The following is a 72,089-nucleotide window of genomic DNA, read 5'->3' as shown; positions in this document are numbered from 1 at the left end:
TTTGAATTTCATTGCTGGAGGTTTATCCATTTATGTACAGATGCAAATTTCTAAAAATACCGATCTGAAAATGAGTTAACTTTCAAAACGGACGGTTTATGAGCGCATGTTGATTTCCTAGACGATTCACAAATATTTTCTGAAATAAAAAACTCTCCAAAAAAAACGGCGTGCAGACGGTAGGGAAATTTAGAAGTTTTGGCCAAAGAATAATTTTTCGAAACTTCAATATATGATTTTTCATGACGAATCGAGTTAATTCTATTATTTTGATCCCACAACTGTTAATGGATTTTCCAATAATTTACAACCATAAATATCACCGCACTTGGTGTCTAGTTGAAACCGTAAGCTAGCTATTGTCAGTACCTTTTCGAAATTCAGCAAAATTTGTATGAAACTTTGCGTTAAGAATGGGAAGCAATCCAAGCATGTTTTTTGAAGAGTCTTTTCTCAAACTGATCGGTGATCTAAGCTCCGCCCATTCAACTAATCATCTCCATTTTCCCTATTCTTCACCATTTCAAAAGTGTAATAAAACAAGGGTGAATGTAATCCCGCAATCTATGCAACAGATTGAACCCTATTAACATAATCATGCTGTCTCTCTCATCTGATTCCCCCAGATGTCACCTCGTTGACAACCAGCTTCTCCTGGTCGATGCACCCATCCTGGACAGCATTCTGCAATGGTGTGACGTCGAGTGCGGTTGACTTTTTTGTAGGTGTGAAAGTAGATTGTCCTGGAATATAGAAGGATGGGAGGTTGCGCAATAATTATAGGTGTCCGGAGGTCATGGACACAATCTCTCATTGAGTCGACACGAGATAAAGAATGGTGTGAAGGGAGAAGGCTAATCTTGTTAGGTGGTGTTGGAGGCTTTCGCGCGCGCATGTGTCGGCGGATCGTGAGTGATGGGATTATGTCATCTTTAGATTACTGTTCTCCTAGTTTTATATTTTTAAGGTAGTTTTGGAGCAGCAGTTCCAAGTTGTTTTCACATTGTTGTACTTCAAATTGTGATTTTTAAGCAAAATAGAGAAGGACCTAGAATTTTTGACTTTTGAGGGTAAAGAGAGCAACCAGAAATGAACGGGTCGCGCACGGGCCCATATACGGACGTTCGCAAACGGGTCGGTTATGGATCCATAACGAGTCTTTTTTTCGGTACCGATATGGACCGTGCGCGATCGTCCGAAGCATCCGTAACGGATCGTTTGCGAACGACCTGTGACCACAGATCGCTGACCGAGAGGGATGTTCAGGTGCCGTGATATTTGGGGCAAAATACAGCTAAATTTGGGTGGAAAATCGTGTAAATCACATGTATTAAGTTTGGATTTTCAGACAAGGATATCTGGATTCTGGAGGGTCGTCAGCAATTTTTGAAAACTGATTTCTCATCAGAATTCGATTGTCTTTCGATTCTGCTAGGTCCCGTTTCTGAACTCCACGGTCAGTTTAGATCATTCCCTAGTTAGAAATTTTACGACCAATAACACAAGCGTATCTCAGAACCTAGAATGATTAATTTCTCCAATACATTCTTCTACTAAACTCGAAGTTTTAACGTTAAATATATTCAAGTGTCAACCTGATTGCTTTCAACAATTTTAAGATGTTTTTTTTATGACAGGAAAGAATTGCAAAGCGAACTGTTGTACGACACAAGCACGCCAAACAAATCCCGTTTTTGAAGCGGTAAAATTTTTCTGCAGTTTCATAGACTTCATGTTATCCAAGGAAAACGACATGGTCACTCTCACGACTATTTCTTTTAAGTTTCTTCCCATATTTGCCTGAAACTCTACAAAAACTCACTTGGGTTGTCTCACTACACAGCTCTGGAACTTCCCGTCCTGGTTTTCGACTTCTCACATATTTTGTGTATGCTTGGACACATGGCTCTTTCAGCGTCACGATCTCTACTTCTTCGTGTGGACACACATTTCTTCTGAAAATTCAAAAGTTGCTTTAACCCCTTTTCTCTCGCCTAGACACCACGTAATACTTTGTGTTTGCACCGTAACTAACAATAAACAACAAAATAAAACCAATATTATGCATATATATCTATTCCATCTATTATATTTGTTTGTTTTTCCATAAGTACTGTGCATTTGACCACTACTATCTGGCACATTGTTGAAAAGAGAGGAGGAGGATAGAGGTTTTGGCGTAGTTGCTACATTATATAATTTGTTTGTTTATTGTTAACATAAAGGATTTCTCGAACAGTGATGAGGAAGCATGGTCCAGAAGTCGGTTCATTGGAACAGAAGAAAAAACGAAAATTTCATAAAATTTATAATTAAAACAACTGTTTCAATAACGGGATTTAGAATGGATTTTTCCTAATCGTGGATGGGAACAATTCTTTAGTGTCCAGCTCGGGTTCAAAAAGTCAAGTTGTTTCAGTTAAACAATTTTCACTGTGAGAAAAGTTATGTTTCTTTTGATTTTTGTGTATTGTTAACCGAATTGTCTTTTAAAAAACGAATACTCGATTGGAGGCTGCGTTCAACAGTTGTGTTTCTTATGTAGATTGAAAATACTACTGTTTCTATAACCTGATTATTTATGGGTTTGTCAAAAATCTGCACTAGGTCGTCATCAATATATATGACATTTTATACTGAGTTTTGACCCATCATAAGAATCAAAGAAGGCAACAACAAAATATAATGAAAATATGTTTCACCAATTACGAAAATATTTCTTACTATTTAATTAATCGTTTCTGATTGATAGGTTCATGGCATCGGCAATCTGATTTTCTGTGGATTTGTAAAAAGCAAGTTAATGGTGGATTATTCAATTGGCAAACCAACTCGCCTATTGGTTTAAAACTATTTTCTCTTTCTCAAAATATCATGGCGAAACTGCAATTTTTCGGAACCTAAAAAGTTTTTAAACGAAATAACTTATGAATTGCAAATAAATGTTCTCTGCTCCAAGCGTCTCACTTATTTTTTCCAGGTGAAATGTTTTTAATCTGCAATGTATCTCCTCTGCAACATCTCCAGAAATAAACTCCGCAAATACAAAAGCGATTCGTTGTTATTCTCCCTTCTCTGTATTTGTATTATTGATTTTTCAACAATAATGAAGACTAAAATCACTGTACAGAAACTGATAATTTTTCATATTTTTGGTGCCTAGTCTAGCGGCTTTGCGACAAAAAAACTTGAAGAGTTTAAAAAAACAGTTTCAAAATCATCAAATCATGTACATTTGTTTCACCTCTTCAATTCATCTCTTGGCGAAATCTCTGAAGTCATGATTCTATTTCAAATTTTGGTGCTGAGCAAATTGGTTATCAGTTTGTGTTACTAAGGGAACAAGTCGATTCAGTTGATCTCCATTATAAAACTGTTATGTTTGTTTGTTTATTGTTTACCGAATTCTTTATAAACGAATACTCGTTTGGATTTAGGTTCAAAAGTTGGGTTTAGAACATAATAAATTCTGGATATGTCGACTGAAAATACTACTGTTTCAATAACGTGATTTCTCATGGGTTTGTCAAAACAGATCAGTTGGACTCGGCGGAAAAACTGGCTGTGCAACTTGCTTGATGGGTTTCACGAAGCGAGCAGAATGCTGAAAATAACAGATTTATTAATATTATTCTTAAAATATTTCGGCTTTTAATGTTAACTACATCGTTCACTTGCTATAATCTTACCTACTTAGTTAACAACCAAAAAAGTGTTTTAAAAACACCGAAAATCTTGCTAAAAACATGCTAAAAATCAATAATCACCTCTTTGACGCGTTCGCGATTCTCTTTCATCTGTTCAGCTGTCATATCTCGAAGTTTTGCTTTCAGTAAATGAGCATCTGGAGTGGGAGTTGACGGAGCGGTTGATCTTCTTGATTGATTCACATCAATTGGCGTCGAAGGACGGGAAGATAAAACTGCGGCATGCGGAAACAATGGACCACGTCTCAACAATGGAGTCCGTGGATTGATCATTTGCCTCGTCATAAAAGTTGATCGTTCAAATCTTTGAATCGGAGAAGTCAGTTGTGCTTCACGGAGAATCGGGGAGGCCAGTACTGCTTCAGGGACCACCTCCTCGAATCGTGGAGTTGTTGGCTTCTTTGGCTGAAAAAGAAATAATTGAAATTGTTTTCAAAAATTATAATCTCACAGTCGAACTTTTACTTCGGCGATCCTCAGAAGTTCCTGGCTGGTGATAACGTATCGGCGAGACCGGCCAATCAATATCTCCAGGTTCTGGAGCCCATGGACTTCTTCTGCGTTTTGGCTCTGGTGGAGGAGTTTTTGGCTCATTTGGAGGAGACGTCTGAAGCAAATGATATTGACCAAAGTCAATATCCTCGGATTGACTAAAATCAATATCCTCGGTTCCTTCTGGAACTTTTTCTTCTGACGTATTGGAATCCACCATCTCTCTCCTCTTCTTTTCTCTCTCTATATCACGAAGCTCGTCAGAATCCAAATCAGCTAGATCTTCATCTTCTTCATCTTTTTCTTCTTCAGAATCGGATCGATTTGCATCTTTGCGAACAATATTAGCATCAGTCAGTTTAGAATCTGACTGAGATTGTTCACTCGGACCATTGACAATGTCATGCAAGGTGTTAGCAAATTGTGCTAGGTTTTCAGCAATAGAGTCGTTTCCTTCTTCTGGATTTTCACGTTTTATGACAAGATCAAGAAGTTTGTCGACGATATTATTGATAATGTCGTCCTCGTCGTACTCCATCCTTTTCCAAGACTTTGGGACATTTTCAATGGGGAAATCCTTGAGATCGTCCGAAAAATGAACGTCTTGCATCTCCAACGGAAAGATACACGGGTTGATTGAATGGTTGGAAAACCCCGCATTAAAAATGGGTGTTTCATAACTAGCATTATGAGCTCTACATATGTTTATGTCCTAGGCCGTTCACAAACTTTTTTGAAAAAAAACTTTCTAAAAAATCGGAATGCAAATGGTGGGGAAAATTGGAAGTTTCCATACTTGTCAAAAATCGGGCCGGGCCGAAATTTCTCTCAGCCCGACCCGGCCCGTCGGCTCGGATTCAAAAGTGGGTACCGATTTTTTATTAAAATTTTTTGAAAATTTCGAAAAAATAGAGTGAAAATACTAAAATTATCATAAATATTCACATTTTGATTCAATTTTAAAGTTTTGGTCAAAAACTATACTTTTCCCAAAAAAAAGTTCAAAAAAATTTCAAAAATTCAACCTTTTTCCAAAAATGTTTCAAAACGGGCCGAGATTTTGTTTGATTTCGGCCGGCCCGGCCCGTGACAAGTCTGTTCAAAAATGTGCACTACATAGAGTGAATATCAAAACAATGAACTTTGATACCCGGCATGAATTTCAGGAGATAAGTTTAATAATTACATTTTTTGTTGAGAAAATTCAATTTTCATAACATTTAGTATTTTAAAAGAGGCTGTGCGAAAAGTGATGAGGTTCCTTTGCACTTCTGGCAACAATCATCACGGTTTTTTCAACAACAAAAAATTAAAATATGTTTCACCGGCGTTAAATTACGAGACTTTTTCTAACTAGTTCAATAGTTCTTGGAAATCTGATATTTTGGAAATTGGTAAAAAAGCAAGTGGATGGTGGATAATTCAATCGCGTCATCTTCGCGCATGGCTATAAAATTGTTTTCTTATTCTTAGAATATCATCACGAAACTGAAGTTTTTCGGAATCTAAAATGTTTAAAAACGGAACAACGTATGTATCCAAAACAAATATTCTCTGTTCCATACACCTCACCTATTTTTTCAGCTATAATTTTTTTTGTTAATAGCCCCGTGTGCATATGAACTCCGCAAATACAAAAAGCTAAAACGTTGTCATTCTTTCTACTCAACTCTAATAAATTTTTTAACATTATTGAGGCCTCAAATTACTGCACTGAATCTGATATTTTTATATTTTGGAAATGCCTAAAAATATATTGGCTTTGCAAAAAAATACAAAAATAGAAATAAAAACAGTTTCAAAACCATCAAATCATGTACCTATATTAGATTATTTTATCACAGTGAAAAAAATCTAGAAAAAAAAATCTAGAAAATAAAAAAATCTTGGAGAGAGTTTTCTGACAAGTAGTACGTCGAATGGATCATAAACTCCTCCATCTTCGCTTCCGTTTTGTTTTGAGAAAAACTATCATAAGCCCCTTTTCCCTGTTTTCCAAAAGAAAATCCCAAAAAGTATTATATTTTGGAATGCGAGACCATAAATCAGTCCCCCTCTAACATATGGGTGGGTCAATCAAAAGTTGTCATTTCATTACCACCCGCTATTCCAATAGAACAAACACATTGCATCAGAGAGAAATCTAAGAAGAGCCCATGATCCCACGGAGCACCTGCTTCTTGTCTGGGAGGGCGACAAAAGCAATGGGTAATCAAGATGCGCGCATCGTATTACATTATGCCTTTCAACACAAACATGTCAAAATAAGGGGGAATAGTGGAAGGGACAAACAGCAGGAAACCGTATGTTGTGTTGGTGTCAAGAAGAAGACACTCGGCTGGTAATAACTGGAAATACGAAGACGATTCATGGAATAAGAATTCACAGAGATGGGGACAGTATAAGGATTGAAAGAAACAGAAATCGTATCAGACATACTTTTTTCTTGTCTTACTCAACAAAAACTTGAAACCGTTTTTTTTGCGGCCCGGGCTGACAAAAAATTCTTCCGGTCCGGCCCGGCCCGGTCGGCCCGGATTCAAAAAATGTGCACCATTTTTCCACAAATTTCTGCAAAATTTTTATTTAAAATAAGTCAAAGTTCTCAAAATTTCTCGTACGCTAAGGCTTTTACCAATATTCTAAAACACAGTCGAAAAATCCACTTTTTTGCAAAAAAATCAAAAAAAAAATTCAAGATTTTTTCAAAAAATTTCAAATTTCTACAGGAGCCGGGCCGGGCCGGGCCGAGGAAAATTTCTCAGTCAGCCCGGCCCGGAATTTCCCAACCCTGTTACTCAGAGTCTCCAGTTTAATGGTGTTTTGGGATTCACTACAGTTTCAACATTTTTTTGTAAGGTTCCGCAACTACGATTTTTGAAAACAAAGTTCTATCCCTCATTGAACCTTTATTAGTTGGAATGGTAAGTGAGCAACATGGCACATCAATACCCTTTGCATTAATTCGTTTTTCTACAAGATTTGCGAAACATAAAATTTTTTGAGAATTTGTATCCAATTTTCTCGGAACACCATAAAACGAGAGTGGAGATCTATTAGAGCACAATTTGAAACTGTAGACACGTATTTTATAAAATAATTTTCAGCTGTTTTTCTGTTTCAACATGTCATGAAAAGTGTAATCAAATTATATCGGGTGATCGAAGGGTGGTGTTAGTAGCGCTTTATTGACCATTTTTGTTTTCAGATATAACCAAAAACGGTTTTCAACTGAAAATTTTTCAGTGTTGAGGACAATTTTATGTTACTGAAACCTAGCTAAAATGAGTGACACAACTCATTGAAAAAAAATTATTTGGAACATAAAGTTGCCAACTCGTTAAGTAGATCTATCAAGTACCCTTACATCAGTTGTTTTTTAGAAGATTTTTGACCGGAAATCTTCTGAAATTCGATTTCTGATTTCTATTGAAATACTTATCACCATTCAATCAACATTTAAATCTATTAAAGCGCATTTTGAAACTGTAGACACGGTTTTGTATTCTTTGAATCGGTTTAATCATTTTTATCAGTTGTTGTTTTGCAAAACCAAGAAAAATCAAGCATTATTCTATCGGTTGATACATTATCTTCTCGATTTCCAACTTGAAAAACTAAAATTTATTGTTCTACAATAGATCCATAAGCTTTGATGGTTTCAATTTCCTTTCTAAATTCCCATTATTGTCCGTAGTGGGTTTTCCTATTATCGTCAGCAACAAGGCCACGAATTACTTCAAAATGGTTGCAATACGGTTTTTACTCAGATACTGAAACCGCAAAACTCACTGTCTCTGAATGCCGTTATAAAAAACGGGATTTCTAAATTAAGGATTTCCTTTCATCCTACGTGAAAAATATACTGTTGCGAACATTTCTGTAAATCAGTTGCAAAAGTTCTACACCTCAATAATTAATTTTCCACCATAAAGTCAGAATGGAGATCAATTCGAGCGCAATTTGAAACTGTAAACACGTATTTAAAAAAATAATTACAGGAGTTGTTCAGTTTCACAATGTCTAAAAAAAACGCATCGAAATTGTATCCAGTGATAGTAGCTGTGCTTTGACCTTCTAAATTTTCATTATTGTCTGTAGTGGGTTTTTCAATTTCTTCAGCAGGAAGCACATGAATCAACATAAAATGGTTGCTATGCGTTAATACCGAGGTATTGAAACAGAAATTACTTCACTGTTTTCAAACGCCCATATAAAATTTGGAATTCAACCTTCGGCATTAACCCTTTTAATGTGATCAAAAACTACCATGTTCTTAAAATTTCTCAAAATCACTTATCAAAGTTCTACATCTCCATAATTACCCTACCACAAGATCCCCCATCCTTCCTCCTCCCCCATTCCAATTCCTATACCACCCATGTGTATATATCTTTTCATTGTTATTACTCCCTCCCCTATCCCCCCTACAAACCGTCACCTTTCCATCCTCTATACAAACGCTAAACCCATCAAATCGTGTTTCTCGAGACAGAGAGAGAACCAAATACTTTCTCCCCCGACGTCTTCTTCATATTGTGCATGCAAATTCAAATGTGTTTTTTTCATCGTCTTCGCCTCTTGCGCGGCTGTTTTGTCCTCCGTCTCAATGGTTTCACAGATTGTATGAAATTCATTTCGAAGGTACTTTTTCATTCAGGGTGTGGTTGGGATATACATATTTTCATAAGCATAGGTACATACTTTCACTTCAGAAATACTCAAAGGTTTCCAACTCAGCGGGATGTCTCGGACTCATTCAAAAGAATACGTCGAAATCGCAGTTTGATGTCTCCTTCTCTCTCTCTTCCATGGGTTATGAATAATCAGAGTAGTAGAAGAAGAAGGGGTCGGAAGACAAGGCACTCTTTTGGGATTAAAGGAACATTGACTTGGAATGGGGTCAAAAAGAAATTTATATAGCTCTTCTTCTTATTGCTATACACTTTTGGGAAAGTTTTTAGAAAAAGGTCCAATTGTGTATAGTGGCTGGGTACCCGAGGTGCGTTTTAGACAGTTGACGACTGACTGGTTCAGTTTTTAACTTTTCGCTTAAAGTCGAAATATTTAAAACCTGTTTCGAAGCTTACATAAATTTCTTACATCTTGCTACATTTTAATGCTCCATTTTTTTGCCTTCAAAATTGAATTCCCCACTTGAATGAGCATTCTCAATGACCCAAAAAATTATTTATTTATTTATTTATTTGAAATACGATTAAAGAATCGTGAAAAGGAGAATTAAATCAAATACAACCGAGTATAGTTCAGAATAATTAGGGTAGATGTTGTTGTCAACTATTTCCCCAAAGACAAAATCCGCCTCCACAGATGTGGTAAGATGATAACGAGTTCACAATAGATGAAATGCGGGTGACGAGGTAGTTTCCCTTATACAAATGAGTTTTATGATACATACATGCATATTGGTGAATACGTGGAACAGACCGGGATAATGGAACCAATCAGAAACCACCTGTGTCTTATTTTGTGTGTGTTTATTTAATGTGTCTTATTAAATGCCTCCTCAGTCTAGTTTTGCACTTCGGCCAAATGAACTTTGTTTGGGTTCGGGTCTTATTGTTTGTGTCAAGGTGGAAAAATTTGCTTGTGTCAATATCAACTTTCCCGACTAGCATTTTGGAGACAAACTTATGGTCTATCAGAGTTCTTCGCGATTCGAGGGAACAAAAAAACAAACATTTTGTTGCGTTCTGATGCAGTTTTATAGTCGGGATCATCAATACTAACATATTTTCCTAACTCCCTGCTTCGAATTCTTCTGGTAAAAGAGTTCTGAACTGACTCAATTGATCGTATGTCACTTTTCTTCAACGGGTTGGTCACTACCGTACCGTACTCTAGAATGGGGCGTACAAACGTTTTATATAATAGAACCAGTCGGTTCACGTCGCCTCACGGCGACTGAACCTCCTTCTCAATACCACCCTTCTGAGTGTTACAGCGCCTACGGCGCTTCTCACATGGTTCAAACAATCGGAGTATCAGAATTCTCTTTTTCTTCTGGTCCTATAGTTCTTCTTCAATTGTTGGTAATTTTTATTACCTGAGCAACCCGTTCTAGAAAAAACAATTAAAAGACCCCTACTTTTCTGATAAGATTTCAACAAATTACTTCCAGAACAGGAACTTGGTAACTTTATTTTTCCTTCATCTAATGCAGGTAATCCTCCAAATATTAGGTTTTAACTTTTGATTGATCGGCGGCGATGCCGCCTCCCTTTCCTGAATATAGCAAACTAAGGCCTTATTTAGACTAATCCTCTTTCTAGAATTTGTTTCTTTTTTGAAGGTAACCGAGCTACGACAAAGTTCCTTATTCAGAAATCACCATCTCTTCTTGAGTAGTGTTATTTCATTCTCTATACCTAGTTGCTTATTTAATGGTTGAGACATCCGGGTCTCAGAATAAATTGTACTAAATACAGGGAATGTGTTTCTTTGCCTGGCTGAGAAACCCTTCACCAAAAGAGAATTTCCTATTCACATCTTCAAAAGATGCGTTTGAAGTATTCTTTTGAAGTTTTTGACTTATCGGCGGTGATGCCGCTTCCCTCCGCCAAATTCTTTCAAGATTTTTTTTTCATATACACGGAAATCTTCTTTTTAGTTGGGTTTGATCCAAAAAATTCCGCTTCCTAAATTTTGGACTGTTCGGCGGCGATGCCGCCTCTCTTCTCTGGAATACTTCGAAGCTAAAACTATTTTACACATTTCTAACTATAAGTTCAAAAGTTAAAGAAGCCCTTTATTCAGTCTATTTTGATTTCAATCCTTTTCATTCGTATTTGAAAGTGCTTCACAAAAAATTTTCAACTTTCTTAAAAACACTTTTTGAGTTTTTAACGATCGGCGACAATCCCGCATGACTTCCCCATGAAGCTCCGGACGAAAGGCTTATTGTTAACTACAATCAGTTTTTGACTCGGTATTTGTAGGATTGTAAATTTTTAAACACCGTCAAAGTTGGAATTCAATATCCATTGTGACAGAATTGTAGCGGTGTGTACAGAGTCAACAGAAAAATAGCTACTCCACCCTTTTGTTCAAAAATCTCGACTATAACAAAGTTATTTACAACTGTCATATATTGTCTATGTTCTTATCAAAACAAAAAACCAAAAACTTTTCCGCCTGGCGGGAACGAACTGACTACCCCTACGTGAGAGTCATCTGCGTAGACCGCCACACCCGGCCGGGGCGCTCTCGAAAATGCAGCCAAGAAACACCGAGTCAGTAGTATTAGGTTGATATTTTGAGCTTTCTACCACCCTGTCGGGACACACCTTTGCTCAACACTTTCTGCTGTTGAAATCGGCATCGCCTCCAGAAGACGTCAAATGTGATATTTTTGAAAAAAGAAAAGTTCGGGCATCATCTAAGGGAAATTTCAAACCAACCTATCTAGGTTTCATAGAAATCGGTCCACTACGGACGGAGTTATGATCGGCGACAAATAAACGGACACACGGAATCTGTTGAATATTATTAGTAAAGATTGGCGCCCTACTTTCTAGCGATATTTGATTGGTTTTGGTTTTTAGAAGGAGGAGTGACACCCTCTAGAGGCGAAAGTGGTTTTTTCTTTTGAACCAATTTTTTGGGTCATTGAGAATGCTCATTCAAGTGAGGAATTCAGTTTTTAACGCAAAAAAGGGAGAATTAAAATGTAGCAAGATCCAAACAATTTATGAAAGCATCGAAACAGATTTTCACTGTTTTCGACTTTAAGTCAAAAGTTAGAAAACTTGAATAAAAGAATAAAAAGTTTTAACAGTCAAATTTCTTTTTTTTTTTTGTTAAAAACAAGCCTTCGGTACCTATACACAATTGAATCTTTTCCTAAAAAGTTTCCCAAAAGAGAATAGCAATGAGAAGAAGAGCTATATAAATTTCTTTTTGACCCCGAGTCAATGTTCCTTTAATCCCAAAAGAGTGCCTTGTCTTCCGACCCCTTCTTCTTCTACTACTCTGATTATTCATAACCCATGGAAGAGAGAGAGAAGGAGACATCAAACTGCGATTTCGACGTATTCTTTTGAATGAGTCCGAGACACCCCGTTGAGCTGGAAACCTTTGAGTATTTTAGAGTAGAAACCTTTGAGTACTGTACCGAAGAGAGAGGTTCGTTGGATCTGAAATAACGGAGAATGATATTTGGGTGGGCTGAAAACGGTATAACGGAATTCAAAAAAAAGTCAAAATTCAAGGGGACAGTGAAACAGTGATGGAGTGAAAATTCATTTTCTCTGAAGATTCTTCAAAAGTAAGACTCATTGGAGGCCGAAACACGGAACTGGGCAGATATTAGTGGTTCACAGAAAAAACATTGAGAGACAGAAACAATTCGTTCGAAGAATCTGCTGCGGTACGGTTATTTCTCTCTGAAAATAACGAAAATTTATAAAAATTTAAATTTTTTGAAACTGTTTCAAACATTTAATAATTTTTTAATTGGATTAGGAAGTGAAGTAAATGAATACAACAGGAAGATCTTGCAAATTTTTAGAGTTCGAAAATGATGGAGTCATCAAATAACCAAAAAAGTCTGAATAAAAAAAAAAGTCAGTTCAGAACTCTTTTACCAAAAAATATTCTTGATCATTTCAATTGGATACACTATTCTTTTTTATTGATTTTGAGTAACGGTATCTTTTCATTTTCAGATTGATTGGAAAGTGGAGGATATCGGAGACAAGAAAAGGAGCTATCTGAGAAAAGGACAACTAGTTTGTAATATATTCGGTTAACAACGGTTTTTGAAGCATGTCCACAAGACAGATAAAAAATTTATTGAAAACTATGCTCGTAAGGGAATCAGCTTAAAACTGCAATAACTGGAGCTACAAAGTCGTGAAATGAAAATTTCATGGCTATCATTCTTATATATAAAAGACAAGTGGGCGTTGTCTGATAGTGAGGCACTGTCCGCAGCGGTTTTGGAAAGAGAAGAGAAACAGAGCCAGTGGGCAAAACCGAACTGGCGTGCTTTGGACAACGACCGCCGCTTTAGACCACTCGGCCATGCGGGCACATTTGAATATAGGTAACCACGTGAATGAAGAGACCAGCCGGCTCAACCGCCGAAGGCGGGGGAGACAGGCTGGTAATGAATGAAACACAATTTGAAACGAGCTGCAGGACTTCAAAGCAATGAAAATGCGGACATGTCTTTGACCGAGTCCGTATTATGTTTCCAAAATACATCAAAACTTCACAAGGCTGGAAAACAGAAAAAAAATTAATTGTACCCGATCGCTTTGGAATTTGGTGGATTGGAAAATCGTGGAACTTCGAACATGTTTATTTTCATGTTCTAAATAATTTATAATTTTTCTCAAGATGGACTAGAAAATGCTCAATGGTTTCTCTATGTAAAACGATTAATGATACAAAGCTGATCAACATCTGCATTAATATTCCAAAATGCCTTTTTGAAAACTATGCTTTTGAAACAGGTTCGTTTTTGACATTTTTTTTATAGGCTTGACAAAAACTAGTGGAATAGATCGGAACATCATTTCATTTTAAAATAAACATGTTTCGACTGTATTTTTTTCAATTCGGAGCCAGTCACCATTTTTATTACCTTTTTTCTCAGACCTCTTTTATCAACCAAAAAATACGAAAAGAGTAAAAATGTACAGTAGATTACCGATTAAAAATCTGAAAAACTGGAGTTACAAGGGCGTGCTTCAATACGGTAAGTTTGAATTGGAGTCGAAAGCGGTTACAGAAAACTCATGAACTCAAAATTATTGTTTTTAATTCCTGAATTCGTGAGAAGTGGAAACCATTAAAGGAGATGAGAACTCAAAAAAAAAAGTTGGCTCAAAATTTGGTAAGTTATTGCTCTGTGGGACCCGAACACGTGACCGAACGCGCATGGGTACAAAACCGCAACCGGCTGAGCTACATATCCGATAACGCATCCGCCCACTCGGGGCTGTGATAAATGTGGGTGCTTCTCAATCACAATTTCGATCACAATTTTTTTGCGTTCTCACCTCCTTTAACAAATTCGTTTTCAGCTGTTAATGAATCTGATTTCTGTTTCACATGGATCACTTCACATGGACCGAACTGTTGAATTTAATTAATTAGATTAATAATAGTTGTAACTTTGGAAGTTTTACAGAACTGAACAAGTATGACAAATCAGTTTTTAGTTAATGTTTTAGTTTAGCTAGTGTTTTAGTTAATGATTACACAGTCATAGGTATCATGTATGTTTAAATAAACACAATTTTTTAGCATTAGTTTTATAAAACGAGCTCATTTCACTATTCATTCAAATTTTAAAACAGTTCCGTGGTCTATATTTGTTCTTACTCTCAAAAATAAATCGCTTTGTCCGTATCATTGAATTCTTAACGGTTATCTTTCCCTGGCGTTTTGTTTTTGTTTTTTTTTTCAGAGAAGTCTTGCTAAAAGTGGAATAATAGTAATCAGAGGTTCATTGGAGAATCACAAAACGGTGCCTGTTGAGGAAGAGGATCCAGTGGATTTGATTCCATTGCCACCAAGTTTAAGAGTGAGAGTGGAGAATGAAGAAGTGTTCGAGCAGTTGGATACAATGCCGATGGATGAGCTGGAGCAGAAATTGAAGAAGAAGAATCTGACAGAGGCGTTGGAATTGAAGGAGGAGCCTTATTCAGCTTCAGCAGATGTGGAGCCAGAAGAAAGGCCGGAGAAATTGGTTTTGCTAGAGGATCCGAAGCAAGAATTTGATGAAGACGTGGAAGAAGATGACGTGGATTCTGTGGAGGATATTAGTCCGACTGCCAGAATAGAGGAACTTCAGAGACTGATAGTTCATAAGGACATCAATCATGATTCTGGGAATCTCGATTCAGCGTATGTCAGTGGATCCGACTTTTCGACGGATGTTCATACAGATGTAAGTTGAAATTGAATTTCAAAATTCAAAAATTGTCAGTTTTGAATATTCCATAAATTAAATATGATACATGCACAGATAGTTTTCCATCCAATTTTTATGTTCCAGATTATTGACAAACCTCAACTGAACTCCGAAGTCGACCGTCGGAAAGCGGCACGAGAAGATTCTGCTTTCCATGATGACGTCATTGGTGTACATTAATAATTTTTCACACTTAAAAAAACCTATTTTCATCCCCTTTCTCTCCGTCATTTTCCGATCTCTCCCTCCCATTTCTTTCCCGGGTTCTTGTTCAAAAAAACCATTAAATCCCTATTAATTTAATTAAACCTAATTATTACAGTTCACCACGGGTTGGAATCAATCTTTTACTTTTGGTTTTTGCTTAGAAAAAGGTGTCTTTGGAAGAGGACACTTTTGCTCTCCGGTGTCCTTTGTGACTTTGTAAATTGAGACATATTGAGATTTTATTTAAAATAAATATTTTGGTTTGATAAATTTTTGCTAATCATCAGATGAACTATTGTAGCTGGACACAATATGATGATGAAGAAACGGAATACTGTACCCGAAGTATACTCAGGGGTATATGTTTATGATACGCAGTTATTCATGATCCGACTAAAACAGAAAAAGGGTTTTGAATTGATAAACAATTCAGAAGATAGTACCAATAATACTTCGAACCCATCAACTTTCAACAAACTTCTACACTGCTGAAGCAGAAGTATTCGACGATCTTATCAAAAATATCGTATCTATTAATGCAGACTAGGTGGAGCTGAAACGGAAAATAAAATTCAAATAGAATATCTAGCATACTGTTTTTGAGTATTGCTATCACCATTTTTTGATTCAGAAAATTTTTTCTTCGCAACTTGATTTTTCATGAATTTTATAGTTGTTTTTTTTCAATCAAAAAGCGTAACCAAACTGTTTCATCCAAAATGTATTTGTTGGAAGTGGATGGCGTGAATATTAACTGGTGGTTCTGAGCATTTTCAGCAGAAGTTTATTCTATTGACGTGCTTTCTGCTGGAGCATTTCAAGCAGTGAGCGCAAACAGTACATGGTAACCAGATTGATAAAGAGTTCGAGTGGGATTCTAAGAGCACAGATTGTATAATTTTGCTCTTTCTAAACGACGAAGAAAGGCGCTACTATATTTTTGTATAATTTTATGTAGCTGCCGGAGTTGTATTTCAGAAGTAAGACATAAATGTAAGCGTTTGGAAATAATAGTGCTCTGTAACACTAATTTACATATTCTAAACTGATTACTTCTGAGGAAAAGATACTATGCCAAGCGAAAAGAAGGATCGTGCTGTGTTCACCATCCATTAAAAATTAGAACTGAAGGTTTACCGGCGTTGAACTATCGAAGAAAAGGAATTGACTGGAAATAGATAAACGTTCAGTCAGCAACTTCTTCGCGAACAAGCGGAAGAGAACAGGTAACAATGAAACGGATACTTTTTCAAAAGATTTTCAGTGAATACCCACCCTTTGGTTTATATGTTTCACTGTTTTGTGGCTCTGATTTCTTCTTGGGTAATATATTTATCTAGTGATCCATGTTCTTTCAAATTTCCTGTGTTTAAATAATTTTAGTATCCCAATCAAACACTTTATGATTTCGTATTTGTTTGGTCTCAAAAGTCAAAGTTCAGCGATTTCATGTGATTCTGAGAGAATATGTCTACTAACCTAAAAACAGCAGATACCTATTTGAGAAAAATTCTGTTTTTCAATATTTTCAAAACTGACTTCGTTTTGGGCTCATAGTTTTCTTAACGAGTTCATAAGCTTCTTGAAATTCACTGGAACCGTTCAGGAATCGAATCAATGAAATCCACTTCACTTTCCATTCATAATTTCAATTCTAGTATTGCAAAATTGAATTTTCACTCCATCACTGTTCCACCTTCCACATTAACTCTGGCTCTGTTTCAAAAACCATTAATTCTTTTATTTGAACGTCATTAATTTTCTATTTCAGGCCCACCGAAATTCCCATATCGCCTCATTTCGTGTCTCCGATGGCCCCCACTTCTTGATCACAAAACTTTTACCAAATGATTAGTCCCCTTCAAGGAAGTTGTGTACACAGAAACCTGTGTAAACAACTGTTCGTGAAAAGTCCGGCTCATCTATTGAAAAAAGTATTTTCAGTATTTTTCCGAAACTTATTTTTTTACCCTATGAAGCACAAGAAATATCCCACTTTGATTAAATAATTGATGCCCTTTCGACAAGTTCAAGACTATATACTCATTTATGAGATTTTAAGAAAAATAACTGTTACAAAGTCATGATAATATTGAACTCTAAAAAAGGTTTTGATTAGTGGCTTCGATTGATTCTAAAAATAACAACAGCAAAATACATATTGCACACAAATTATTATCTTGTAAAACAAGGTTATTAACATGTTTCCAAGACCAATTTCACTCGGTCAATTTCAACGTTACTGTTTCGAAACTGTGAAAAATCGGGTAAACCGGCGATTTTATGTTTCAAAAAACTTGTACAACGGAACCCGGTCAAAGACGACTCCAATAGAGTTGCCACTAAGTTATAGAATCCGTCTGACACTCAGCTCCGAGTTATGCGCTCTCAAAATTTGGTTCAGATTTAACAGAAGAACCCTCATTTCTACACTTCGCAATAGTTTCCAAAATGTCACTCCCTTCCCTTCACCTCGTTTTAAACACGGTCATTTTTTTCTTAGGGGACAGTTTTATCATTTTTTGAATGCTTTCTGGCAAAATTGAATTATTTTATGAATGTACCCATTTTTTAAGCGGATTTTGGGAAAAAAAATGCATTTTCTTTTTGCAAGTTTATACATTTTCAGCTGTAAATTTCTGAAAACACCGAACTGAAAGTAAGTTAACTTTCGAAAAGAACGGTTAATGATCTCATTGTTGATGTCCTAGACGGTTCACAAATGTTTTTTGAAATAAATAACTTTGGCAGAGAAATTTGAAAGTTTTGAACAAAAACAATTGTTTCCTAACTTCAAAACATGAAATTTCATGACGAACCGAATTAATTTTTTTTTTTTGGATTTCACATTTGTCAGAGGGATTTTTATTATTTATAACCATGAATATAATCACACTTGATGTCTAATTGAAGCAGTAAGTTGAGAATTTGAAACAGCTATTGGAAATCAGTACCTTTTCCAAATTTAGCAAAATTTATAGGAGCGTAGTCAAGTCAGCAGCAAAAACCTTAGCCATTCAGTACAATTACATCATGTTTTTGAAACAGTAAAAGCTTTTTTCTTAAACTGGTCGCGTGACCTATGCCCACCGATTTATTTAACTATCTCCGTTTGCCTCATTCCCCGCCACTTCAAAAGGGTAATAAAACAAATGAACAATTGTCATCCCTTCTCTCTCAATCTATCCAACAGATTAAACCCTATTTAACCCTATTAACATAATCATGCTCTCTCTCTCTCATCTGATTCCCCAGATGTCACCTCGTTGACAACCAGCTTCTCCTGGTCGATGCACCCATCCTGGACAGCATTCTGCAATAGTATGACGTCGAGTGCGGTTGACTTTTTTGTAGGTGTGAAAGTAGATTGTCCTGGAATATAGAAGGATGGGTGGTTGCGCAATAATTATAGGTGTCATGGACACAATCGTTCATTGAGTCGACACGAGATAAAGAATGGTGTGAAGGAGGAATGGGCTAATCTTGTTAGGTGAGGTTGAGGGCTATCGCGCGCGTATGTCGGCGGATAGTGAATAATGGGATTATGCCATCTTCAGATTACTGTTCCCCTACTTTTATAACTGTGAGATAGTTTTGGAACAGCAATACCGAATTCAATTTTTCACTTTCAAGTACTAGTAGGTTTTTTTTAACAAACTAGAGAAGGACATAGGACTTTTGAAATGGCAAAACTTTTCAGAACGGGCAGACTCAAATATATCAATTTCATGTTTCTTGGACTACGGTATCAGCAAAAACGATACATTTTTTCAGTTGAGAACTTTGAATTATGAGGGTGTGTTGTGGAATCACCTATTGTTTCATAGTTTCACTTTTTACAGAATAGGAAGTTCAAAATAAAAGCGTTACTTATGTAGTGGACTACTTTTTTGAATGGACACTTTCCAAAAAATATATCGCCAAAAGTTAGCATAGTGGAACTGCTGCTTCCAAAATACCTCAAAAATATAAAAGGATAAAAACAGTAATTTTATTGTTTTAAAACTTAAAATCTTCAGAGAACTGTGGGTTATTGATGTAGTCATTCAGTTCAAAATGTGAAATTTTCAAGGTTATTTTGCCTAAAACCTCAAAGGAAACTCCCAAGAAGCAAAGTTGTCAACTACAAAATACAGCTCGAGAATTAATCTGCATATTCTACAAAAATCGATTCCCAATTCGTCTCGCCACACCATACATACTTTCTCGTTTTTCACTTGAAACTATTTTCGCCGATGCTACTTCTGTTTTTTTCAAAACTGATCTAACCTCGGAATTTTTCCAAAGAATAATAATAGATTTGTTTGTGAACTGAAAGAGTCACAATGAAAGAGTACATTCGAAAAGCTGGATCTATCAATTACTTCAATGAATTCTTCTACCAAACTCAATGTTGGAACGTTACATATATTCAAGTGTCAACCTGATTGCTTTCAACAATTTTAAGATGTTTTTTTATGACAGGAAAGTATTGCAAACCAAACTGTTGTACGACACAAGCACACCAAACAAAACCCGTTTTGAGAGGTAAAATTTTTCTGCCGTTTCATAGACTTCATGTAATCCAAGAAAAACGACACAAAAAACTCACTTGAGTTGTCTCACCGCACAGCTCTGGAACTTATTGCATCCCGGTTTTCGACTTCTCACATATTTTGTGTATGCGTGGACACATGGATCTTTCAGCGTCACGACTCAGAGAATTTTTGGCGTAGGATCGGCGCGTGCGCCGCCGAAATGGCGTTTATGCCGGTCAAAACGGCGTAAGCGCCGCTGAAAATGGCATTAATGCCGCCTGTTATGGCGCTTTCGCCGAATGATTAACAAACGGCGCAGGATTAGGAAGCAAGAAGTTTCAGATCGGCGAAAGCGCCGCAATCGCGCCGGGCGGACAGGAGGCGGCCAGGGAAGGGCGCAGCTGCGGCCAGGAAACGGCGTTTATGCCGTTCGTTGGCCGGACCTTGGAATGTTTGCTTGCGCAGATCCATGTTGACTCATTATTTGTTGAGTATTTTTTTAAATTTTCATATTTTAACTCTACTTTCTAATTATTTACTGATTCGAGATGTATAAACGACAAAAAAGAAGTCAAACACTAGGTAAGTGATATTTACAGTAAGAAAATTGAGAAGCTGTAGTCGGAAATTTTAGAAAAGGACGACATTGAGAACTGTTCTGGAAAACAAGAAGACGGCAGACCCATCCCCTGGCAGTGGAAACTTTCATTTCAGAAAGGTAATCATCTCCCAAATTTTTCTATAATTTAGACTTTTTTTTTCAGCGAGGAAGTTCGAAACGCGTCATGTCGGGACCTGCTCATAAGAAGACGTCATCAACTTCGATGGAATTGAGCTACACTGTAGATGAGGAAGACAATCACTTCGATGAGCGGAACGAATAAGGAAATGAGGAGGGCCCGAAATCAATCCTAGTTTGTTACTCCGATTTGTTACACATCATTATTGTTGTTAAATTGGTTTTTTAATAAATATTATTATTCAAAAATCGATAACCTGATCAGGAACCGAGGGGGGAAGGAAGGGACAGCGGCCTAGAATCGGCGTTAACGCCACTTCTAAATTCGGCGCTAGCGCCGCTTGATTCGGCGCTTTCGCCGGGTAAATCGGCCGGAGCGCCGGCGACCACCGGCCTCACTTCGGCGCGCGCGCCGATTCGGTCGGCGATATCGCCGAAAATTCTCTGAGCGATCTCCACTTCCTCGTGTGGACACACATTTTTTCTGAAAATCCAAAAGTTGTTCGTTCCCCGCGTAGACACCACGTAATACTTTGTGTTTGCACCGTAACTAACAATAGACAACAAAATAAAACCAATATTATGCATATATATCTATTCCCCCTATTATATTTGTTTGTTTTTCCATAAGTACTGGGCATTTGACCACTACTATCTAGCACATTGTTGAAAAGAGAGGAGAAGGAGGCTAGAGGTTATGGCGTAGTTGTTACATTATATCATTTGTTTGTTTATTGTTACCCTAAATTTCTTCTAAAAGGCGAATAGTCGTTTGGAAGTTTGGTTTAAAAGTTCGGTTTAGAACAGAATAAAATTTTCGAATATGTAGATTAAAAATACTACTGTTTCAATAATCTGATTATTTATGGGTTTGTCAAAAATCTGCACTAGATCGTCATCAATATATGACATTTTATATTGAGTTTTGACCCATTATTCAAGAAGATAAATTGAAAAACATTTATGATTTTTGGTGTTTTTTTAAAGAAGCTGCGCAAAAAATGATGCGGTTTTTTTCACACTTCTGGCAATAATTATCACGGTTTTCTCAACAAAAAGAAGACAACAAAAAATATAATGAAAATATGTTTCACCAATTACGAAAATATTTCTTACTTTTTAATTAATCGTTTCTGATTGATAGGTTCATGGCATCGGTAATCTGATTTTCTGTGGATTTGTAAAAAGCAAGTTAATGGTGAATTATTCAATTGGCAAACCAACTCGCTTATTGGTTTAAAACTCTTTTCTCATTCTCAAAATATCATGGCGAAACTGCAATTTTTCGGAATCTAAAATGTTTTCAAACGAAATAACTTATGAATTGCAAATAAAATTTTCCCTGCTCCTCGCGTCTCACTTATATTTCCAGGTGAAATGTTTTTAATCTGCAATGTATCTCCTCTGCAACATCTCTAGAAATGAAATCCGCAAATACAACAACTGATTCGTTGTTATTCTCCCTTCTATGGGTTTGTCAAAAATCTGCAATGGATTTTTCAACAATAATGAAGACTAAAATTACTGAACCGAAACTGATAATTTTTCATGTTTTAGGTGCCTAGTCTAGCAGGTTTGCTACAAAAAAACTTGAAAAAGAAAAAATAAAAAACAGTTTCAAAATCATCAAATCATGTACATTAGTTTCCCATCTTCAATTCATCTCTTGGCGAAATCTCTGAAGTCATGATTCTATTTCAAATTTTGGTGCTGAGCAAATTGGTTATCAGTTTGTGTTACTAAGGGAACAAGTCGATTCAGTTGATCACCATTATAAAACTGTTATGTTTGTTTGTTTATTGTTTACCGAATTCTTGTATCAACGAATACTCGTTTGGATTTAGGTTCAAAAGTTGGGTTTAGAACAGAATAAATTCTCGGATATGTCGACTGAAAATACTACTGTTTCAATAACATGATTTCTCATGGGTTTGTCAAAAACAGACTTGTCAAAAATCGGGGCTTGCCGGGCCGGGCCGGATTCAAAAATGGGTACCCATTTTTTACTAAAAGTTTTTGAAAAATTTCGAAAAAATTGAGTGAAAATGCTAAAATTATCATAAATATTCACATTTTGATTCAATTTCAAAGTTTTGGTCAAAAACTATACTTTTCCCAAAAAAAAGTTCAAAAAAATTTCAAAAACCCGGTCCGGCCCGTGACAAGTCTGGTCAAAAATGTGCACTAGAGTGAATATCAAAACAATGAACTTTGATACCCGGCATGAATTTCAGGAGATAAGTTTAATAATTACATTCATTTTTTGTTGAGAAAATTCAATTTTCATAACATTTAGTATTTTAAAAGAGGCTGTGCGAAAAGTGATGAGGTTCCTTTGCACTTCTGGCACCAATCATCACGATTTTTTCAACAAAAAAAAATTAAAATATGTTTCACCGGCGTTAAATTACGAGACTTTTTCTAACTAGTTCAATAGTTCTTGGAAATCTGATATTTTGGAAATTGGTAAAAAAGCAAGTGGATGGTGGATAATTCAATCGCGTCATCTTCGCGCATTGCTATAAAATTTTTTTCTTATTCTTAAAATATCATCACGAAACTGAAGTTTTTCAGATTCTAAAATGTGTGCAAACGGAACAACGTATGTATTCGAAACAAATATTCTCTGTTCCATACACCTCACATATTTTTTCCGCTATATTTTTTTTTGTTAATAGCCCCATATGAACTCCGCAAATACAAAAAGACAAAATGTTGTCATTCGTTGTCATTCAAAGCCAAAACGTTGTCAAAACCATCAAATCATGTACCTACATTTGTTCCTCATGTTCAATTTATGCGATAATTTTTTTTTTCAGAAATGTATCCAATGTCTGAAATCATGATTCTATTTACGCTTTTGGCGTTGAACAAATTGGTTATCAGTTTTTTTTTACTAACGTAAGATGACAAAACGTTTAATCAATTACCATTATAAAACTATTTTGCTTACAGTTAGCATCTTGCAACTTTACAAACCCTGAGAAACAGATTTTTTTTCCAAAATATGTCAAATTTTATCCCAGCTCAGGTTCAACAAGTCAAAAAGTTGTTTCCGTTTTCAAAAACTTTCACTGTAAGAAAAGTTATGTTTCCTTTGATTTTCATTAAGAAAAAAAAACATATATTCTCACTGTACCTTGAAAAATGACACCGAAATCGATGATTTTTCATGATGGGGTACCTAATCAACCAGGATGGCGACAAAAAAGTTTGAATGAAACTGTTTCGAGAGAGTCATTCTTCTAATCAAATTTTGACACGGAGTTTTACACTTGAGAAAATCTTTGGTTACTAAATCTACAACTTCCTGTATATTTGTAATAATCATTATAAAACCTTTTGAAAATTCTCAAATTATTAACGAGAAACTGAAATTCAGGCAATCCCAAAAAAAGCATCTTGCAGTTAGCATCTTGCAACTTTACAGACAATTTGAAACAGATTTTTTTAAACGTTGCTTCAATAGCTCACACATATTTCTTGATGAATCCTATGTGCCTTTGATGAAAAATCCTACTCTTGAAGTCACTTTTTATGAAAAGGAAAAACTGTTTCTCGCATTTAATGTAGTATGAATACAAATATTTTTTCCATTCCACCGCTATTTCAATTCCTGAACTCTGCAACACTTCCCAAAACAGAAGGAAATTCCGCAAGAACAAAAACCAAAATGTTTTTTTTTCACCTCTCTCCCCTCTTCATTGAAATATTCCCCATCCATTCTATTGTTCTCTCTGTCTCCAATTTTCCACATTATCATCCCATCTTTCAAGTTAACTGACAAGGGAACCTTTTAAGTGGGAGTTAACGCCAGCGAAAACGACCTATACAGGGTGAAAGAGCATGTTTGAAAACCTATAAATCAACTTTCAAAAGTTGCTTACGTGACCTGTAAGTGGCTGAAATCTCGACCTGAAAATCGACCAATTTTACCATTGATTTATTGTATCTCCTACCACGTTTATAAAGACTTCGGCGGCAGTATGAAAATGTGTTCGAGTGGCGCAGGTGGTTAGCGCCTAGGAGGAGAACAATTTTGCGCTGGTTCGATCCCCTCTACTGTTTTTTTTGTTTGATTTGTTTTTTTCCTTTTTTCAATGTTTTTTTTGGCAGTTAAATATCATTATAGTTTTTCGGATCCCACCATCAACGTGATTCTTTTCAGAGTTCCTTTTAACTGTTGATTTTAAGAAAGATCTGCCGGTTGGTAGGTGTCGCGAGGTGGGATCCGAAAAACTATAATGATATTTAACTGCCAAAAAAAACATTGAAAAAAGGAAAAAAAAAACAAATCAAACAAAAAAACAGTAGAGGGGATCGAACCAGCGCAAAATTGTTCTCCTCCTAGGCGCTAACCACCTGCGCCACTCGAACACATTTTTATACTGCCGCCGAAGTCTTTATAAACGTGGTAGGAGATACAATAAATCAATGGTAAAATTGGTCGATTTTCAGGTCGAGATTTCAGCCACTTACAGGTCACGTAAGCAACTTTTGAAAGTTGATTTATAGGTTTTCAAACATGCTCTTTCACCCTGTATAGGGCGTTTTTGCTGGCGTTAACTCCCACTTAAAAGGTTCCCTTGTGAGAAAGAAAGCAAATCTGCTGCGAGAAAAATCGCTCCGAAATCGATGGTTTCTCATGTTGGGGTACCTAATCAATCGGGATGGCGACAAAAAAGTTTGAAAAATACTGTTTCGAGAGCACCATTCTTTAAATCAAAGTTTGACACAGAGTTTTACATTTGAGAAAATCCAGTGTGCTCAATGCGCAATACGAGCATCTTGCAGTTAGAAATTTTACAGACCCTTTGAAACAGATTTTTCTAAACGTTGCTTCAATAGCTCACATATTTGTTGATGGATCCTATGTGTCTTTTATGAAAAAAAGGCACTGTTTCTCGCATGAGATTTAGTATGATCTGTTCCATTTACTTCAATTCCATCTGTTGAACTGTTGTAACACCTCCCAAAACAGAATAAAATTCCGCAAAAACAAAAACCAAAACGTTTTTTTTCCACTTCTCTCCCCTTTCCAATGAATTATTCCCCATCCATCCTATTGTTCCCTCTCTCCAATTTTCCACATCATCATCCCATCTTTCAAGTTAACAGCCCCCTTCCTCTCTCCGTGTCAAAAGTGTCCCAGATGAGAGAAAAAAGAGAACAGAAGGAGCACTTCTTTCACAGGAAATCATTAAATACCTCTCTCTTCCTCTCACCCTCATTATGTGCTTGTCAAAAAAGGAGAGAGTTTTCTGACAAGTAGTACGTCGAATGGATCATAAACTCCTCCATCTTCGCTTCCGTTTTGTTTCGAGAAGAACTATCATAAGCCCCCTTTTCCCTGTTTTCCAAAAGAAAATCCCAAAAAGTATTCTATTTTGGAATGTGAGACCATAAATCAGTCTCCCCCTCTAACATATGGGTAGGTCAATCAAAAGTTGTCATTTCATTACCACCCGCTACTCCAATAGAACAAACACATTGCATCAGAGAGAAATCTAAGAAGAGCTCATGATCCCACGGAGCACCTGCTTCTTGTCTGGGAGGGCGACAAAAGCAATGGGTAATCAAGATGCGCGCATCGTATTACATTATGCCTTTCAACACAAACATGTCAAAATAAGGGAAAGGAGGGGAGGGGACAAACAGCAGGAAACCGTATGTTGTGTTGGTGTCAAGAAAGAAGACACTCGGCTGGTAATAGCTTGTTAAATGATTATGATAATAATGATTCACTTGAATAGAGTCAGTATAACGATTGAGGGAAACAGAAAAATATCCGCATTGGAAATCGTATCAGACATAATTTTTTCTTGTCTTACTCAACAAAAACTTGTTCCGTTTTCTGAAACCGTTTTTTTTTTCGTTAGCAAAACAAGAAGTTACTCAGAGTCTCCAGTTTAATGGTGTTTTGGGATTCACTACAGTTTCAACATTTTTTTAGTAAGGTTCCGCAACTACGATTTTTGAAAACAAAGTTCTACAAGATTTGCAAAACAGAAAAATTTTGAAAATTTACTTCCAATTTCTACAAAAACTCAGTTTGTTACCATTAAATCAGAATGGAAACTGTAGACACGTGTTTTATAAAATCATTTTCAGCTGTTGTTCTGTTTCACCATGTCGAGAACAGTGTTTAAAAATGTATCGGGTGATAGTGCCTGATCCTTTCTGCTTTTTGATAGAACCAAAAGCTTTTCCAGTCTAAATTTCCATTATTGCCAATACTGAATTTTTTCACTGTGTATGAGCTGATGAATCAAGTTAAAATCGTTACTGCACGTTATTAACCAGATATTAAAACAGAAAAATTCACTGTTTCTGAACGCAGATATCAAGAAGAAGAGGACACTCGGCTGGTAGTATATAGAAATCCCATCAGACTTACTTCTTTTTTTTACTTAACAACAGCTTGAAATAGTTTTTTCGTTTGCAAAACAAGAAATTACTCAAAGCCACCAATTTTTAGGCGTGGATTCGGATTCTCTACAGTTTTGATATCTCTTTATTTGGTTCTTCAACTGAACATTTTTCAGTGTTGAGGTCAATTTGAAGTTATTGAAACACCGTCAAAATGGGCGACGCAACTACCTGAAACTAAACTACCCTTACATCAGTTGTTTTTTAGAAGATTTGTGAAACTGAAAACTTCTGAAATTCGATTTTTGATTTCTATTGAAATATCCGTCACCATTCAATCAAAATACAAATCTATGTATTCAAACGCGTTTAGACACTGTTTGGTATTCTTTCAATCGGTTTTGTCTTTGTTATCAGTTCTTCTGTTTTGTCAAACCAAGAAAAATTTAGTAGTATTCTATGTATCGGTCGATATATTTTGTATCCTTTAAATTATTGTTTTTAAATAGTTTCATAAGCTTTAATGATTTCAATTCCCTTTCTAAATTCCCAATGTTGTCTGTAATGGGTTTTCCAATTATCGTCAGCAACAAGGTCACTAATTACTTTAAAATGGTTGCAATACGTTATTACCCAGATATTGAAACCGCAAAATTCACGGTTTCTGAATGCCTATATGAAATTCGGAGTATCAAAATTCAGGATTTCTAAATTTAAGATAAACTCACTTCCTCTATTTGAAACTATTATGTTCTTAATATTTCTCAAAATCACTTCTCAAAGTTCTACTTCTCATTAACTTCGCTTACCACAAGGTCCCTCACTCATTCAAATTCAGCACCATTAAATGAGATCAACTGGAACACAGTTTGAAACTGTAGGCACGAATTTTTGAAAATCATTTTCAGCAGTTGCTCTGTTTCACCATGACAAGAAAAGTGTAACAAATGTATTGTTCCATTAATTCCATTAACGTCTGTACAGGGTTTAAAAAAATTGTATCTAGTGATAGTATCTGTCCGCGGGACTTGAATCAATTTAAAATGGTTACTATACGGTTTTTATCCAGATACTGAAACCGCAAAACTCACTGTTTTGAATGCCGTTATAAAATACGGGATTTCTAAATTAAGGATTCTCCTTTCATTCTACCAAAAATATACTGTTCCGAACACTTCTGTAAATCAGTTTCAAAAGTTCCTCATCTCAATAATTAATTTTCCATCATGAAGTCAGAATGGAGATCAATTCGAGCGCAATTTGAAACTGCAGACACGTATTTTCAAAAATAATTCGTGTCCATTTTTAAAAGCTTTTTTTTGAAAGATAGCCAAAGTATTCAGCATTAGGAAAATATGTTTTTTGAAAAATTTCCATCACTAATTTTTTTGATAATCGATTTTTCCTGATCTTGATTTGAAAATCCGAAAAAAACTTTTTATTTTTCTCTTGGAGTTATTGAGTTTTTTGTTTCAAAATGTTGAAAACCGTCTAAATAAACAAAAAATTATGTTGAATCAGTTTCCTTAACTCTGACCATCGTGCTACAGCTCCAGAAGTCAAAAGTACTGCGTCCGGGAAAATCATCATAACTCATCAAAAAATGCTCCAAATCTGTCGAAACATGTACCAAAAGACGTGTCTTAAGTTTTCCTACAAACAAACGAAAAAATAATTTTTATAATTTTTTTCACTCAAAAATTATTTTATTCTCATTTTTTCTCAATTTCCGTTATTTTCTGATTATAAAGCGAGCATACTTCTCAAAAACGGGATACAAAATGCTTTATCACTTATAATAAAACACATATCTGTATTATTTTATTGTTTTATAGCCAGAAAATATCGGGAAATGGAGAAAAAATGAGTATAAAATAATTTTTGAGTGAAAAAAAATTATAAAAATTAGTTTTTCCAAAATTAAATCTTTTTGATGTTTTTTTGTAGAAAAACTCAAGACACGTTTTTTGGTACATGTTTCGACAGATTTGGAGCATTTTTTGATGAGTTATGAAGATTTTCCCGTGACCACTACTTTTGACTTCTGGAGCTCTAGCACGATGGTCAGAGTTAAGGAAACTGATTCAACATAATTTTTTGCTTATTTAGATTGTTTCCAACATTTTGAAACAAAAAACTCAATAACTCCAAGAGAAAAATAAAAAGTTTTTTTTCGGATTTTCAAATCAAGATCAGGAAAAATCGATTATCAAAAAAATCAGTGATGGAAATTTTTCAAAAAACATATTTTCCTAATGCTGAATACTTTGGCTATCTTTCAAAAAAAAGTTTTTGCAAAATGGACACGATTCAGCAGAGTTACACATAAAAGTATGAAGGGGTGCTCACTTATGCTCGCTACTGTATACCCAAGGCGCGTTTTTGACAATACAGGAAAATCATTATCTGCAACAAGTACTAGGACTGATAACAAATTTTTAACTTCATACTGAAACTGTCGAAAAATTGAAAATATGTTTCGATGCTTTCATAAATTTTTTAGATTTTGCTACATTTTAATGCTTCATACTTTTTAATGCTTACTACATTTTAATGCTTGTTTTGCCTTCAAAATTGAATTCCCCACTTGAATGAGCATTCTCAATGACCCAAAAAATTGGTTCAAAGTTGAAAAAACGCCACTTTCGCCTCTAGGATTCAAGAGGATGTCACTCCTCCTTCTAAAAACCAAAACCAATCAAATCTCGCTAGAAAGTAGGGCGTCAATTGAACAGAAACAATGGAAAAAAGTACTTACTGTCCGAGTCGAAGTTCCTGTAATTGAACGTCGACTAGTTCCCCACCAGATGATTTGTGGACCAGTAGGAGGGATAATAAGAGGGAAAGGAGTAGAGAGGTCTTCATTTTCAGGTTGATTAGGAAGTGGGGACCATTGGAGCCACGAAATGAGGTGAGAGGGATTATGGTAGAAAAAAGGGAGGAAATGATATTTGAGTGTTTTAAAAACGGAATAATGGAATTCAAGGGGAAAGTGAAACAGTGATGGAGTGAAAATTCATTTTCTCTGAAGATTCTCGATTTTACAATTATAAAACAAAACCTTTGAACTACCTGAAACAAAATATTTTGGATCATTCCAATATGAAACGCAATTCTGGTTTTGAAAGATTTGAGTGAAGAGCTCTCTTCATTTTCAAAAAAAAAGACAATTAGTTGGAAGAAAAAAGACAATTAGTTTTTATTCTACGTGAATCACTTCTGATGGACAAAACAGTCGAATTTTTAGAAAAGTTGTAACGAGGGAAGCTTTATAAAACTGATCAACTCTGGCAAATCAGTTTTTAGTTAATGTTTCAGATAATGTTTTAATTAATGTTATAGTTAATGGTAATAAAATCATTTTAATACGTTTAAAAAAACATGTTAGCATCATGTCTGCAGGTTAGAAGAAACACACGATTTTAGAATTAGTTTTATAAAAACGAAACGAGCTCATTTCACTTGCCATTCAAACTTTAACACAGTTTCAGGGTCAATATTTATAGATACTCTCAAAAATAAGTCCGTTTGTCCTTTTTTTTTGTGTTTTTCAGGAGCAGACAGAAGAAAAAAATAAACTAAATTAGAAATTATTTACTGATACAAAGTGCATTTTATTATAGTTTTTAGTGGGACTGAGCCCTGATCGGGAACCAGGAAGCTGTCAACAAATAATGCTATTACTAGTTCGATTCTTATTGTAGAATCACAAAAATTATTCGATAATTTGCTCAACCAGAAACACTAAAATATGAACAGTCATAGAGAACGATTTCTCAATTATGCGACACCACGTTATCTATGTAAAAGCTACATGTCGTGCTGTCACAAGAAGTGAATGATCATTTTCAGAGTTTTGGTAAAATGAAACATATTTCAGAGTTTTGAGAATCATCCATAAGTTCACCGAGTCACGATAGAAACCCCCGTTTCAACGATTTGATAATTTTATGGGGTGCGGTTTTCACTAATAAGTCATTTGTCGTTTCCAAACTGTACATACATCTGTTAACTCCCTCATCCCAGCACCGAAGAATTGATATGTGATATGATTACACCTTTCTGAAACAGCAAAATAATCATTTTGATGAAAACTTCAATATTGTGAAAGTTGAAGAGGAACATTGTTTCACACTAAATTTTCTGTTTCAGAAAGTTTGTTTTAGATTGTTCGAACATCAAAAAGGAGTATGCTACAGTCTAGCGTTGGATTACTTATTTACAAAGTTTCCGATTCTAAACTCTCTGTCGTAAGTTTTTCGTGTTTCACCTTGTTAGCAAAATAGTTTTTACTCGAGGCTTCTTTTCTTGACACTGATTTGAACACTGATCTACTACAGCTATTCGAATAAAAATATATTTACTAGGAAATGGTCAGGACTGACTTTGGAGTTCAGCAACGAGACCTAGCAGAATCGAACCAGAAACTGCATATCGCCCATGTTTTATAGCCGTCTTTCCATAGAGAACATTCTGAAAGTTGATCTCCCCAGCCGTCACTTCTAGTTAGCTTAACTATCAAAGTAATTAGTCTTTTTCAAAATCGTTCCCAGTTTTTGGTCCGATTTAATTGAAGAACGGCTCAAAAAGGAAAAAAAGCCGAAATAAAAAAAACAAAAATAAAATTGGGCGAGCGGGGGTCGAACCTGCATAGCGTGCTTCAAAGACAGACGGCTCACCCCTCGACCACCGATCGCTGTCGAAGGGGTATGTTCAGGTGGCATGATATCTGGGGCGAAATACAGCTAAATTTGGGTGGAAAATTGAGTAAATCACATGTATTAAATTTGGATTTTCAGACCAGAATATCTGGATTCTGGAGGGTCGTCAGCAATTTTTGAAAACTGATTTCCCATTAAAATTTGATTGTCTATCGATTCTGCTAGGTCTCGTTGCTGAACTCCAAAGTCAGTCCTGACCATTCCCTAGTTAGTGACAGGACAGAACACCAATTGTTTTAAATCGGTATTGATGAACATAAAAATTGCTCCTAACAGGATATATTTTTTTAAGGATTGAATTTTCCGATTTCTCTGCTTGTCGGCAAAAAAATTGATAGTGTGCTCAAATAGTTCCATTAGATCGTATAGTTGCAGGATCGGAACATTCAGTTGAGCCTCCTAATTAGAAACACTAAAACGTACTCACAAAGAATATTTTCGGTTTCCACTTCTTGTCGTAAAGGTACCGTCGTTTACAAGATATTGTTGATGTCTTGGTTCTAAATGTCTAAATGTTTTGAAATTTCTATGATGGTTCTCGACACAAACCATTGATAATGCGAGCACAGGAAGAGAGAATCCTGTTCAATGATTAAAATTTTGTCACAAGTCGACTCGTGGAAGCAGGTCTTTTCATTATTACAAAAATCTTTGACAAAGAACGTATAATAATTTTTAATCATATTGCTCCAATTGCACATTTTTTTAGAAAATACATATTTTTCTGATTCATCGCGTTTTTATCACAAAACTGAAAATGTAGTTGTATTAAATGCTTTATTCGTGTTCATTGTTTGCTTTGAGTTTTCAGTGGGTGTGTAGAAATTGTATTCTCTTCCATGAGAATCTCCTTTTTGTCTAAGCTCCGTTACTTTTGATAGAATTCATGCTTATCCGACTACGAAAATTTATTCGAAAATTCATTTTTAATTCGTTTTAAAAGGTGAGAATCCCTTTTAGAATTGTGTATGAAATGATTTGAGACTTTTAGAATCCTTTTCAAAATGCTTTTTAGAGCTAAATAATTTTAATCAACTGTTTATTGTTTATAGGTATATTTTATTTCATACTTCTGAAGCAGTAAAATTACATATTCAATCGGACAACCCATCGCAAACCGTTTTGATTTTCACTTGAAAAGCTCTCAAATCATTTGTGTTTCAGACTTTCTGTTTGTAACAACACTGAAACAACACTAGGACTATTGTTTTCATGTCTAACGTTCTCAATTCTAAACACTTTGAAGTTTTTTCTTCAAAAAAAAAGTCGTACGATTGGAAAAGGTTGAATATGAATAGTTCAACCTTGAACACAACCAAAAAAAACGGATTGGCGTATAATTTCAATTCCTATCCGTTCTTTTTTTCTCACTCAAACTTTTCTTTCTGTTTTCCCCGGCTAACAAAGGAAAATGTTTATGGATGATTTCTCATTGAGATTATTTTATTTCTTTTAGCATTAATTCCTTCAATACAGTTGAGTAAGTTTATATCAAAAAGTCGATCAACGCGAAAAACCTTATTTGAAATTGCGGATTCAGAACAGATCGTTACAATAACACTCTTGCTGATATACAATCCTTGTGAAACTGTTTTCAAAATGGGTAAAAATAGAAAGCCATCTGAAAGTTAGAATCAAGAAAAACAGTCCAGAGAAACCTAAATGTATAAATTGAAGCATGAACATTTGTTTTATTTTGCTTTAAAACAAGTATTAAATAATGGATCGTTGATAATTATCAAATCCTTCCTCACACGGAGCTGCAAAAAAATTTAGTGAATCCTGGATTTTTACCAATTTTTTCCAATTTCAAAACTTGAAAACCTTCTAGTTCGGTGATATGCCAATGTTGCAAATACTAGCTATAGAATACTGTTTCAAAGTGTTTATAATTTCAATGAGAATTTTAGTTAAAAAATGTAAACCGTTCCATTTATTGCAATACATGTATTTTTTATTCGGATCAGAAACATGTATCCTTATCTTTTTATTCCAGTACACCAAGTGTCGTACTAATCACACCAATTAAAAAAACTACTTGTTTCCATCAATTTTTATTCAAATAATAAGACTGGACAGACAGACAAGTCGCCTTGATTTCAGATCGCTTTTCAGTACGAAAAACCATCAAGAGACAAATTGACCCCGTTTCTTCCTTTTTAATATTTCTGGGTGAATCAGAGAACCAATAGTTTTCTCGATCAACTTATTGGAAGCAATGAGCCAAAAAGTCTTTGATGATGGGAAGATTTCGAAAGTTCTGAAAAATTACTATACGATATTGCAAAGGGTATGAATAATTCAATCTTGAACACAAGCAAAAAAAAAAACGGATTGGAGTATAATTTCAATTCCTATCCGTTCTTTTTTTCTCCTTCCAACGTTTTCTTCTGTTTTCACCGGCTAACAAAAGAAAATGTTTATGGATGTTTTCTCATTGAGATCATTCTTATATATAAAAGACAATTGGGCGTTGTGTGTCTGTCTGAGGCGATGTCCGCAACGGTTTTGGAAAGAGAAGAGAAACTGAACCAGCGGGCAAAACCGAACTAAAGTGCTTTGGACACGACCGCCGCTTTAGACCACTCAGCCACACAGGTAAACCGCTAAGTCCCAAAAGCGTGTTGTTGGCGGCTGAAAAAGCGCTAGCGGCTTAATAACGGCCCAATAACCGGTGAGCGACCGCCAAAGTCCCAATGGCGGCTTAATAACCGATGAGTGACAATGTTGCGGAACATCACAGAAGTTGTGTTAGAGATGGAATTTTGAGAAAATATTTTAGGAGGTGGGTCCTATTAGATAGATGATTCATTCTTTATTTCGTTTTTTTCATAAAAATGGATTTTATTTCTGGTGGCTTAAAAACGGCTTAATGGCGGCTGAACAGCCGCTGGCGGCTAAATCACTGGCCAGGAACGGGCTAATAACCGGTGAGTGAACCGCTGACGGCTAAACGGCGGCTTAATAACCGGTGAACGACACTGTTCCAAGAAAGAGTTGAGTTGGAATTTCAAGAAACTATCACACTGATGGATAAATTTTGAATCTAATTTCTTTACTTTTTTCTTCCTAGATTGTTCCCCAGTGACCAATTCATCATACAAATAAAGAACTATAACCGTGAAACCTGTAATACAGGAGCACCTATGAAACCCGTAATACAGGAACACCTATAGATTTTGAAGCAAGATACATATCTCGAATGGCATCTCAGTTACGAACTTTTTTTCAACCGATGAAATATTTCATTTGTATCAAACTATATTTTGTCAGTTGGGAACTTTATAGTATCTCTTCTTAGAACCAAGTTATGCTACGTTGAACTTGTACATCTGGATGCGTCTCTATCACAGAGTATACGGTAGTTCAAATTCATGTTCAAAGTTATTGAAATATGTTTCTTTTGCAACTATCGGTTTTAGTCTATTTAAAACTTTTTGGCGTTCACTACTTTTCCTCTGCTATTTTCCGACACTTCTTCAACATTCAAGTTTCAATCCAAGCCGCCGCTTGCAGCGAGAAGTCGCAACGATACTCCGCTATTCCGGTGTTCCCAGTAAATCTTCACCGGCGCCGCTCGAATTATTTTTCAGTAAAAACTTTCATTTTTCTTCGATTTTCATGTATTTCTTGATAATTTATTAGTTTTTTACATTTCGTTTAGGTAATTGATCAATCTTAATTACTATCCGCTTACTACCCGTTGAATAATAACTCCATTATTCGTTTCTAGGCTAATCGAGACAACTTGTGATGGCGTCGGACGTCTCAACGCAATATGGAGAATGTTTCCGCTGTCGGAAGACAGAAAAGGTTTGTTATCGCATGAATCTGATTATAATTCTATGTAGTTTAACTATTCTTTTACAGAATCTGACGTCTTAGCGAAAGCAGCAGACGCCAGTCATGACTACCAAAACGTTCTCGATGGGAAATTCAGAGACAACGACGACGTTTTTTCACATAAAATAAAGGTATTTTTGATTCTCTATAAAAGAAAATAAGCGTAGTTATTTAGGAAAAAACATCGTCAAAAGCATCATTAAAGCGAGCTCAAAATCGGGATCGAACGTCTGTCTCAAAGGATTTGTTACACTACTCAACGAAATTCAACAAGCTAAAGAAGAAATCTATGTGCGTAACTATCGGCCTTCGAGCAAATTTTACCTATTTTATTTCAGATTTGATGAACAATCTTCACCAAAAAAGGACTCATTCGAACGAAATCAAAACACCGATTACACAATTTTACACTTGGAACGAGGCGATGAGAAGCGAAAGGAAACAAGTCAAATGGAGTCAAAAGCAAAGAATATTTTAATTTATATTTTTCTTCTTTCTTCCTTTTTAATTGTATTTTTGTTTTTTCTTATAATAAACAATAATTATTCAACCATGTGTTCCGAAATTACCGGGGAAAGGGGTCTATTGGGAAAGTGCGCCGGGTGAAAGTTGGTCCGTCGGCTGCTAAACGTTGGTCCGTCGGCGGCTCGCACCTTCAACCACCGTATGTTCGCCGTTGGGCAGCTTGCGCGCCGCCGCCGGCCCGTTTTTGGGACTTAGCGGTTTACCTGTGCAAGCGGTCACATATGAAAAAGGTTGGCCAAGTAAATTAGAAGAGGCCAGCCGGCTTAACCACCGAAGGCGGGGAAGACAGGCTGGTCTTGCATAAATAATAAAATCATAGCAGAGAGTCGATCAACGTAAAAAACATTATTTGGATTCAAATGGCATCAAAACACGGTTACAAAAACACTCTTGCTGATATACAACTTTTGTGAAACTGTTTTTAAAATGGATGTAAGAATAAAAAAGAAAAAGTTTAGAGAAACAGAAATGTATAATTTGAAGCAGGAAAAGTTGTTATTTTGTTTTTCGTCGTTGGTCCAACGGAACTGCAAAAAAGTAGGCCGAAAAATGGATTTTTATCAATTTAAGCCTTAAAAACCTTCTAGTTCGGTGGTAGAACACTAACATTGTAGAAATTAGCTACCTATAATTAGGGTGTTTCAATAGCCGCAGCACTTTTTGACCACTTCTTCAGCTCGCAGCCAGAGTTCTCCGCGGCCGAAATCGCCCAACTACCAAAACGTTGGCAAAATGTAAACAGTACTCGGTGTCAATTTATAATTTCAAACTTCTTCATTAATATTAATTTGATAAAAACCTGAATGACATTTGAAACACCCTAGTAGAATACTGTTTCAAAATGTTCATGACCTCATGTCAATGAGAATTTTAGTGATCCATGATTGAAAGGAATGGCTTCAAAAAAAGGTACCTATTTTTTACCAAATTTTTTGAATTTTTTTGAAATTTTACATTAAAAATTTCACTTTTTTGATGCATAACTATCGTTTGATCGAATTCTGAAATATAGTCAAAAATTCGACAATTTTTGGGAAAAAATTCAAAAAAATTCAAATTTTCGTTCAAAATTTCAGTTTAAATTTTTCAGCCGGGCCTCGAGCGGGGCCTTGGAAATTCTCGTCACGGCACGGCCCGTTGCAAGTATGATGTTAACTATTGTAGACCGTTCAACATTATAATAAAATTTTCTTTCCAGTTACAAAGTATTCCTGAAACGGGATGAATCCGAGAACCAACCGTTTCCTCGATCGTACGTATTGGATGCATTCAATCAAGCTCTTTGATATTTTTAAGATTTCAAAAGTTATGAAAATTTTGTATTGCAGCCAGAAAAATAGGTTCAGATGACACTTATAAGAATTTCCGACAACTACAAAATTGCGATTTCACAGTCATCAATAAATATTTATAATAGTTACTGATCTCATCTACCTGAAACAGTACTCCCTTCCTTCCCCCTATTCTATACTTTTCCCTCCTCTCCCCGTCGAAAAAAACCAACATTTGTTTCAAAACACCCTAATAGAATACTGTTTCCAAATGTTCATACCTTTAATGAGAATTTCAGTAATCAATCATATAATATGAGTAACTGAAGATGTGCTTTTTAATTCGGATCATAAATACGTATCCTTGTCATTTTATTCCAGTACATCAAGTGTCGAACTCACACCAATTCAAAAACTATTTGTTCCCATTATTTTTATATAAATTTGATGATCATCCAACATATTATAATATTTGAACTCTCTGAAACAGTAACAGTGTTTTCAAAATTTGACGTTCTCAACCGTTTTGAAGAGTTTGTCGCAACAAGTTCCGTGTTTTTCACGCATTTCAGAATTTTTTTCACTACCGCTCATGAAAAACCTTCAAAGATATAAATTGTTCTTCATTTTTCTTATGAGCTTATACAGGTCATGTAAAACAGAATTTCAATAAATTTTTTTCCTTATTCACGAGCGTCGAGAAACTATTTTTTATTAGTCTCAGTTTACCGTTGGTCTAACAGCATTTTTCTTTTTTTGCATTTTTTGATATGCTTATGTAGAAGAACTGTGAAAAAAAGCGGGAGAAATGTTTTTAAAAAATGGGGAAAATTGAGTTTAAAAATATTTTTCACCGTTCCTGGATTATGTAAAATTGTATTAAAACACAGTTTTACATGACCTGAATAACCCCAGTACAGATATTCGTATAAAAATGTGTGCTTTAAAATTATGTCGGAATTTTTAAACGGGACGGATTAGAGAACCAACCGTTCTCTCGACCGCACTTATTGAAGATACGAAATTAGCTCTTTGATCATGGGAACATTTAAAAGTTCTGGAAAATTGTTACTTCAGTCAGGAAACTAGATTCAGGTGACACTTATAAGATTTTCCATCGAAAAAATTTATATTACGATACTGACCAACAAATCTGTAGTTACTGATCTCATCTACCTGAAACAGTAATCCCTCCCTTCTCCCTATTCCATATTCCCCCCCCCCTCCCCTCTCCCGTCCAAAAAAGCCGACATTTTTTTCAAAACACCCTAATAGAATACTGTTTCAAAATGTTCTTAACTTAAATGAGAACTTTAGTAATCAACCATAATAAGTACTTCTATAGATGTAATTTTTTATTCGGCTCATAAATACGTATTCTTGTCATTTGATTCCAGTACATCAAGTGGTGTAACTAATCACACCAATTTAAAAAAAAATCGGCTTGTTGCAACATTATTGTTGATCACTCAACATGTCATATAATCTTGACCGTCTGAAACAGTACCAGTGATTTCATAATCCAATATTTTCAGACGTTTTGAAACATTTGGCGCATACATGTTCCATGTTTTCAGATATTTAAAAAATTTTTCAGTACCGCTCATGAAAAAACCTCAAGAGGAACATTTTCATGTTTCATACAGACTTCAGATTCATTTAAAAGTTTTGTTTCCAGTTAAAAGTAACTGGTATAAAACTTCATGAATCTGAGAAAAACCGTTTTCTTGATTGGCACAATTCTTACATCTGCGCTCCACCAAAATGCCTTTTTTTTCTGAGTTTCTCAATTTCGCACACAATTTTCTTAAATTTCGGTAGAGCGCGGTTGTAGTAAGCGTGCCGTGCTAATATTTGAAGCAATGAACCAAGCATTTTGATGATGGGAAGATTTCAAAAGTTCTGGAAAACATTTATTTCAGCCAAGAACTAGTACTGAGGTAAAGCTAGTACTGATCAAATAACTACTACTTCTCATATCATCTACCTGAAACAGTACTCCTTTCCTTCCACCTATTCCATACTCTCCCTTCCCTCTCCCGTCCAAAAAAAGCCGACATTTGTTTCAAATACCTCACAGCATAGGTTGGTGTCCATTGTTCTCTTGGCAAGGTGTGACAGTATGACTCACTGAGAACCGATACAAAAAAGGGTGAGGAAAGAACAAAAAAGAGTTGTATAAAAACACAATCAGTGCCAAGTCAATCATAGCTCATACCAACCACCTCCTCTCCTCCAAACACAACAAATACGCATCTTTATGGTTTGGTCACTCAAGCGCACGTCCCCTTTTTCTATTCTCTCTCTCCCTTGGCCTCCTCTTCGTTGCCTTCTTGCCCACTCCGTCTTTTCTCCCTGACGGATCAAGCCACGCCCACTTGAGAGTCACAAACATGCCCCGCTTTGTTGGGAGACACGTTTTACCTCCTCCGGGTTTTCCGTTTTGCAAGAATTTTTTGAAGCTTTTGGGCTCAGAGTGTGTAGATATTATTTTTTTAACCTTTCAGTAAAGGTATTTAAAAAATTTTAATATCATCATTACGTTGAAACAGCAAAAATTTGTTTTGAATACTTCAAATTAACTTGTTAATCCCCAATGAGGAATCATAATAGAATTACGCAGTCGATTCAAAAAGTATAAAAATTCTATCTTAAGTATTTATTTTTGTAGTTTTCAGTATCGCTTAGTAATAACATCAATTCGTGAAGGCTGAAAAAAAGTGTTCTCAATTTCCACTGTTTCTAGTACTTGTTTTTTTGACAGCACGAGCCAGATTGATAATCATTGATCAATATTGATTCCGTACTTTGAAAGTTTCAAAAAGATTTCCCACCTAGAAAGCACTCCCTAACCCAAAACTGAATTAATTGTTCCTAACTTGTAAAGGTAGCATATAGCAATTTCATGTGATTTTGAGAGATTACTTAACCTAACCTCAAAACAGCAGATCCCTTTTTGAAAAAATTATGTTTTTCAATGTTTTCAAAACTAGGTAGGGTAGAGCTCAAAAATTACATGTTTCACAAGCTTTTTAAAATTTTGGGAACCTCTCTGAAATCTGTTTCATTCTTTTATTTTTGCTTCCAGTGTGTTCTAGTTTTGCAAAATCGAATTTTCACTCCATCACTGTTTCACCTTTCACATGAACTCTGGCTCTGTTTCAAAAACCATTGCTACATTCGATTTTTTTTAAATCTGATTTCATTAATTTTCTATTTCAGATCCACCGAAACTCCCTCTCACCTCATTTCGTGTCTCCAATGGCCCCCACTTCCTAATCAACCTGAAAAATGAAGATCTCTCTACTCCTTTCCCTCTTCTTATCCCTCATACTGGTCCACAAATCATCCGGTGGGGAACTAGTCGACGTTCAATTACAGGAACTTCGACTCGGACAGTAAGTACTTTTTTCCATTGTTTCTGTTCAATTGGCGCCCTACTTTCTAGCGAGATTTGATTGGTTTTGGTTTTTAAAAAGAGGAATGACACCCTTTAGAGGAGAAAGTGGTTTTTTCTTCAATTTTGAACCAATTTTTTGGGTCATTGAGGATGCTCATTCAAGTGGGGAATTCAGTTTTCCACGCAAAAAACGGAGCATGTTGCAAAATCCAAAAATTATGAGATCATTGAAACAGATTTCCAATTTTTCGACAGTTTCTAGAATAAAAAGTTGTAACTTTCAAATTTCTTTTTTGTTAAAAATGCGCCTTGGGTACCCCAGCCACTATACACAATTGGATCTTTTTCCTAAAAAGTTTCCCAAAAGTGTATAGCAATGAGAAGAAGAGCTATATAAATTTCTTTTTGACCCCATTCCAAGTCAATGTTCCTTTAATCCCAAAAGAGTGTCTTGTCTTCCGACCCCTTCTTTCGCTTCTTCTTCTCTGATTATTCATAACCCATGGAAGGGAGAGAGAAAGAGACATCAAACTGCGATTTCGACGTATTCTTTTGAATGAGTCCGAGACACCCCGCTGAGTTGGAAACCTTTGAGTATTTCTGAAGTGAAAGTATGCACCTATGCTTATGAAAATATGTATATCCCAACCACACCCTGAATGAAAAAGTACCTTCGAAATGAAATGAATTTCATACAATCTGTGAAACCATTGAGACGGAGGACAAAACAGCCGCGCAAGAGGCGAAGAAAAAAACACATTTGAATTTGCATGCACAATATGAAGAAGACGTCGGGGGAGAAAGTATTTGGTTCTCTCTCTCTGTCTCGAGAAACACGATTTGATGGGTTTAGCGTTTGTATAGAGGATGGAAAGGTGACGGTTTGTAGGAGGATAGGGGAGGGAGTAATAACAATGAAAAGATATATACACATGGGTGGTATAGGAATTGGAATGGGGAGGAGGAGGGATGGGGATGAGTGGGGGACCTTGAGGTAAGCTAGTTATTGAGATGTAGACATTTCAGTACTGGTTCTGAAAAATATTAAGAACATGATGACATGGAAAGGATAAATCATGAATTTTGATACTCCGAATTTCATATGGACGTTTAGAAAGAGTGAATTTTGCGGTTTCAATATCTGGGTAATAACGTATACTAACTATTTTGAATTGATCCTTTGTTTATGAAAATGAAAATAACCACTACAGCCTATAATGGTAATTTATGTAGGTTGTCAACGCTATTGACAAAGCTATTCTATCCCAAAACAAAACTGCTCAGTTTTACATGTGGAGTAAGGCTTCCATTCGGTCCAATTTTTGACCGATCTGACCTACCCCCGACCGACCGAACGCCGACCTTCGCAATTTTTTCTGTCTGCATGCGCCATAATTGCCGACAAATTTTGAAAAGAAATCCGGCTGAAAACTGATATTTTTCCGGCAAGGATGACAAAAGAATGAAATAAATTAGGAATAATTTGAACAAAATTAATACTTTCAACAATTTTTAATACCAATTTTCGGTCATAGTGCAATTTTTAATGGCCGCACTTTGCGCACTTTTCACAATTTGAATTTTGAAAAATTTTGAAATTTATGAAAAAAATAAACTAAATTTAAACTTCCGCCGATAAATACGCAAACAACTTCACGCAAAAATGCGGACCTCGGTCGTCTCGGTCGGGTCGGGTCGGCGGTCGGTCGGACCGAACCGGACTGGACCGAATGGAAGCCTTAATGTGGAGCCGATCACTCGATACAATTTTATTACACTTTTCTTGACATGGTGAAACAGAACAACTGCTTGAAAATTAGTTTTAAAAATACGTGTCTACAGTTTCAAATTGCGCATGAATAGATTTTCATTTTCTGATTTGCTGGTGCCAAAAACATGTTTTGAAGAAATAGGAAATAAATTCTCAAACGTTTTCTGTTTCACAAATCTTCTAGAAAAGCGAAATAATGCAAGGGAAGTTGATACACTCGTGTTATATTCACCACTTTTTGTTCTAACCAAAATGTAGAGCTTCAATGAGGAACATAACATTAAAAATCGTAAATACTATTTACTAAATAGTTGTGGAACCTTACAAAGCGATATTGAAACTGTAGTGAATCCAAAAAACACCAAAACAGTGGTGGTTTTGAGCTATTTTCTGTTTTGCAAACGAAAAAACTATTTCAAATTTTTGTTAAGTAAGACAAGAAAATAGTGTGTCTAATCGGAGTTCCGTTGAATACCGTCCATGTTTTTTTCTGTTTCCCTCGGTCGTTATTTTGTTTCCATTTCTGTGAATTCTTATTCCGTGAGTCATCTCAAAATTCCCAATTATTACCAGCCGAGTGTCTTCTTTCTTGACACCAACACAACATACGGTTCCTGCTGTTTGTCCCCTCCTTCCCCTTATTTTGACATGTTTGTGTTAAAAGGCATAATGTAATACGATGCGCGCATCTTGATTACCCATTGCTTTTGTCGCCCTCCAAGACAAGAAGCAGGTGCTCCGTGGGATCATGAGCTCTTCTTAGATTTCTCTCTGATGCAATGTGTTTGTCCTATTGGAGTGGTAATGAAATGACAACTTTTGATTGACCTACCCATATGTTAGGGGGAGACTGATTTATGGTCTCACATTCCAAAATAGAATACTTTTTGGGATTTTCTTTTGGAAAACAGGGAAGGGTGGAGGCTTATGATAGTTTTTCTCGAAACAAAACGGAAGCGAAGATGGAGGAGTTTATGATCTATTTGACGTACTACATGTCAGAAAACTCTCTCCTTTTTTGACAAGCACATAATGAGGGTGAGAGGAAGAGAGAGGTATTTAATGATTTCCTGTGAAAGAAGTGCTCCTTCTGTTCTCTTTTTTCTCTCATCTGGGACACTTTTGACACGGAGAGAGGAAGGGGGCTGTTAACTTGAAAGATGGGATGATGATGTGGAAAATTGGAGAGAGAGAACAATAGAATGGATGGGGAATAATTCATTGGCAAGGGAAGAGAAGTGAAAAAAAAACGTTTTGGTTTTTGTTCTTGCGGAATTTTTTCTGTTTTGAGAGGTACTCAACAGACGGAATTGAATTAAATGGAACAGATCATACTAAATCTCATGCGAGAAACAGTGCATTTTTTTCATAAAAGACACAGAATTTATCAACAAAAATGTGGGCTATTGAAGCCAATATTGAAAAAAAAACATGTTTCAAAGGGTCTGTAAAGTTTCTACCTGCAAGATTCTTTTGTTGGAATTGCCATGTTTCGAATTCAAGTTTCATGTTGGTAATTTGAAAATTTCAAAATAGTTTTATAATGATAACACTATGGAATTTATAAATTCGATAACGAAAACTGATGATCGGTTTTTTTAACACCAATACTCGATATTGAACTGAATTTAACTAATTTGTGTAGCAAATGATAATCATCTGAAACTCTTGAAACAGTTTTTCAGCTTTCTCATGTTTTTAAATCACAAAGGCTTATCAAGGTGCCCAACATAGGAAAGCGTCAATTTGTGAGCAATGTTTTGCATTTAAATTCATGTCATGTCATTAGTGAGAAGATTTGTTTTCATTTTTAATGAAAGTCAAAGAAAACAGAACTTTTCTTACGATGAAAATGATAAAAACTGAAACAACTTTTTGACTTTTCAACCCGAGCCATTGTTTCTATTCACGTTTTGGAAAAATCCATGGGAAATCGCGTTATTGAAACAGTTTTTCTTCTGTTCCAATTATTCCATTTCTGGACCATGCTTCCTCATCACCAATCACGATATTCATCATATTTGATTTCGCTAACAATAAACAAACAAATGATATAATGTAGCAACTACGCCATAACCTCTAGCCTCCTCCTCCTCTCTTTTCAACAATGTGCTAGATAGTAGTGGTCAAATGCACAGTACTTATGGAAAAACAAACAAATATAATAGGGGGAATAGATATATATGCATAATATTGGTTTTATTTTGTTGTCTATTGTTAGTTACGGTGCAAACACAAAGTATTACGTGGTGTCTACGCGGGGGTTAAACTTGAAAACAACTTTTGAATTTTCAGAAGAAATGTGTGTCCACACGAGGAAGTGGAGATCGTGACGCTGAAAGAGCCATGTGTCCAAGCATACACAAAATATGTGAGAAGTCGAAAACCGGGATGCAACGGGAAGTTCCAGAGCTGTGCGGTGAGACAACCCAAGTGAGTTTTTTGTAGATTATCTGACAAACATGGGAAAAAAAACTCAGATGTATTTCGGTAGCGAAGAGTTGAATGAGTAACCGTGTTGTTTTCCTTGGATAACATGAAATTTGTGAAACAGCAGAAAAATTTTACCGATTAAAAAACGGGGTTTCTTTCGTGGTTTGTGTCGTACAACAATCCTGTTTACAAAACTTTTATACCATAAAAAATTATTTTAGGATTGTTGAAGGCAAAGTCAGGTTGACACTAGAATAAATTTAATGTTTCAACTTGGAGTTTAGTAGAAGAATTCATTGAAGTATCGATAGTATCGATTCTTCCATTTTTAGGAATACATTCGCTTGTTGTGGTTTTTTTTGGCTTCGATTTTATTAAATAAACTCAAAAAACCTGTTGTTATTGTTTGGAATATTTCCAAGGTTAGATTAGTTTTGACAGAAACAGAAATAGTCTCTGTGAAAATAGTTTCAAGTGAAAAATGAGAAAATATGTTATGGGGTTAAAAATTTTCCTGGAATTCTCGAGCTGTATTTTTATAGTTGACAACCTTGCTTTTTGGAAGTTTCCTCTTAAGTTTCATGCTAAATTACCTTGAAAATATCATTTTGTCCTGAAAAGGAAAACGACTACATCAACAACCCACATTTCTCTTAAGAGTTCAAATTTAAAAAAGAATCAATTTACTGTTTTTCTCCTTTCATATTTTTGAGGTATTTTGGAATCAGCAGTTTCTTTTCATAAAGCTTTTTTCGGCTATTTTGAGAGTGCCCATTTGAAAAAAAACCTAAAAATTAAAATTATGTAAGGTAACTCCATTACACACCCTTAAAATTCTCAACTGAAAAAAACTATGGTTTTTGGTGATACTGCAGATGCGTGAAATAGTATTTTTAAATTTGCATCGTTCTGATAAATTTTCTATTTCAAAAATTCTATGCCCTTCGCTATTTTGTTTAAAAATAACTATTTGAAGTACAACAATGTGAAAACTTTTTGGAACTGCTGCTCCAAAACTACCTTAAAAATATAAAAGTAGGAGAACAGTAATCTAAAGATGACATAATCCCATCACTCACGATCCGCCGACACATGCGCGCGCGATAGCCTCCAATCTCACCTAACAAGATTAGCCTTCCCCCTTCACACCATTTCTTTATCTCGTGTCGACTCAATGAGCGATTGTGTCCATGACCTCCAGACACCTATAATTATTACGCAACCTCCCATCCTTCTATATTCCAGGACAATCTACTTTCACACCTACAAAAAAGTCAACCGCACCCGACGTCATACCATTGCAGAATGCTGTCCCGGATGGGTGCATCGACCAGGAGAAGCTGGTTGTCAACGAGGTGACATCTGGGGGAATCAGATGAGAGAGAGAGAGAGCATGATTATGTTAATAGGGTTAAATAGGGTTTAATCTGTTGGATAGATTGAGAGAGAGAGAGGGGATGACAGTTGTTCATTTGTTTTATTACCCTTTTGAAGTGGCGGGGAATGAGGAAAACGGGGGAAAGGGGGGAGAAAGTCATCATGGAGAGAAGATGGTTAGATAAATGAGTGGGGGAGTCTTTGAAAATTTACTTACTGTTTCAAAAGTGGGATTTGATTTTATTTTCGTATTTTCCCTTGCTCTGAATCTCGTAAAGATTTACTGTCTCTAATCACAAAATTATTGTTCACTTTTCCATTTCACCATTCCGGTATTCATATCCACATACTAGCCACCAGTTCCCATTCCCAAACTAATGAGCTCATCTTCATACAACATGTTGACTGATGAATTATTAATTTCGCACATTCTTCCTTTCCCATTTTTGATCTCTCTCTGTGTGACAATGAACAATTGAACACCGGGACAGAACGCCAATTATTGTGACGCTGGTGCATCGTCCATATGCCGTTTCTCGTTCCCGGTAACTCTTTTGTCTATTGAATAAAGGAGGTAGCTACATGACGACAGATGGGTGGGTTGAACGGGGAAAGGACAAATCGGTTCAATGGAAGGGAGGAGAGGGACACTTGTCACAAAAAACATGAGGGTAGAGGGGCGAAAGATCCGGGAAAATGAAGAGAAATCGACATTTGAATGGTAGGGGAGAACCGTTTTGAATTATTGTGAGAAAGGCGTTAAACGGATTTCAACAAAAATTTCAAAAACAGCAAGTACTCAACGGTTGTATGAAACAGAAAACTTTGGAGACAGCAATGTTTGTTAATAGAAATCGCAACTTCTTTTGAAACCAATTGCCCCTAGTAGTAATTCTGAAGTTTCAAACAGAATATTTTTTCATTATAACATTTTCTCTGTAATAATGAATTTTAAAAATAATACCTTCAATTTCAAAGTTAGTCCCTCTTAAAGGGGGACTGCGCTATTCGAATTGAATAATTTTTTTTTGCATGAATCGACGCAGAATTTAGGCTGGACAAAAAAATTCTCTTGAAGGTAGGTCCGGAAATTTGATTCAAGTGAGTTATGAGCTGTCAAAGTTGTCAAATCGCTCCTTTATGGTACACTTTTTCGCTGAATTTTTCATTGAATTTTCCCATGGTGCACGTGAAAGTATAATAAATTTCTAATAAAAACTTCATTCTTTTTTATAAAAATTGTTTTATTGGCGAAACTGAGAAATGTAAATAAGTTTACTCGATATTTGACCTGAATGTCACCTTCTGAGAAACTGTTACCAGTTTGATTCACTGTGAGACTCCAGAGATTGTGCAGAAGAGAGCATAAAAACTCGATGCTCTCAGTTTTTCGGTTTGCTTTTTTTCCTAACACGTGTTTTCAGTTCTTCAATTCATCGACCATATTCTTTTGTATACAAATCAGTGGGTCACAATCGAAAAAAAAGTTAGGAAAAAAAAGCAAACCGAAAAACTGAGAGCATCGAGTTTTTATGCTCTCTTCTGCACAATCTCTGGAGTCTCACAGTGAATCAAACTGGTAACCGTTTCTCAGAAGGTGACATTCAGGTCAAATATCGAGTAGAAATATTTAGATTTTTCAGTTCCGCCAATAAAACTATATTTATAAAAAAGAATGACGTTTTTATTAGAAATTTATTATACTTTCACGTGCACCATGGGAAATTTCAATGAAAAATTCAGCGAAAAAGTGTACCATAAAGGAGCGATTTGACAACTTTGACAGCTCATAACTCACTTGGATCGAATTTCCTGACTTACCTTCAAGAGAATTTTATTGTCCAGCCTAAATTCTGCGTCGATTCATGCAAAAAATTATTCAATTCGAATAGCGCAGTCCCCCTTTAAGTTCTTTGCCCGTTTCAAATTATTTTTTTTAAGCATAGATGTTAAAATAACTGTTATGGATATGACTCATCGGTGATACTAAAAGCCGAAAAAAATCCCTGTAAACACAAACTACCACGAGTGATTATTCTGTAATTCCAAACGGTGCTTCTGTAATTTTCGGTATAAGAAGATATCTCCGTTTCAACATGTGGTTATCTATTTCAGAGTTAGTCCAGTTGGTTCCCAGCTCGATTCAAATTTCAAATTTGAACTTCTAGAATAGCTGATACACAAATACAATTAAACTACTCAATACTCAAAAAAAGGTGAGACCGTCAAAAATATGATTGAAACTGTAATGCACGGTACGAGAGAATTTTGACTATTTTTAATGAAAATTTCAAAAAATGTCGAAAAAATTTGTGAAAAAAACGTGTACATTTTTTTCAGAAATTACAAGACTTTCGAGCAATAGTTATTTTTCAAGTTCTCATCTTTTTTTCAGTCATTCTACAATCGAATTCCGTTTGACTTCATTAATTTTTATCATAGCGAAACAACGATACGATTTCTTCTCTTTTTCGTTTCTCACATTTAAAAATGTGTTTTTTTTTTATTACTGATTTCATGTTTTCAGGGATATATTAGAGTCAATGATTCGAAGGAACAATTACATGAAAATGCCGGTTATAATAATAAGAGTTTGTGACAACAGTAAAATTTTTCAAAAGTTTACTGTTTCAAAAGCAAAGTAACATGTTCAGTATTCAAACCGTTTTTACTTCCATTCGAGTGGTTTACATAACTGTCCTAAAGATTCTGACGTGTACAAATCGATTGTCAATCCATCTTACATTTCTCCACAAAATGTCATAAAAATGGACATGCGTTCATCTCCTCCCACCTTCCTCTTCCTCCTCGAAAATTGATGGTATTATGCAAATTTCGCGAAAATTTGGGTGACCTTTTGCTCAAATTCAGAAAATTGATGGGGTTGGGAGAAAAGAGGGAAGTGCTCCTTTTTTGAGAAAAAGGGACCACTTGTTTGCTCACTAGAGTTTGAACTAGTAAGTAAGGTGTGGGAAGCTCGAAATGAAATCCGATCTCCTTGAGTATTTACCTTTTGAATTTCAGCAAATTGTTCATCGGATCTATGTCATAATGGAGGGACATGTGTACCATCGGAACACAACGACAATGAACAAGTATGCGAGTGTCCGACAGGATTTACCGGAGCGAAATGTCAATATGGTAAGGAATAAGGGGTTGTGGGATATGAGAAAAACATGGAAAAACATAACCTAGAAATAAAATAACATAGAAATTTTTCTTGATTTTTGATAAAATCAACGTAATAAAATCAACTTATGATCATCTAGAAAAGCTTTTTAGTGAACTTTTAGGAGTCTTAAAAACCGCAAAACTGATCTGGAAGACAGTTGAAAAATATAACGGCATGCAGTTATAATACGGTATTTACGGTATTTCAACATGTATTTTTTCTAATTGACCCGCAGTGTATAATTAGGCGGCAGTAACTGGAATGAGTACATTTATTTTGCAAAAAATCTCCCCGTAATAATACTTTTCGGTGCAAAAAAGCAGTTTTTTTGGGTGTCTCTTTCGAAAAATAATCACGAAGAACAGCATTTTCAGCAAAATTTTGGTCCAAATTTCTAATTCTCATTTTTCGGATTTGCCAGGAATTCCTCGCTGAAAAATAGACGGGCAGTTTCTAATAGACCGTCTTGAGAAACGGAGGTTGAAAAATTAAAGAAAGACGAACTTGAAAATTCTACGAGGAATCGCCTTTATTACTTAACTGAAATGTTTTACATTGCAGTCAAAACAGAAAATATATTGGTACACCCGGAAAAGAACCACCCGGTTAAGAAATACCGTCCTTGGTAAATTTCCTTTTTTTTCGGCACTTGAAAAAAAAAAAGAATTTTCGGTTTTTTTCGTTTTGAAAAAAAGGAGAAATTTTAAACCAAAAAACAGGCAAAAATGTCAAAAAAAGTTCAAATTTTTGCTCTGACGGTTCTGATTTTTGAGGACCGACGAAAAAAAGTTTCGTTCTTCGGTTATCTTTTCGGGCGACGAAAAAACTATTTTTTCGGGTCAATTTTTTTGGTTTCCATTTGGTGTAATAACCCTACAAGCATAGCGAAACAATACTATTCTTATCGTCGTAAACTACTATGTATCATACACACAGACTGAACCAAATTTTATGAATTTTCAGAAACATCAATTTTTAACTTCCAGACGTGAACGAATGCATGGCAAACAATGGTGGATGTGAACATGAATGTGTGAATACCATCGGAACATTCTACTGTAGATGTTGGCCTGGATTCGAGTTAGCTGGAGATGGAAACACATGTTCTGATATCGATGAATGTGCAACTGCCAACGGAGGTTGTTCTGATAGATGTGTGAATACTCCTGGAGGATTCAGATGTGATTGTCCATCGGATTTGTATCTTCACTCGGATGGAAGGACTTGTGGAAGTGAGTTTTTTTCTTTATTTGATTCAGTATCGGAAATTTTTTCACACACATAAAATAACAGTTTGAAACATAACATTCCAGAAGTAACATCCTGCTCTGTCGACAACGGAGGATGTGACCACGAGTGTGAGGATGATTCCCATGGAGAATTCTACAGATGTAGATGTCGTTCGGGATTCAAGTTATCTGAAAATAAGAGATCATGCCAGGCGATCGATCCATGTCTGGATAATAATGGAGGGTGCCAGCATCATTGTACAAATAATCATGGCAGGGCGCAGTGTCAATGTTATCCAGGATTCCATCTGTCGTATGATAGGAGGTCGTGTGTTGGTGAGTAGAACGAATACTATAAGCGAATCAATATTGTATATAATGGTACAAAAATAATACAATTTTTCTGAAACCGCATACTTGTATAAGCTAAGCACGATAATCCTGTCATTGAATACAGTACCTTGCAAAAAGTATACAAGTTTAGGCCGTTTTGAGTTGAAATTGTCTAACTTTGAGAATTTGTTATGGTAATTATGATTGTCACACCCATTAGGTATTTAATGAACCCCGCAGTTTAATAGTCGAGCCTTATTCCTGTAATTGACAACTTTTTTGTACGAGCACTCCCTAGCAAGTTACATATCGACAAAGTAATTCTCTCTCAAATTGACAAATTTCAGTGCAAAATATTGCGATTTTTGATCTCTCGTCTTAAAATAGCCGTAACTATCTAGAGAGGGCTTGTACAAAAAATTTGTCAACTACAAAAATGAAGCTTTTGTTTTTATCTGTATAATTCATTAAAAATCTATTTGATGAAAAAAAATCAGTATTACCATGACACACTCTCAAAGTTGGACAATTTCAACCGTTATAAGCTGAACTGTATATTTTATTGAACGGTAACTCATGTAACTTTTTGGAAACCGTATTTTTGAATGTGCCAAGCGTCAATATCCCTATCTTATACTATGTACAAGTTTCTAGATATCGACGAATGCTCTAAAAACAATGGCTGCGAGCATTTCTGTGAAAATATCAAAGGAACCTACAGGTGTAAATGTAGAGAAGGATACCAGCTGGGCAGAGATGGAAGAACTTGTGAAGAGATGTTAGGGGGATGTCAAGTTGGAAATGGAGGGTGTCAGCATGACTGTTATGATCAACCGGATGGAGGACACATCTGTAAATGTAGACAAGGTTACATACTGGCAGCGGATCAGAAGTTGTGTCATGGTGAGTTTTCAACAAATTTTTTTCTGTTTCTTTAACATATCTTATTCTGAAACAAAATATCACAACCAGTAATTCACTTCTAGTGTTCCTATTTAAGACAACGTTCCGAAACCAATCATCCCGCGAGTCGCCCGACTCTGGGATGCCTATGAGACAGTTACATGTGTGACACCCACTGATTTGACATGTCACAAATTGTGCATGCATCTCGATTCGGGTCACGTTCAGTGTTTCTGCGATGATGGATACGAGTTGATTGACTCGAAGTTTTGTCAGGGTATGAGAAAGGACCCGTGTAGGGGTTTAGGACTTGAATTTCAGTTTTTATAGGTTCTTCCGTTTTCAGTTTCAGTTTTTTGATTAGAAACTGTATTTAATTATGCACAACATTAGTTCCAGTGATCTGTTATCACCACTTTTCTTATCACCACCACTATGTACATATTTTTATTAGATAATTAGTGCCACCGAGTTTTATAGGTTTTTAATCCTCTTTCCGTAAATAAACTTCGTTTTCACAGACCACAACGAATGCAACCATAACAATGGGGACTGTGATCAAATTTGTGTGAATATGGCGGGATCCTATGAGTGTCAATGTAAACCTGGATTCAAATTATTGATGGATGGAAGGAGTTGTGAAGGTAAGTCCATGGATAAAAATGAACTATTTTTACTTGATGTGGATTGAAGATCTGAAAAATACTTACAACATTTCTGGAAGAGATAGAAAGGCTGTGCAAAAAAATTTATGTACGAAAATATTTGTTGGGACTCCAGACCTGTCATAATAACAATGGTCTGCCAGCGTTCCCAATATCACTTCTCTGAAACAGTTACCATCCCCATTATTCCAGACATCTCGGAATGCTCCTCTAACAACGGTGGCTGCGAACAAATCTGTAAGAATCAAGAAGGTGGATACATGTGTTCATGTGAACCAGGCTTCGAATTATCTGAAGATGGACACAGTTGTCATGATATAAATGAGTGTCTTATTAATAATGGAGGCTGTGCTCAATTGTGCAAGAACCGGAAGGGAAGTCGAAAATGTCAATGTTTCGCTGGCTACGTATTGGCTCATGATGAGAAGTCCTGTGTTGGTACGATACAGTTTTTTCCAGATTTCAGTTGAATATGAATTTTTTTCAGCCGCTTCCGAAAATGTGGATATTTTGAGTAATGGTGAGTATTTGAATAAAACTTATGTTTCTCAGAGTTCAAAAAATCTGTTTTGAAACAGAATAGCTTATTGTATAGTAGCTTCGCTTCCTGTATTCGCTTTTTCTCATTTTTAGATCTTGAAGACTATTCGAAACAATTCGATATGGTGGACTCACTTGATGAAGTGATAGCGTCCATTGAAAACTATCCAGCTGATGAGAGATACGAAACGAAACCATTGGTTTTTGGAAGGAGGAGGCATGTCACAGGTTTGAGCTTTTGATTTTATTGATATTGGCAGTTGATATTGTGTTTTGTGAAGCTAGATTTTTTTTCAGTTGTTTACTGCATACTTGCAACACGGGCCCGTGCGCAACTTGCTCAAAACTAAGTTTTATGAGCTGAAAAATACACCAAAATGTAGATCTTGGCAAGATCTACAGTTGTAACCGGCCGAATGGCTATTTGGTAATGTGCCACGTGATAGGGAAAAAGTGCCAAAAAACGCAAAAATGGCATTCTAGCCCGCCCCGCGGCTCATTAACTAATATCCATCAAACCCGCAGTAAGTCACAGGCAGATACAGACAGATAGAACTCACTGAGATTCACATTTTGGTATATTTTTCAGCTCACAGTACTCAGTTTGAAGCGAGTTACGCGCCGGCCCGTACTGGTCCGTCTTGCAAGTATGGTTTACTGTGTCAAGCTGTTTTTTTGAGAAAACACTCAAATCAATTTCTAATAAGACGACCCTTTCTATTTCAGAATGCCCCAACGGATTCTTTGGCTCGTCCTGCCAGCTATCCTGTGCCGATTGTCAAAACGGAGGAAAATGCTCGATGCGTGGATCTGGACTATTATCAAAATGTGACTGTCCATCTGGATATACCGGAGAAAAATGTGAACAAATCTGTCCAAATGGGTTATGGGGAGCGGACTGTTCCCATAAATGTTCCTGTAAACTTTGTGATCCAACTACCGGATCTTGTAGATGTGAAGACCCAGCGAGGTGCTCGGATGGTCCGTGTCCTGATGGTAAGTCAATTACAATGCGTTAGTGATCGAAAAAATTTCGAAACTCAATTTTTGTTATGTTTCTGAAACATTACTTCTGATGCGTTTCAACTTTCTCGTTGCAAGAATTAGAAAACCTATTTTAAAATTCCAGGCTACTACGGTTCCCAATGCAACCTGAAATGCCGTATGAGTTGTCCAAATGGTCGATGTGACCCAGTATTCGGTTACTGTACTTGTCCAGATGGCCTCTACGGTCAAACCTGCGAGAAGTCGTGTCCCAGTTTCACATTCGGAAAGAATTGCAGGTTTCCGTGTAAATGTGCAAGAGAACATTCCGAAGGGTGTGATGAGATTGTGAGTGATTTTTTTTTCAGAATTCCAAAAAATCTTTCTGCCCAACTGATGTACCTCCCACCCAACTAAACTAAACTTTTTCCAAGAAACTGAAAAAAATTCAATTCCAGACCGGAAAATGTCGTTGCAAACCTGGATACTACGGACATCACTGCAAACGAATGTGCTCTCCAGGACTATTTGGTCCAGGATGTGCGAGGAAGTGTGAATGTCCATCTGGTGTTAGATGTGATCCTGTTACTGGGGACTGTACAAAAAAGTGTCCGGCTGGATATCAGGGAAATCTTTGTGATCAGGGTAAGTCTATTTATTTGGGAGGAGTACTGTAGTTTTGTAACTTTGGAATTGTCGGAGTAGGATCTTAGCTCGTCAGTAAGACACCAACTCCCAGCACATAAAAAATTCAATACGATAATAACGGTTTCTTCCAAAACTGGATATGAGTTAAGGTTTACTTGAAACACTATCTCATAATTTTTCAAATGTTAAAAAAAGTATGTATTAGAATATACATCTTCAGCAATCCGTAGATCTCACCGGAGTAGGATCTTATCGAAAGATAAGACACCAACTCCCAGCACTATATCTAGATCGTTCACGCACCCTCAATTTCAGCATGTCCTGCCGGTTACTTTGGATACGATTGTGAGCAGAAGTGTAATTGTGATGGCGTCGAGTCACCACATCACTCGAAAGTTTGTCATCATGTCACTGGAACGTGCACCTGTCTTCCCGGAAAGACCGGACCACTTTGTGATCAATGTTTGTGGTTTTATATTCATATTTGTAGAATTTCATTTTGTTTTTGGCAACAACAAGAAAGTGGAAATCGATAAAACTTGAATTTCAGCCTGCGCCCTGAACACATATGGACCAAATTGTGCACACACTTGTTCGTGTGTCAACGGAGCAAAATGTGACGAGAGAGATGGATCATGTCACTGTACACCTGGATTCTATGGAGCGACTTGTAGTGAAGGTGAGGATTATCATGATGAAATTGAAAAGTTAGAGTCTTCCGAAACAAGTTAGGTTTTCAAAACAGTGAAAAATTTTGATTTTCTCAGTTTCAAGTTTCTGAAATAGTTATATACAGTACTGGGACACAGGATACGAACTTTTACCGTTTTCATTTGAAATTGTCCAGCTTTGAGACGGATTCACAGTACTTCTGATTGTCGCACACAGTAGTTTTTTTATGAAGCAAAAAGATTAAAAGTAGAGCTTCATTTTTGTAGTTGACAACTTTTTTGTAAGATCACTTCCTAGAGAGTTAGGTCATTTTAAACAGCTCAAAAATCACTCTATTTTGCACTGAAATGGGACGATTTGAGGGAGAAATTACTTTGTCGATAATTAACTTGCTAGAAAGTGTCCGTACAAAAAGTTGTCAACTACAAAAATGAAGCTCTATCTTTGTTCTGTATGGCTTGTACATAATTTACTTTGTGGGACAATCAGAGATACCGTAACACCCTCTCAAAGTTGGCCGTTTTCAAACGCCGAATTGTACATCTTACTGCACCGTACTGCAACTTATCGAAACAGCGAAAATGTTGATTTTTTTCTGTTTCAAGTTTTAAAAATAATTATATAAATTTATTTTCAATATTGAATTAATTGATGTGTTGTATTTCAGTTTGTCCAACCGGTCGCTTCGGGGTCGATTGTATGCAACTGTGCAAGTGTCAAAACGGAGCAATCTGTGATCCCAAAGACGGTGCATGTGAGTGCTCCCCCGGCTGGAGTGGAAAGAAATGCGACAAAGCGTGTGCTCCGGGAACGTTTGGAAAGGATTGCTCAAGGAAATGTGACTGTGCCGATGGAATGCACTGTGATCCATCGGATGGAGAATGTATTTGCCCTCCCGGAAAGAAAGGACACAAATGTGAAGAGACTTGTGAAAATGGGTTATTCGGTGCAGGTTGTAAAGGGATTTGCTCGTGTCAGAATGGAGGATTTTGTGATTCGATAACTGGATCGTGTGAATGTAAACCTGGATGGAGAGGCAAGAAATGTGATCGGCCATGTCCGGATGGAAGATTTGGAGAGGGGTGTAATGCGATTTGTGATTGTACTACGACAAGTGAGTTCACTGTTTCAAGACCACTTGAAATTCGGCAGATAATATTACTAGATAAAAAATTGCTGTTCTGGTTGGTCAATACTACAAATTTTCAGACGACACCTCCATCTACAACCCATTCGTCGCTCGTTGTGACCATGTAACCGGAGAATGTAGATGCCCTGCTGGCTGGACCGGCCCGGATTGTCAAACATCTTGTCCATTGGGTCGACACGGTGAAGGATGCCGTCATTCTTGTCAATGTACAAACGGAGCATCTTGTGATCGAGTCACAGGATTCTGTGACTGTCCATCTGGATTCATGGGGAAGAATTGTGAAAGTGAATGTCCGAATGGGTTATGGGGATCGAATTGTATGAAGCATTGTCTGTGTATGCACGGAGGAGAATGTAATAAGGAGAATGGAGAGTGCGAGTGCGTCGATGGGTGGACAGGACCGTCTTGCGAGTTTTGTAAGTTTTTGAACCAAACAACTGAGATTTATCACTAAACAGTTTTTCTCCAGTGATTATGAGATTCGTGGAAATTTGTTCCAGGATTTTTTTTTCAAATTTTCTACTCAAAAACAGGTTTCTGGAAGTATTGAAAAAATTTCGTGAAAGCATACTTGTCAACCGGGCCGAAACGGACCGACACGGGCCGGCCCGTAACTGGCTTCAATCGGAATAATTTGAGCTGAAAAATATACCAAAATGTAGATCTCGACGAGTTCTATGTCCGTGGCCTATAGAACTTGTCGAGATCTACATTTTGGTATATTTTTCAGCTCATAATATTCCGATTGAAGCGGTTACGGGCCGGCCCGTGTCGGCCCGTTTCGGCCCGGTTGGCAAGTATGCGAGAAAGTTTTTTCCATGTTGTTTTGCTGTTTCAAATAATTTTTTTAAACTGAACCACTTTCGAACAGAGATGCTTCATCGTAACCACCATTTTTATTTCAGTGTGTCCATTCGGTCAATTCGGACGTAACTGTGCCCAGAGATGCAACTGTAAAAACGGAGCAAGTTGTGACCGTAAGACAGGTCGTTGTGAATGTCTACCAGGATGGAGCGGAGAGCACTGTGAAAAACCATGCTCCAGTGGACATTATGGATCGAAGTGTGAAGAAACTTGTGAATGTGAAAATGGAGCAATTTGTGATCCGATAAGTGGATATTGTTCATGTCAACCGGGATGGAGAGGCAAGAAGTGTAATCGAGGTTAGTGGAGTAATTTGTGAAAAGATATCGAGGCCTTACTATGGAATGGTCTACACATAGGATGGAGTTACGAGTGGAGACAAATGCATCTAATAGCAAATTTTGCGAAGTTATATTTTTTCAATTTTGTATAGAGCGTACTCATGATTGTGCAAATAGAAGACTGGCGTGTGTCAAATATAAGTTTTTCTGATTTAGAAACAGCTGAAAATGCAAAAAGGTTTTTTTTCAAAACATTGAAAGAGACAATTTTGAGATCCGTGAAAATTCACCATTTAGTATTGGAGCTCACAAAAACGTGAATAACTCTTCACTCAGATGGACTCTACAAAAACAAAACCCAGATTCGGAATCAGCGTGAAATTTGCTATAAGATAGCATTTGTTTCCACTCGTAACTCTATCCTATGTTTCCTTAGCTCGATGAAACGCACTGACTGAAAATCATTAAATTTCTGGTAGAGTTAAAACAGGAAATTTCTGTTTCAAAAACTGCACATTAAACAATTGTCAATTATCAGAATAGTACTGGATTACTACATGAATCTATATTAAAATTTTTTCCAGCATGCCTGAAAGGATACTACGGTAAGCACTGTTCCCAAAGTTGCCGATGTGCCAACAGCAAGTCATGCGACCACATATCCGGAAGATGTCAATGTCCCAAAGGATACGCTGGACACTCGTGTACAGAACTGTGCCCAGATGGAGCATACGGTGAAAGTTGTTCTCATAAGTGTGACTGTGGTGATAACTCACTTTGTGATGCAATCTCTGGAAAATGTTTCTGTAAACCGGGACACTCGGGACCAGACTGTAAGAGTGGGTGTGTTCAAGGAAGGTTCGGTCCGGATTGCAATCAATTATGTTCCTGTGAGAATGGAGGAGTCTGTGATTCATCAAGTGGTTCTTGTGTTTGCCCGCCTGGGTATATTGGGACAAAATGTGAAATCGCGTGTCAATCGGATAGATTTGGACCAACGTGAGTTTTTACTATTTTATGTTTCAGCTAGGTCTAAATAAGTTCACGTTTTCGACCTCCTCAATGATAAAACTTTTTTATTTTCCAGCTGCGAAAAAATCTGCAATTGCGAGAACGGGGGTACCTGTGACCGTCTAACCGGACAATGTCGCTGCCTACCCGGATTCACTGGAATGACATGCAACCAAGTGTGTCCCGACGGGAAATACGGTGCCGGATGCAAAGAAAAGTGTAAATGTGTGAACGGACACTGTAACCCAACCAATGGAGAATGCAAATGTAATCTTGGATTCACTGGACCAAGTTGTGAGCAGTCTTGTCCTTCTGGAAAGTATGGGCTCAACTGCACACTGGATTGTGAATGTCAAGGACAAGCCCGTTGTGATCCTGTCCAGGGATGCTGTGATTGCCCACCAGGGAGATACGGTAGTAGATGTCAATTCTCGTGTCCAAATGGCTTCTACGGATGGTATTGCTCCCAATCATGCTCCTGCCAGAACGGTGCACATTGCGATGGCGCAGACGGGCGGTGTCTATGCCCAGCAGGATTCCAGGGAGATAAATGTGAACAAAAGTGTACGGAAGGAACGTTTGGCCCGGCATGTAGTCAATCTTGCAACTGTGGAAAGTTCAAATGCGACCCCACTGATGGAAAATGTATCTGCCCGGTTGGAAGACACGGACCATTGTGTGAAGAGGAGTGTAGAGCTGGAAGATATGGAGAGGCATGTCAGAATAAGTGTCAATGTTTCAACGGAGCATCTTGTGATCCAAAAACGTATGTTTACAAAAATTTCTCGGTTTTGAGACTTTGTAATATATAAGGTTTCAAAATTAGCATTGCTCATTTGCAATATTCATCTTTTTCAGTGGTCAATGCAGTTGCTCTCCAGGATGGCTCGGTCCGACATGTCAAGTGGAAATGCTTGATCCCAACAACATCGCGAATCGTGGAGACCTTCCAGAAGACTGGGAATGGAGGGTCAAACGGTGATTTCTTAGTTTAGCTCTTAATTATTCTTGCCTTTCCTTTCCTCTATCGTTCCTCCTGAATCTCATTTCTCTTTCTTCTTTCCCACCTTTCTAGTTTTTTTGTTCTCTCCTATTTTAAGTATTCTGAATCCGAGTGTGCCGTTCTATAATATTTTTTGCTTTTGCCATAATAACTTTCCATTTTTTCACACTGGTTTATGTGTTCAATTTAATTTTAAAACAATTTATATTTGATAAAGTGTTTTTGAAAATTTGATTAGAGGCGCAATAGTACAATTTATAAATGTTAATTTTTTACGAATGGTTGAAATGGTTAATAATTCTATAATTGACTTTTTTGCAGTATTTTGTTGGCAAGTGAAGCGTAACAGTAACTAACATCATGGGGGGCAGTAAATTGTTTTTCTTTAAGATTTTTTTCCAGATTCACGAGTTTGTTAAGATTCAGAATTTTAGCCAAGTTCAATTTGTCAGGGGACATTCTTCAGAATGATATATTTTTACGTTTTAATGAAACAGAGTTTTGAATCTTGTGAAAAGATTGGGTTCTCTGACAGTATTGAGAAAATCTATACCTTTGCTCTATCGAACATTCGTAGTTCTTTGCGGATTTCAAAAATGGGATACATTTTAATTCAATATACTTGTTTATTAACATAACATTTCTTACTTACTCTGTTAAGTTTTTATCGAAACCGAAACCGTAGTGTTGCAAGATTTCTGAATTTGGTTCATGTTAACAGCAATTTTTGTCACCGTTTCCGTAGTTCAGTGATTAAAAACACTTGTGCACACGTTCTTTCATTTGCAGTAACACAAAAAACTTGAAGTGCAAAAGTACGGACAGAAATCGAAGTCAATTGTCAGTCCGGTTTTCATTTTCACATGTGTGATATCAAAGAACTAAATTTTTTTCGTTTTTGTGGGTTTAGTAAAGAATGTGAAACGGAAATTGTATGTACGAAAAGAGAATCTTCCTGCATAATTTCCTCAAACTGAAACATACAAATATGTATTTTTGAAACATAAATACTTTTTAATGTCTCTTTTTAAACATCAAAACTGTCCATGTATGTTTTTACCCGATTTGTGAAATCGAAATCAAATGTCAATCTGGCATTCGAGGTTATCTCACTAATTTTTCACAGTTTTTGTGGGTTTGGAAAATAATAAGAAACGGAAATTTGTATTGCCTTGCGATTTTGCTGTTTTAGGGAAATTGAAGTATTGAATACCTTAACAACTTTATTTGAGGTCCCTTCATTTCGATTGTTCAAAGGGTCCATTGGAGAGCAACTCTATGAGAGGGGCACTTCAAATAAAGTTCTTACGGTATATAAATAGTTGATACTGAGTTGCGATAAATGAGGGACGACTCAATTTTAAAAATCTGAAAGTACCTGATGTTTCAAGGCTTGCCTAAAAGTTAGGAACATACAGTTTTCAATTACTCTGGCTTCTGACAATGAGTATTTCAAAAAACAGATTTCTATTCCAAATCATATTTATTATAACCCAAAAAAGCCCATTCTTTCACAAAACTTATACGAATTGATGAGCACAATCGGCCAAAGCGTAGACCTTTTGATCCGGCGTTGGAATCAACTTCTTCGTGAACTGGCTTCTAATAAAGGTGGCACTAGAAACCGACTCATTGCTCTTTGCGAACTTTTCCAATAGCCTGAAACACAACTTTCATTCCTATTTCTCTACTCGCAAACAAAAGACTCACTTAAGCGGATCCTTGTTACAATCCGGGTGGAGGAATCCAAAGCTAGCATACTGTTGCCAATTAGGGATCATATTGAGGAGATCCTTGAGAAGAACTTCAGCGGCTTCAAGGTTGTCCGCGTAGAAAGGAGCCGGACTCATCTTGTTTTTGGAGACGAGACGGATGGTTGAGTAGCCGACTATTTTTCCAGATTCGTCGAAGACAACTCTGGTGAAAGTGTCTGGCAAGTTGAACCAATTGGTCATCATCTTCTTGCGATCCCTGACGCAAATTGTGCGATCGTAGGCGGTCAACGCGTCATAATCCACGTCAGACCACAACTTGGTTGTATACTTTTCCGAGACCTTATCAGGAATCACCACATCCGCGCACTTCAACGAACTGAACAAATGCCAGTGCTCAGGAACCTTGTCGAATCCAAAGTCACTCGCATACTTGGCGCTCATTTTTACGACTGAAATCTTTTCCTAAGTTTGAATTATTCATTTTAGTTCAAACATACCTCCAGTAAGTGTTGCATTATTGTCCCCAACAATATCCATCACTTTCTTGAAAAGCGGTTTTCCTAGACCAGTGCCTCGATATTTCTGCACACAATAGAACATTCCGACCGAGAATAGTGGACCGTCTTCTCCATCCCAACGGGCCAAGGACACAGAAGAGACGAGTTTTTTGGTTTCTGAAAAGATTTTTCAGATTTGCAAACTGTGACGTAAACTCAATGTTATGAGCTAAAAAGTATACCAAAATGTAGATCTCGGCAAGTTCGATGTTGTAGTTTCGAACAATTAGATATTGTGCCATCGGTAGAGCAAAAATGCAAAACAAGAAACCGCAAAAAAATCATTTCAGCTAGTGGTTTGTTGAAATTATAAAACTTGTCGAGGCCTTGATTTTGGTATGTTTTTGAGCTCATAACACGGGATTTGCGGAGCTAAAAATTTTGGAAACTTCGGAACTCGAAATTATTCAGAATTACTCTTTTCTGAAATTACGGAAACCACTGCACCCTGCGCCACTAACTTAACGAAGGGCAATTTCTTACTGTAGCTTAAAAACGCATAGAAAAAAGTTCAGAGAAGTTTTGGTGTTCTATTATATAGCAATAACATTTCCAAAATTCCCTTAAACTTATTGTTGATCTCCAAAAAGTTGGTATTTATTCGTTGAAAACATTTTCAAAGCATTTTTATCGCGCGAAGAGCACAGTAGACATATGACGCATTTCCCGTTGCGCTGACGCATTAAAAATAGCTTTTGGAGTGATAGGGTGCCGTGGAAACTTGGTTTTTCAAGTTTTTCAAAGTCAAAATCTATAAACATGCAGTAAAAACTAAAATTTCTCAAGATAATTTTTTGAAAATGACTCCATACCCACCTACAACGTTCCCACGTTGAGGCCCAAGCTACCTATGCAAACGCGCTCTGAAAAAGACATGGTCCGCAATACGTGGCGGTGAACATTAGAATCCATTTTCCTACAGAAAATTTTAGGATACGTGAAAATACATATTTTCATTTCTACGTAGTTTCTCGTTAGAGCGTGTTCGCATAGGTAGCCTGGGCCTCAACGTGCGTTCCCTAGTCAGAAAAAAAGTCAACCAACCTTTCTCCACAATGGTGAACAACCAAAACTGATCAAAGTTCTTCGACCAGAACTGATAATCTCCAAGTTGGAAAGCCCAATCTTCGGTTTCACTGGTCTGAAAGAAGTCATTCGTTTTATACTTTATACAATAAACTGTACAATCCACAACACCTTACCAACTTAACAATTTCCTCAAAAACCTCTTGCGGTGGGTTGACCAGAGTCTCCAGTTCAGTCATTTTCACTCAGTCGGTGGCGGCAAATAGTGAACAGTGCTAAAATAAAAACGTTATTTTGTATACATAGTGTTGACAGGGAAGCAAACAACGAGGCAGAGAGACGCAGGAATGAGAATAAATTGAGAAAGGGGAATAGGAGAGGAGAAATGAACCGTGTAATATGGATCAGTGTATGTATTGGTATTTTGATCGAATTGAAAATAAAAAAGACCTTGAAACGAAAAAAGACCGATAAGTTTTTATGTTTTTCCGAAACAGATTGCAATCTAGAACATTTGAAGCAGGTTTAATTAAGAGTTCCCGAAAATCAATATCCTTGCTCACCCACTTCTCCGAGGATTACCTGTGTTCGGTGGAGCGCATTTGCATAGGACATCAAACCTCTGCTGGCTCTATGACGTTGTGAGCCCCTTATTTATGTCGTTCAAAAATTCATTATCAGTAAGAGCCAAACTTTAAATTTAAAAAAAAATTTAGACCGAAAAAAATTTAATTAACTTCCTTGTGGCAGTGCCTAGAAAAAAACACGAGATCATAGAACAAAAAATTTGAAAACCAATCATGATTCGGAAAAACTGGGGGAGACATTTTCAATTTGTCGTGAGAATTTTGAAGGAGAATGACCAACGAAGTGTTCAAAGATTGGAAAAGTTACGGACACACAGACACACAGACAGACAGGAAGGGGTGGAAACTAACCGAGACCCAGGGAGGCCCGACGGCAAGTCCCGGTTTCAAAAAAACATTTTTTTTTTCAAAAGTTTGTTCAAAATTTGTTTAGTTGCGCATAAAAAATGCTAACATTCTTATATTTTTTCCAAATTTCATCTGATTCTGCATCATAGTTGAAAATTCGACTTTTTCGAGGAATAATTTGAAAAACCTGTATAAATATTAATTTCCAATTTAGGTGTCAAATATCCGGGCCCTTACAAGTTTGGTGGAAACTGAAAAAAATCTTATAAAAGTTGTATTGAATGAGATGCAACGATTATATATGTGAAGTGCAATGGGTCCCCAGTGACCGAAATTGACTGATTATTTTATTTTGCTATATCAATCAGGAAATTTTATTGTTCTGTCAAAAAGTGTCATTGTAACAGTGAAAAAAAGAATGACAAATGGCCTGAACCACCAGGAAACTAGCATTGAGACGGAAGATTAAATCTGAACAAATAGAGAGACAGACAGACAACAGTTCAAAAGTTCAATTCGGAGTTTCAACAATGTTCAATGGTCGAGACGTTTTGATTCTTATCAGAAATGATTACTACCGTAAAAACTGTATTTGAGTTGCCCCTTTATTTGAAGTGCCCCTCTAATAGTGGTGCCCTCCGACGGACCCTTTGAACAATAGAGTTGCACCCTCTAATTGAGGTGCCCCTCTAATACAGTTGCCCTCCAGCGATTTACACTTTTCTCTATATCATCATTAACTGACTCCGAACTGTTCTCTCACATCATTATTTCAGCATTTTTAATGTTGAAAACGTGGTTTGCCATAAAAATTCAGAATTTTTTCCGTTTTTTAAGTGAAAGTTCGATGAATTCGGCATAAAAACTATTGAAATCAATCAAATTCAAGAGATAGTTGGGTATCGAGGACAGGCGAATTCGTCGACGAAAAATAGAGGTGCACCCTCTATTTGAATTGCCCCTCTAATAGAGTTGCACTCCAACAGACCCGTTGAACAATAGAGTTGCATGCACCTCAAATACAGTTTTTACGGTATTTTTTTCAAGGAAGTGCCTCTTATCAACGAAAAGTTCACTGATAAGAAATACTATTGGAAACCTATCAAGTTTCACGTTTTTCAATATCTAGGATATAAGAAACTGATTCTGTTGGAAGTTGTTGGATAAGCATTTGATCTTGTGAGGTACGAGGAAAAGAACAAAGTTGAATACGGAATAAGATGCGGAAAATTCAAACAATATATAATTTTTTGAAGTTTCAAGATATTGTTAATGAGAAAAAGGATATTAAGATACAATAGTATCAGTTGTTTCAAAATATTTCGAATTCACCCCTCTTTCATGCTGCACTAAATCGTCTCGTACACAGAAATATTTTACCGACAGTAAAAAAATTAGCTAATGAGTTATAAATAAGTTAAAATGCTCTAGTTGAAACTGAAAAAAATAAAAAATTTTGTTTGAAATTTACAAATTATGCATTTTTTTGTTTTGAGGGGGAAGAATGAATATAAATTTTGAAGTTTCAAGACATAGTTAATGCAAGAAAAGAAATTAAGAAACAATGAGTATATTCAATAATTCTGCTAAAAACGGCTTTGAAAAATAAATATGGAACTCGAATTTTTCCTGTGTAATGTCGAACTATGGATTATGAGTGACTAAATTGAACATTCAAAACAGCAAGTAGGTAAAAAGTTATAAATAAACAGAAATGTTCTAGTTTAAACTGCAAATAACAACTATTTTATTGTGCTAGTTTACAAGTTCATAGAAAAACCTATTCAGTTGCTCAATGGCTACAGTTAACTGTTTCTGATTGTCTTGATTGATCTTCAAATGAATATTTAAAAAAAACGGTAAAACTGCTTCAAATTTTTTTCTGTTTGAAACAGTTGTTAATTTCAATTGATGTCGTTCGAAAGTGATCGTCCTGCCATAAATATAGCCATCGAAATAGTCAAAGAACAAAAGGTCGGGTACCCATTCTCTTTTGTTAGCCGAAAAAAAAACACACAAATTAATTGAAAACGATAAGAAAAAACGGATTAGATTTCAAATCAATCCATATTGCAGGGTTCAATTATAACTACTCTACCGCCTTTTCAAAAAAAAACAATAGGATCAAAAATTCAAGAGAACAAATCAGATTTCGAAAAAATTTAGTCCATCGAAGACCAATAGTGATGATCTGTTTAAAAAAATCTGTAACAGAATTATTTTGTAAATATACATATTGATCAAAGTCACAAACTTGTTTGTTTAAAAATGCTTAGTTTAAAACAGTTATTGGATTATATGTATTTACAAAACGCATATAAAAATTAGCAAATGAAACTCAAATAACTTTTGAATTTCAATGTTTCAAGTTATTGTCGAATCAAGCATATAAACGAGAAAATAGTTTTTCTGAACAGTTTAACAACAATTAAAATCACAAAAATATCCAAAACTAAATGCTAGTCGGATAATTTTAAACGTAAGAAAAAATTCACCGAATCACTGATCATGTTCTTCAGTTCAGCTACTAAATTAGAGATATTGAACGGTAATTTTTGGTTTTATGAAGCAGAGTTGTGCAATGTGTGAATGAAGTACATCTGCTAAATTTAACTGACAATTTCCGACAAAAGATTTATACTTGACACAAATTCATGTTCTTGCCGATATTCTTGCACTATGACCCATTTTACTAATTGTAAGTCAGAAATCTTTCACTAATTTGCCAGCTAATTACAAAGTTGAAACACTCTAGTTGAAAATTGATGGTAACCCTTTTTCCTTATAAAATATTGAAAAGACAGCCAGTCGCTCTCAATGGTTAGAATTAACTGTTTTTGGTTTCTGAATTGATATGCCAAGCCTGTAAATTAACTAATCCACTCGTTTCAACTTTAGAATATATGTTAACCCGTTGAAACACAAAAAAACAAGAAACCTAAAAACTGACAAAAACAACGGATCAAAATAAAATGAAACATCAGTATTCCATGTTTCAGTAATGAGCGAATATAAGAAATTCAAAAAGTGGGCGTAACATTTTTTGGTTTGAAACAGACTGGTATGGGTTTACTGAAACTCAAAAGTTATTATTATTATTATTATTCGTACTACACATATCAAATATTGTCTGACTATGCAGCTGAAGTAAGAAATTTCTCTTTGATTCACCGAACTAAATACCTAACTCTGAAGAGACACTTCAGACTTTATTAGAAGAACGCCAGATATTTTGTAATGTCTGACAAAAAATAATAGATGGTCAAGAATAATTATAGTTGTACCCCAGATGAAACATTGATAAAATCGGTTTGGCGCTGCGTAGGTTCTCATTTTCAAACATCTGTTCATCACATTCGGACTGTTTTTGTTAGTCGTGAAAATATAGTTATTTTTCTAAGTATTTTATTGTTGTATTGTATTTTATTCTTATAAAAAATTATCAATATATGGGGCGGGAGGCTGAGAATGAGTCCCTCACGAGACCATTCAAAGGGTGGGTTAAAGTGAGAGAAGTGGGGCAACAAAAAATAATAATGACCGGTATGAGGGGAATAAAAGAAGGCATTAAGAATTGGAAGGCATTAAGAATTGGAAGGCATTAAGAATTGGAAGGCATTAAGAATTGGAAGGCATTAAGAATTGGAAGGCATTAAGAATTTTTTAAATCTTCTATCTTGTGCATCATCTTCTGTTTTTCGATATCAAATAAATTAGTGAAAATGCAAACTTTATGAGCGTGATTATTTTGTTACTGACACAGCAAAAATTTGATAGGGGTGATACGTTGATGTACATCATCGGGAACTGAGAAATTAGAAATGTATGTTATTAAATAAATAAAGAAGAAACTAAAATTTTGCAAAACGACAATCTCACAACAAAACAAATCAAAAAAGACACACAGCATAAAACAATTTATTTGAAAAAAGAGACAAATCGACTAAATTAAGAAATAAAGTACACTAATGAGCCTTTACTGGAACCGATTTGAAAAAAAGAAGCCTAATTTCGATATTCAAACCAAAAAACTGTGATCAAGATTTAAATTGTGGAGGCACCCTCACTTAACAACCCTACAAGCGGATTGACGACGTTTTTGTCCTCGTTGCTCAGTCGGTAGCGGTGCACATAGAGCAACTATTCCCAAATATTGAACCATATTTATTTTTGTGTTCTAAACCTCTTTAATACAATTACGGTTTTCTGAAATTATTAAAAAAGAAATCTAAAACCAGAAGTAATAATTTGTCCCACTAGTATTCCCAGTTGCAGTTTTGTAAATGCCAAAATAATACTGGATTGTAATTAACTCGGAAAGGAATCCTCTATTCAATCCGAAAACGAACTACACGTTCGGAATCCTCTATTTTTTCTGAAAACGATGATATCATAAAATCCTTCACGTCGTCACTTTTTAGAAAACAGTCCGTATCTTTTTTATGACGTGGATCAATCCGAAAACGGACGACACGTTCGGAATCCTCTATTTTTTCTGAATTCGATGATATAAATGTTCACGTCTCGACATGTGTTCGAACCAGCTGCGTTTGAAGAAAATCGGTCCAGTAGGAAGGGCGGTAGGATCGGTGACAGACAGACAAACATAAAGCCGTTTGCGTTTGTTAATAGCAGACTTGCAAGATTCCGGGCCAGGCCGAGAAAGCTCCGGCACGGCCCGGCCCGGTCGGCCCGAATTTGAATTTTTGAATTTTTTTCACTACAATTTTTTGTCCAAAAATTTATTTTCTCAAAATTTTTCTTATTTTTCCTCAAGTATATTTTTCAAAAACCTTCGAAACCTACAAAAAATTGTTTTTAAGAAATATTTTTCAAAAAAAATCAGGAAATTTCGAATTTTTTTCAGTACTGAACTTCCGGGCCGGGCCCTAGAAATTTTCATTCCGGCCCACCCCGGCCCGGCCTGGCCCGGCCCGTTGCAAGTCTGGTTAATAGTATCATTTCCATAATCAAAAAGGAAGATTGGTTAAGAAATGAGAATTTGATGAAACAGCAATGTTTCTTTCAATATGAAATGGCGAAGAAGCTGTTTTCTCCTATTGTTTCACACAAGTTAACAATTGTCTGAAATCTGTGTTTCTGCCACCACAGAAAGTAACCAACTATTTTTAAAATTAAACTTAAAAGTTCTACAACGCGTGCCTGTACTTGGATCGATTAGACACCTGAGAAAAAGAATACGATATCCACTGGAAAGTGTAATAATAATCCAAAAAAAGTGTGTACAAACAAGAAATCTGGAACGGAGATAATTCACCAGAAGTGTCATTGAAATTGTCAAAAATCGTCATAAATGAAAAGAGATCCAAATAGATAAAATAAATTATCGGCTTGATCCATTTGAAATGTTAAAACTAATGACTAGAGTATCGTATCGAAAACAATGTCAGCCGAAATTTTCGACGAAAAACTAAAAAAGTCGTGCCGGTAATTCCGAAAAATGTCACGTAAGCCGAAAATGTTGCTTATTAATCCGGAATGAACCGGCATGACATGACTCACAGGGGTGCAAAACGCAAGGTCACGTAAACGCGCTCCATCTCACAGCGGTTGGCACGGTGCCAAAAAAGGACTTGGCTGAGTGCCAAGTTCAAGTTTAGCGTGTGTTTATCGTATCTTTCAATGAAAAACGCGACGCACACGCATCGCGACTCGGTCGGTAAATTCAAAACTTTTCGTTGCGGACCTTACGCCTCGCACCCCTGTGATGACTTACATTTCGTTTAGGAAAAGGTTAAAAAAAATTTCGGAAAACGAAAAATTCCGGTTTTCGATTTCCGAAAATAGTGACATTCCGACACAATAGACACAATAGATTTCCGGAAAAATCAATATTTCTGAAATCGTGTCATTCCAGAAATATGTCAAAAAAATTTCGGAATGAGGGACTGTGGCCGTGGCCTAGATTTTGCATCAACGCGGAAAACTATGAATGGAAAATTGTTTCTTCGCATTTTTTCTTGTTTTACAGTAGCGAGCATAAGTGAGTACCCCTAGGTACTTTTTTGTGTAACTCTGCTGAATCAAGTCCGTTTTGCCTAAACTTTTTTTGAAAGGAAGCCAAAATATTCAGCAATACGAATATAGGTTTTTTGAAAAACTTCCATCACTGATTTTTTCGATAATCGATTTTTCCTGATCTTGATTTGAAAATCCGAAAAAAAACTTTTTATTTTTCTCTTGGAGTTATTGAGTTTTTGATGTCAAAATGATGGAACATGTTTAAATAAACAAAAAATTATGTTGAATTGGCTTCTCAACTCCTGAGCATCGTGCTAGAGCTCCAGAAGTCAAAAGTAATGCATTCGAAAAAATCTTCATAACTGATCAAAAAAGGCTTCAAATTAGCCGAAACATGCACCAAAAGACGTGTCTTGAGTGTTTCTACAAACCAACATCAAAAAATTACAGATTAAGAAAAAATAATTTTTCTAATTTTTTCACTAAAATTTTTTTAAATTCCTATTTTTTCTCAATTTCTGGTATTTTGTGACTACAACACGAACAAGGAACACATAAATGTGTTTTATTATGTGTGATAAAGCACTTTGCCTACAGTATTTAAAAGTTATGTTTGTTTTTCATCCAGAAAATACCAGAAATTGAGAAAAAATAGGAATTAAAAAAAAATTTTAGTGAAAAAATTAGAAAAATTATTTTTTCTTAATCTGTAATTTTTTGATGTTGGTTTGTAGAAAAACTTAAGACACGTCTTTTGGTGCATGTTTCGGCTAATTTGAAGCCTTTTTTGAGGAGTTATGAAAAATTTTTCGAATGCACTACTTTTGACTTCTGGAGCTCTAGCACGATGCTCAGGAGTTGAGAAGCCAATTCAACATAATTTTTTGTTTATTTGAACATGTTCCATCATTTTGACATCAAAAACTCAATAACTCCAAGAGAAAAATAAAAAGTTTTTTTTCGGATTTTCAAATCAAGATCAGGAAAAATCGATTATCGAAAAAATCAGTGATGAAAGTTTTTCAAAAAACCTATATTCGTATTGCTGAATATTTTGGCTTCCTTTCAAAAAAAAGTTTAGGCAAAACGGACAAGATTCAGCTGAGTTACACAAAAAAGTACCTAGGGGTACTCACTTATGCTCGCTACTGTATCTGTTTTTTTTTCGCATTTTGGTTGATTTAGGACTAATTTTTTAAATTTCAGGCATTCTGTTCGGAACTCCCATTCGCGAGAGCTGAACGAACTGGAAAACTCGGTTTGTTGGAGGAACTAGTATTCAATGAAGTCATGAAGTATATTTCAGAAATACCTACATACGTAGTCGTTCAATGATTCGAACTCCGAAGTCGCATTCTGAAACGAATGATGCGCTGGTCTTGTTAGTCACTAATCAAAAATATTGGAAAACAATATTTATATTTTAGGGCGTTCTGCACTTCATGATTATGAATTATTACAGTTTCTAACTGTGAAGGTGACATGAAACAGATAATATTTGCAAGGAATTAGCCAATTTTTCTATCTTTACTATTAACAAACACCAGATTCTGTATGTTTGTCCGTATGTCGCCGATCCTACCGCCCTCCCTACTGAACCGATTTTCTTCAAATTTGGACCAAAAGATCAGAAATTTTCTCTTAATGATGCCCGTCTTTTTCTTTTTTCAAAATTCTCAAAAGTAAGCCTTCTGAGCCAAAAACACTGATAAAGCATGGGGAATGAAAAACGGAAAAAGTGGCGTGAAACTGTCGGCCTAAGCGTCGTCATTTCTTTCCTTTCTTTGACTTGCATTTTTTGTGGCCGCGGGTCGATCACAGGTGAACCGCTGGGAATCCTATGTGTGAAGGTGCCAGAATAGCGTCCTATATGTGTCCATAAATGAAACGTGGACCGCGCGTGTGGCGTATATGTGTGGTCGTCTTTTCTGTGTACTGGCAGCGCGTGCACCCATATAGCTCCCATATACGTTCCATGTATGGTCCATATTTGAGGGTGGCGGCCGGCCGCCGCAACGACACTCCGGAATTACACGTGGGCGTGTTGTTTACCGTAAATCGACGCGACATTTTTTCTATAAGTCCGGGCCCATTTTCTCCGT

At 36.2% G+C, this 72,089-nt stretch overlaps 3 protein-coding genes across 3 annotated transcripts; 2 read left to right on the top strand and 1 right to left on the bottom strand.

The window, feature by feature from the left end:
• Positions 1 to 18,641: 18,641 nt before the first annotated feature.
• On the top strand, positions 18,642 to 20,752 carry GCK72_013029 (uncharacterized protein; the record flags this gene model as incomplete). The annotated part of the gene is made up of 3 exons (XM_053729588.1): positions 18,642 to 18,701; positions 20,503 to 20,586; positions 20,633 to 20,752. 3 exons carry the CDS (start codon positions 18,642 to 18,644, stop codon positions 20,750 to 20,752), a joined length of 264 nt encoding a protein of 87 aa, XP_053584360.1.
• A 19,875-nt stretch (positions 20,753 to 40,627) lies between these two features.
• GCK72_013028 (uncharacterized protein) lies at positions 40,628 to 59,751 on the top strand (the record flags this gene model as incomplete). Its single annotated transcript, XM_053729587.1, has 23 exons — positions 40,628 to 40,734; positions 44,803 to 44,940; positions 46,186 to 46,295; positions 49,342 to 49,458; positions 50,476 to 50,721; positions 50,803 to 51,054; positions 51,706 to 51,954; positions 52,052 to 52,231; positions 52,476 to 52,598; positions 52,812 to 53,057; positions 53,107 to 53,139; positions 53,253 to 53,387; positions 53,886 to 54,155; positions 54,289 to 54,491; positions 54,602 to 54,788; positions 55,107 to 55,253; positions 55,342 to 55,470; positions 56,131 to 56,577; positions 56,673 to 57,029; positions 57,519 to 57,776; positions 58,343 to 58,757; positions 58,846 to 59,535; positions 59,628 to 59,751. 23 exons carry the CDS (start codon positions 40,628 to 40,630, stop codon positions 59,749 to 59,751), a joined length of 5,163 nt encoding a protein of 1,720 aa, XP_053584359.1.
• Positions 59,752 to 61,292: 1,541 nt separating this feature from the next.
• On the bottom strand, positions 61,293 to 63,309 carry GCK72_013027 (uncharacterized protein; the record flags this gene model as incomplete). Its single annotated transcript, XM_003092616.2, has 5 exons — positions 61,293 to 61,431; positions 61,483 to 61,936; positions 61,985 to 62,161; positions 63,089 to 63,185; positions 63,247 to 63,309. The coding sequence occupies 5 exons, from the start codon at positions 63,307 to 63,309 to the stop codon at positions 61,293 to 61,295; spliced, it is 930 nt and encodes a 309-aa protein (XP_003092664.2).
• Between the last annotated feature and the right edge of the window lie 8,780 nt (positions 63,310 to 72,089).

Source organism: Caenorhabditis remanei, chromosome IV, assembly GCF_010183535.1.
Source record: "Caenorhabditis remanei strain PX506 chromosome IV, whole genome shotgun sequence".
Lineage (NCBI taxonomy): Eukaryota > Metazoa > Nematoda > Chromadorea > Rhabditida > Rhabditidae > Caenorhabditis > Caenorhabditis remanei.
This window is presented reverse-complemented; position numbering and strand designations above follow the sequence as displayed.